Source organism: Molothrus ater, chromosome 10 (genome assembly GCF_012460135.2).
Source record: "Molothrus ater isolate BHLD 08-10-18 breed brown headed cowbird chromosome 10, BPBGC_Mater_1.1, whole genome shotgun sequence".
Classification (NCBI taxonomy): domain Eukaryota; kingdom Metazoa; phylum Chordata; class Aves; order Passeriformes; family Icteridae; genus Molothrus; species Molothrus ater.
This window is the reverse complement of record NC_050487.2, coordinates 22,934,715-23,006,803: the sequence shown is the minus strand read 5'-3', so window position 1 is coordinate 23,006,803 and position 72,089 is coordinate 22,934,715. Positions and strand designations below refer to the sequence as shown.

Here is a 72,089-nt window from a genome sequence, read left to right as displayed (position 1 = left end):
TGATTATGATTCTGGTATGGTTTTGATGAAGAATGTTTTAAAATTATTTTGGAAAATAATATTTGAGTTGCATTCCTGAACTCATTATTGACTGAGCTTCCCAACGTACATGTAGATGAAAACTAAGAACAGAAAGCTGATTAGAGAACGACAGAGATTTTCTAAAAGGGAGATTTACTGAAATGGATCCCTACTTGCTAAGGCTGCAGAATGTATTTATATAAGTGATTCACCATACGGATGTGGGAAAATGTTCAAATATTTGTGTATCAAGTTTCAGACTCCCATAAATGTTTGCTACAGAAAGTAACACCGACTATAAAATCTCTCTTTGCTATAGAAAGCAGCGCTGCCTATAAAATATCTCTTGGCTTCAAATTGTGCATTTAATTCAGGAAACCCAAAATGACAGCATGAACCCAATACAGCAGCATTTTTTTTTTTTTTTGCTACCTGTGTAGTAAATATGCATCATGAATTGCTGACAAGACCCTTCCTTCCCAGCCCATATTTCCCATTCCTGCACCCAGTGTTTTGCAGATGTTGGAATTATAGATCCTGGTCAGGCTTGGCCCAAAATTCAGCACCGAGAGGCTGAGTCTGCCACAAGAAATCCTCGTGGTCTTGCTGAAAATTCCCCATCCCAGCCTTCCTGGGCAGGGAAGAGCAATCCTGTGGTGGTTGTGGTGCAGGATCAGTTGCTGGTTGGTCCAGCTCAGGTTAAGAAAGGTGGAAGAGTTCCTAATTAAGAGATAGATTTTAAAAACTTTCATTTGAATATCTACTAAAAATTGTCCGCGGGGCCACATCCTGCAGCCAAAATCTCTCTGGATAATTGGAATAATGTAGAGCTACCACTCTTCTCCCCCAGGATAAAAAAAGAGCTGCCTACCCAGAGCCCAGGTGAAAGAGAGCTTGAATGAAGCCAGGACTGGCAGAGCATCACCAAAATTGCACTTACACGCCTGGAATCATGGATTGGTTTGGGTTGGAAAGGAACCTTAAAAATCACCTTGTTCCAACCCCTGTCCATGAGCAGGGAACCTTCCACTGTCCCAGGCTGCTCCAAGCCCCACCCAGCCACTGATGAACAAATCTTAGTAACAGCAAACCCCTGTATATTTAAATAACGTTACTGTTAGATTTACTCTTCTGTCCTGTTCTTACTCTGCTATATAACAGATTGTTTTTTCTCAGCATGATGGAGTTGAATAATAAGGAAGAAATTTAATATCTTGATGTTTTGTTACAGTTTGGAAAACAAGAACTTGAGGAGAAAATGCAGTGTGACATAGCCATTGCTGCAAACGTTGTGTTTTAATTTTGATAATTGAAAATTGCAAGCCAGAATAATTATCTTACACAGTTCATTTAAAAAAAAATACTGCTGTGACAGTGTAAACCTAAAAAGTGCTGAAATTTGGGAACACCTTCTTTGCTGAGAGGTCAGGGCAGGGTATTACCAGCTGAAAATCGTGTCATCATTCCCAGGGCTGCAGTTCAGCTGGGGTAAAATATGACACACTGCCATTTACCAGGCACCAAAAAATCATAAAAATCCCTTTGAATCATGTAATCATGGGTACCTCTGGGACAGCCTCTTTGTCCTAAAGAAGAAGTGAGGATATTTTGGAAAACACATCCACTTTATGTCTTCATCCAAGGAAACAACCACAAATCAATTGGATTAGAGCCGTGCCTGGGCGATCCAGGAGTTAAGGTTGTGCATGTCAGCATTTCTATTAAGCTGATAAGTAACCTGCTGTGAAAAACCTCAGCAGCAGCCTGCATGGGCTCTGCAAATAAGTTGTCTTATTATTTCCTCCAAATTTTAAATCATTGGTCGTTTGGAACTCGTGTCAGCTTCATTTTGCTGCTGTGAGCCTGCCAACTTCAAGAACATCCTTGGTTTCAGATATTTATACCTGAAATATCAGGTGTGGGTTGAATTTATCTGCACAGGATGGGAAAATGAATGCTCAGCTGGTCCCTGTTGGTGGTGATGGAGGAGTTAAGGCTCCCAGCAATTTTGTGGAATGTAAGCTCTAAAAATTTATTAATAAAAAATAATCCAGCAAGTTTAGTCATCCTGGGTTTCTTTAATGAAAAGATCTTTAAATATATACACATAGAGTAAATATTCAACTAAAAATGATTCAAAGATGCATTTTTAAAGCTTTTGTGACAGGTTTTAATATAAAGTTTAAACAAAATTACCAGAATAAAGCTTGTGGATATTGAATTCTTGACTTTGTTATTCTTTTAAGAATATATGATCTGTTCAGCAACAGAGATAAAAAAAGTATTGCAAAATAGACAAGATCTTAAATAGGCCAAATTAACCTTGAAGGGAGAAGAAGGCAAAGCTACACAAACTACAAGGGGAAGGAGAAGGCTCAATAAATCACAGGCTGTTGTTTCATTGCAAACACTGAGTGCAGTGATATGAGGGAAAAAAGGGGGAGCATTTCACACAAAATATTTTTCCAGTTGCTCCCGTGGAAATGAGTTCACTCTGGGGGTTCATTTTCTTTGATGCATCAGAGTCCCAGAGGGGCTGAGGTTGGAGGCGCCTCTAGAGATTAATCCCTGCTGGAGCAAGGGCTGGGGCTTTGAAAAGCTCCAAGGATGGAAACTCCACCACCCTGCTGGGCTGATCCTGGGCTGATCCTGGCCTTGAGCCCCTTCTCTTGGGCTGAAACACAGGTTCATATTCACCTTCTCTTGGGCTGAAACACAGGTTCATATTTCACCTTCTCTTGGGCTGAAACACAGGTCATATTTCACCTCGTGCTTGGGGGCTCTTGGCCATCACTGGGCACCCCTGAGAAGAACCTTTGGACCATCCCAGCTCACTCAGCCTCTTGCTCCAGTCCCCGAATCATCTTCATGGCCCTTTGCTGGAGCTGCTCCAGCGTGTCCTTGCCCTTCTGACACTGGAGAGGTCAGCACTGGACCTTTGATGGGCTCTGTGATGTCCCAGTTGGTTCCTCCAGCGTTCCCAGGCCCTGCTGGATGGCAGCCACCCCTCCCAGTCCTGTGTCACTGCAGACCTGCTGAGGTTGCATTTTGCCCCCTCCAAAGTCGCTAACGAGGAGGTCAAACAATGTCTCTACCAAGGGAAGAACCTGCTCTACCCTCAGATATAATAAATTAGATTTCTACACGAGATAAGTGTTCATTAAATGAAAAGTGATGCACAGCCTTTCTCCATTTTCCCCCTCACTGGCACTACAGAATAGGACACAAGTGCACCTTCAGAAACAAAATTAATATATTCAAATAAGGCTTTTGCATCTCGAAAACAAGCTCTAAATATCCTTTAAAATACATTCAATCTCTTTTTAAGCTATCAGGAAGGAACATTCAATTTGTTAGCCAGCTAACCAAGCAAAAAAGAATTTACATACAAATTTTTAACAGTGTGTTTGGAAATTAAATCTGGGTTGTGCTGACCTCTGTGCCTGTGCTAAGCCCAGGGACCAGCTCTACTTTTCACTACTAGCACCCAGAAAAAAAGGTGCTTTTGGCAAAGTGTCTTTGGGAACACTTTTCAAAACTGCACGAAGAAAGTTGAAAAATAAAATTTTAATTGTTTGGCTTGCAGTTTGCCCCACAGAATATTGATAATAATGTTTTATCTAAGATAGTTATAATTGGTTTCTTTCAGGAAGCCACATTATAATCACATTAAGACACTTCAGGGCGTCTGCCCTAACAATGGCAGGTCCTGCTGGGTCTTATTACTTAAATGTGCTCGCAGTGGCTCTCCCTGCTGCTGCCTCATTTATCTTTTCTGGGCAGAGATTGATCCCAACTTTGCCCAAGTTGTATTTATTTTGCTAAGCAGAGCAGTGATCGATGCCATATGAGCTGAGACAACCAAACTCATTTTTCTAATGAGAGATTTTCCAGAAAGCCTCGTGAAATTTATTTATTTGGACGGTACCTTAGATTTAATTACTGTGTGCAGAGAGCAAGATAACAACCAAAGGATCAAACAAGGATAATTGTTCCTCCCATTTGACAAGACTGCAGGAAAATTTGGGTATTCCTGGGAGGTTAATGAGAGTCCAGGCTCATGGGCTGCTCATCCCACAAGGCCAGACACGTCCAGTTGGGCTGGTCTGACACTGTTGTAAGACACATTGATCAACTGGGAAAAAAAAAATTTGGGAATACAGCACTGAACAACATGGATAGAGACCAGCCACTTCCTTCTGTGGCAGCCCTATGGTGAGTAGATGGGAATGTGCTGATGTGAAAAGGGGCATGAAATGTATTTCTCACTGAAATGTAGACACACTCCACAGTAAAAGTGCATGGAAAAGCAACCAGCAGCCTCCAAAGTGCTCCAGCCAGATTTTGACACCATTTTAGTACTGAAATGATATTAATTTCACCAGTTTACTTAAGGCTTTTTCAAGGCAGAAAACAGCCAAACACAATGAAGTGTGTAGAATTTTACAGTTGCTTTAATACTTGATTTTAAAGGAATTCCTCAGTCAGCCAAGGCCACTCTGTGTCCCATTCTCCATCCCACCCTTCCAGAGTGGGAATTCTCCTGGAGCACAGCCCAAGGCCTGCAGCAGTACCCCAGGGGGACCCACATGAATTCTCAGGTGTCCAATAAAGGGTGAACTTTTCTTTATGATCAGTGCCAGCACTAAAATCCTCCCTCTTCTCCAGCTTCTGGCTTTTACAAAAAATGGCAGGAATTCAGGCTCTCTGTGATCTCCATCTCTTTGTTAAATTTCGTTATAAATACTTCATGGCCTAAAAGCCCATTAGTCCAGATACCTGGGGAGGTAAACAGACACAAGTGTGCAATCTTTATATATATATTTATAGTTTATATCTGTAGCTCATGCATCTCTAAAAACAAATTTCACCTTGGCCACATTACCAATCTTTTCCTACTTCTCCGGGAGCATTAGAAAGTAAAATCCTCACCAGCAGCAAGTGCAATTAAAGCTAATTTTGTCTCAGAGTCCTTCTCCAAATGACAAAGCACAAAGCCTGCATTTTGTACAGGTGAGGCACCAGCAGTTTGGAAATGACGTGTTCAGGTGGTGAGTGAATTCCCTCCTGGTTTGTTCACTCAGCAGGGCCTAAATTACTTCTGTACCTCCCTTGTACCCCAAGCCAGCAGCATAAGCATCAAAGGCATAGGAGTGTGTAGAAACCTTCAGAAAAATATGCAGCAAGGGGTAGAAATGAATTCCTGATGCTCCACCAGGGTGGTACCACTCTTCTGGGGTTGTAATCCAATCCAAACTGTGAGGCTTCCAAAGCTGACAAGGGAGAAAAACATCCTAATGGGGGATAAACAATACTGCAAAACATCCTGATGTGGGATGAGCAGAATGGCTCTGAGGAACTTCTGCAGAGAAATTAAAATGGAAACCACACATTAATGCTGCTAATGGTGCTTTATCCAAGAGTTTTCCTCGTCTTGCAGGATCCAAGGGCTCGAGTTCCACATTAATATCTGGTTTATGGCTCCCTCTGCCCCGGAACGAGCCATAATTTCATTATCAATTCCAGACATCCCTGTCTGAGATGTATTTTCGGTGTTTATAATGCTTTTCAAAACAGAGCTAATGAACTGTGTGTTTTAAAGGATTCTGGGGGGTTTGAGGGCAGGCCCGGTATCAGAGATAGAAAGGAAATGGCAGCAATAAAGTTCAAACGATGCCTGGTGTACAAATAAAAGTTTCAAGCAGCAAGTGCTGAATCTCTGCATAATCGTGACTCATCTGAGTTCTCTGTGAGCAGGGAGGGGGAACCATGAAATGCTGCTTCATGAGAGAAAGGAAGGAGTTCTCTCTGAGAAAGGAAGAAATTCTCCATGTTGGGATCATTCTGCCACTAACCCCTCAGATATCTAAACTCATCCAGAAATTGTACCCTCAAATTCAACGTGCTCATTAAAAAATAAAGGAAAATTACAGACGTTCACAATTTTCTAATTTTTTTTTTGTCCTAGAAATTCTGCTTTAGTCTGATTTCTTCCATCTCTGGTTATTTTTTGTGTCTATCCTTCCTCCTTGTTTGGCTGCAGCCTCAGCTCTGTGCCTGCTGCTCCTTTGCCCAGACACGTTGCCCAGATTTGATCACAGCTCAGAGCAGAGATCCCACTTGCATTTCTGCTTCTGATCACTCTCAGATCTCTCTCCACCTCAGCTTTTCACATCTCCACACTCTGTATGTCTGTGGAGATATCTCTGATAACCCCATGTGTCTCTCTGCTATTTCATGCTTGGAATTATTTTGTTTTCTCATAATGCAAGAACCTATTCTTTCCTCATCCTCTCTAGAGCATCCAAATATCTTTTATGTTGGATTAAGCCCTTCCCTTCAGTCAGGTTTGGAGAATTTTCTACAAATTCATTTCCCACATTTTTACACAAATTATTTAACTGCTAGTTCTTATGCCCCTGCACATTCTTTCTTACCCCCTGCATCCTTTTGCAGGTCCAATTATTTTAAACTGCAGAAATATTCTGCACATCTTCCTCAAAACCTTTTTTTTTTCTTTTTTTTTTCACATTTAACATAACAATATTTGGGCAGATGAGACTTTTATGGGAGCAAAATGATCTGCAGCACCCAGATGCAGGCTGTAAATGCACATCAGCGAGGAACACGTACATTAAACCCAAGGAAATTAGAGAAATTTACAGATATTCTGGGAAAATCCTGACCTTGAACTGTCTGAGTGCTGTAACAAGGCTGTAAAGCTCCAGCATGTGCTGTATCACAGCATGTTCTGTTATCAGCACCTTTGGAGATGACAGGAAGAAACATTTTTTTTTTTTTTTTTTTCTGCAGGATCAGTTCAGTCAGCCTAAACCAGACACTTAAAATAGGTCAAGGAATTGTAAGTTGCAGCACTTAGTAGTCATTAATTTCAGTGACCAGCTCAAATGCAGATGCCTGCACTGTCAGTGGGGGAAGTTTGGTGAGACAGAGCCTTAGTGGGATTTCCCTCCTGAGAGCTTTTCCCTCTTTTTCAGCTCATCCACTAATAAGCATTTGTCCTTGGCTTCATGGCAGAAATCCTTACCAGGACAAGCCCAAATTTCTATTTCTGCACCAAATCAGATGAGAGATGGCAAGGTCAGGAGGGTCCCTCATAGAATTTGCAGGAAAATCCTCAGTGCACAGCCACCTTTTGATCTCCCAGGTTTTATCCCAGGTCTTACACCTGGACAGAAGGTTATGTAAAACCTTGTCCAAGCACCCTGTGCTGCATCTTCAAAGCAGGTTCATCCTTTTCCTGGTGGAGATCTGTGTCACACTTTGTTTTAATGTGTGGCAGCCTGACTTTTAGCTTCCCTAGCAGCTGTGAACAAGCTCAGAATTATGTTCTGGAGCATGGTGGGTTTATTTTGCCAATAATGGATGAGCTGTTTCCAGAGGAAATCATTCTCCATGCCCACGTGTTCTCCCTGCTTGCTTAGCTCCATAACTTCTCCCTGGTGGGCAAAGCCTTCAAAGGTCACTGTCTGTGTGTAGATAGCCTAAAACTGCTCCAAGATCTCCCTGCTGCTTGTCTGACATCTCTGCAGTGGGGCATTCTCCTCCAGGTGAGGCCAGGCCTCATTATCCCTGTCATTATCCCAAGAAAGGCAATTTAGTGATGCTTTCCCATCTGGAGCTCTCTTTTCCAGCTAAAATGCAAAGCTGAGTCTGAGACAGGATCATTTTATCAGATTAGGGGGAGTTCCAGGAGCACTTGTGGGATTTTTCTCCTCAGGAAGGATTTAACTCCTCTTGTGTTTCTGGGGTGGATTTTCTGAAAAACCTACAATTTATTAAATTTATTTTGTTTATGCAGGGATCCAGACTGGAAGTATGGAAGAGGACACAGAGACTCCAAAAGGACAACCAGGAAAAGCTGTGTGGGAAGGGCCAATTATCAGCATCCAGGCCAGGAATGCTGCTAGGGAGAGCAAGCTGTGAGTCCACCCTGGGATCTCTCCACACAAACAGATCCACTACAGAGCACTGATGTGCAGAATTCTAAAGCTGGTATCTCTGTATATTCCTCAGTCCAAAGGAGATTATGATGAAATGTATCTCATTGTTCCCAATCCAACCAGGTCCCAGCCCCAAAAACAGGGGGAGACTCTGGAGCAAGGCTCTGTGAGCCTGCACCAGGCCCACAGAGGTGAGAGGACAAACAAAAGGAGAGAAATCAGGACCTGACTCTTTCCAGGTCCTGAATAAATTGGGATCCAGGCACAGTCCAGGGTAATTAATTGCCTTCTATAGCTCCATTAGTTGCTGTTGGCTTCAAGGACTTGCCTCTTAAAATTCTTGCCCAAAGCCTGTTTTGGCATGTTTTTAATGCTTTATTTTTCCTTTGGAAAGTGCTGGCATTCACTTTGTGTAGGGAGCCCTGCACTGAATAAAACCTCAGGAGACAAAAGAAGGAGTTGGTGGCAAAACACCCTTTTGTTTTGAGAGAGCTTGCCCTGAATTTAGCAGGTTTCTGCTCCCATTTTTCAGAGGTGAGAGGGACTGGCCTTGGTCTCATGGGAGCCTGGGGAAAGCATTTTCCTTTAGCTAGAAAAACCCTCCTTGGATATCACCCTGAGCTCGAAAGCCAAAATCCTCATAACCACTAATTGATAAACTAAAATAAACAAGTTGAAGCAAACAGCTTAAGGGCTTTCAACTTGTATTTGTGTATGTCTCCATACAGTGTTACAATTTCTATCATTATTTTTAAACAGCTTGAGTGGTTTCAGAAGGAATTTCTGGACTTGGGATATTTTTCATGATGCTTGGGTTATTTCTTCTGTCATAGTTTCAGGAATATGATTTTTAAGGAGTTATCTCATGTATTAAAATTCTCAAAAGGAAGAGTAAATAACTTGCTGCAGAAAAAAAAAAAAGCCTGGGAAAAAATATATAAACAACATTTACAGCTGGATGCATGGAGATACCTGAAGGAATGGAGAAATAACAGCAAAATGAAGATGTCCAATGTGATAAATATCACTCAGTATTACCCATGTTGTTCTCCATGCACAAATCACTTCAAGTGCATTTTGACTGTGATGTTTTCTTACAGATGTTTGCTTGTGATCATTGCCAGTCTCCTGGTACATTCCAGTGCCTGCACACTTGGTTTTTCTGTGATGATGCTGCATTGGGTCCCTTTCTGTCCCCAGTTCAGAAAGCAGTCCCTCACAGCACTGAAGGGGAGGGCACAGCCCTGAGACAGAAGTCTGGCACAACTCAGAGACAGCTTGTTAGGGCTTTGTCCAAAATAGACGTGTCTGACTTATTGCAGATTAAAGGAGCCTTCAGGGGGGCTGGTTGCTGTGTTTATTGAGGAATGCATTTGATAATGCTGTGATTATAGAAACAGACACTTTAGCTTAGTTGACCTGTCCTGATTTAATAGTTTTGCTGTGCAGAGCCTTTGCTGTGCAGCCAGGTGTCCTCAGCAATCAGAGTCAGGTACCAGGGTCCTGATGAGCTCCCCTGGCACTAAAGGTGCCTCCACCCATGGATGTGCAGAGCCTGGGATGCTCTGCCTGCTCTTCCCAAAGCCATCCCCAGGACACAGGATGAGCCAGGGCTGCCTTGGCTCCTGAAAATTGCCTGCAAGTCTGTAGAGATGTGTCTTGGTTTGAACAGCCAGGTGTCTGCTAAGGAAGGCAGGAGCCTCCCCTGAAATGGAAAATGTAAACCCCCTCCCTCTGAATTATTATAAATTTGAAATTAAGGGGCTCTCAGGCACAGATATGGGAGTAGGAATAACCATTCTTTATTAGGGAAAAAATAAAAATAAAATAAAAATGCAGTAGTACAAAACAACTCTGCCAGAGTTGTTGGAGCTGTCCCCCTGTGTGCCAGGGGGGTGGCACAGCCCCATCCCATGGGGGCTCAGCCCTCCTGCAGTGCCAGCTGTGGCTCTGCTGGAGCAGGGATCCTGCACAAGGGGGGAGTTTTCCTCTGCAGCTCCAGGGCTGCTGGAGATGGGCCTGGGCTCCCTCTGGGAATCCAAGGGAGAAGAGGGCAGGATGAACTAAAGCTGCATTTCTTCACTGGAGGACTGGCTAAGCTTTGGAGGAGTCTCCGCAGGGCAGAGGTGGAGTGATCATCCCTGGGAGTGTTAAAAGAAGAGTAAGTCACAGATCACAGAGGATTCTGTGTGGAAAAGGACCCTACCAGGATCATCAAATCCATCTCCTAAGGGAATGGCTCGTTGAGTTGAGTATTTTGGTGATATGGTTTAGTGGGCAGGGGGGGATTAAGGCAAAGGTTGGACTTAAGGAGTCTTGGAGGCCTTTTCCAACCTTAATGATTTGATGATTTTATGGTCGATGCTTTTGCTCCAGCTTGGGGCATGTGTGGAGGAGAGCTGGAATGATGGGAGGGATGGACAGGGCTGGATTTGGTGGTGCTGCCCTCATGGAGCTCTGCATCCTGCTGGCTGCATGAGAGACAGCCTCGCTCAGCAGGTCCTGGCTGAACACACCCCAAATCCCCCCAAAACTTGGGCAAAACATCAGCAATCCTGCCTGCCCCAGGACTCACTCACAGCTCCAGGAATCAGAATAAAGGAATCATGGAATGGTTTGGTTTGGAAGGGACCTTACAACTCCTCTTCTTCCGTGGGCAGGGACAGCTTCCACAGACCAGGAGCTCGGCTTCTCCCTTACCACCTTCAAGTGCTTGTTAATTAGGGAATGTTGTTGTTGGTTGCAAGACTTTTTTGGCAAAACATTTCTATTTGCAAATACAGGTGGCCTTTGAGGGAATGAGACCCAGGAGATTGGAAAATTCCCTTATTCCTGCTCAGCTTGGAGTTTATGTTGTTTTGCATGAGGTCCTGGTGGTACCCCAGCATTCCTAATCTACCACCTGCAGATCCTTTAAAACAGAGGGACTTAAGTCTCGTCATTTAATTTAGTCCAGGTTTGAAAGTTCTTTGCAGGATATACTTTAAATTCATTTTTTAATTCCTTTATACATTTTTAATTCCATTATTAGAGTGCTTGTGTTGAAATTCACCTGGAGTGCTGCACAGAGATAATTAGTTAAAGTAGAGGAGAAAGCCTATTGTGTTGAGGATTACTGGAATTCAAAATATTCTGGGTCTTTAACTTCAAGATTGCACACTAATATGGTCCAAATGCAAATCTGCAAACACAATATTAACCTGGCAAGTGTGAATGGGAAAGAACAAAAAGCCAAGCAAACACCACTTTCCCTGGGAATCACAGAATGCTCATTATTAGACCTGAAGCAGTAATGACGCTCTATCTGAATCTTGATTAAAAAATTAATTGTTGGCCCATGATAAAAATAAAAAATAAGAAGAAAAGGATAAAGCAAACAAGAAAAGAGGTTTTTACAGAGCTGGAATTAATTGAAACACAATGAATTCCCAAATCCTGCAGTGTTGAACTTACTGTAACAGCCTGAGCAGTCGTTTCCCACTCCAGCTCCAGAGCACGGGTCAATAAACCCTGGCAATGGCAACAATTCCAGACACATTCCTCTTTCAAACAGTCAGAGCTAATTTGTTCTTTATTTACACTTGAAATTGAAAACAATAATGTTGCATTTATGCTGGGGACCTGCAAATGTTAATTTTACTGATTTGTGTCTCTGAATTTTAGGGGGGGTCTCTTACTGAGCAGTGGAAGACAAGATTGGCTTCTTCTGGTTCACCCAAGAAAAAATTGCTGCTTGGAAAAGCTCAATTCGTTTTTAATTCTTTGCTCCCCTGATGACCATGCCTCTTAATTGGTATTAGCTCAGAGTTCAGAACCTCACTGCTCACCAGAGAGGAGTGAAGTACAAATCAAGCTCTAGAATGGACTTTGGAGAAAGGTTTGGAGATTATCTTGCTCAAAGCTGATATTGGGCCCAGTTAGGAACTTTAATACCGTTTTGCTTCCCTGGGAAAACAATGGATTTCACTGCAGCCTGGAAGGAAGAAATGCTGCTCAGCTCCTGGTGAGTTGTATACATGATAAATTTAAGCAGATGTTTGTTAAAAGCTCCCTGACTCACTGATCTCTTAAAAAAAAAAAAGGAAGGAAAGAAAAATGAAAATGAATAGAATCATGTTGGCTGTGTTTTACATGAGCCCTCAAATGCTGCAGGGGAGGAAATGGGAGCAAAACAATACCTGGAATGGAAGATATGAAAATCTTAAAATCCCAAGTGCCTTGTTATTTATTTATACCCTAAAGCACTTCCAAAAAAACTAAAAAGATAGGTAAAATTCAGTGAAATAGTAGATGAAATCAATAGAGCAGCAGAAAAAAATATTTTGGAATAGAGGATTTTGAAATTTGGAATTCTCACAAGAATTTAGAAAATTGAATTTTTCTAATCAGACACAAACACTGAGATTTAAGGATTAAGCAGAGATATTTAATCAGAATTATAGTTCAGGCCTTTTTTGGTCCATCCATCTTCAGTGAAGCTTCTGGACAGACCTCAGTTTTGAAGAGGTTTTTATGAGATAATTCAGCAATGGAGGGTCTCAGAATTGAAGAAAAATTCCTAATTTTCCACTTTGCTCATACATTTGAGATTAACCACTGTCCTTCTGTATGTATTCCTTGAACCTGGATTTCTTCTCTATAGTTTTACCATCCATCCTGATAAAAAAGTTCTGGGGGAGAATTTAAGTGGAGGATAATCCCCCTCTGGTACCATGCACCGTCGAAGGACAAAGATCAAACATGGCAGAAAGGGAAACTCCCTTCTCTGCAGAGGATGTGGCTACCTGTATCCCAGAAAAGGACCTGGAAACTGAATCTTTTGGACACCACGATTCCAAGGAATCCTTGGAGACTGCCCAAGGTATTCCAAATTCAGTATTAGTTTTATCTAACAGTCAAAAGAAGGGCCGAAGGTCCACTTAGAGATGACCAGCAGTCTATGATTAAGGCCATCAGTTCCTAAGTTAAAAACTACAATATTCTGTGGATAACATAAAATTTCTTCGTCTTTTGACAACATAATTCACAAGACTCTTAATCCCACGTAATTTAAATCAAGAATTTGTCCAGCCCAGGCTGCAACATGGAGCTCACAGAAGGACAATTAAAAGGTACCTTCAAAGTTCCTCCTGTCTGGGGAACCTGATGGATCCTCATTTCCCAGGTTTCTGCTGGACCGCTCTGATGGACTTGCACAAGGAAAAGAAAATTAAATCCTGTTTTCTGTCTTCACTTTTCCTTGAGGTAGCTTGCTTCAGCTGCGCTGCAAAATGTCATTTACAAGGGCATTATGAATTTGCAGAGCAGAGAAAAACCCCTCTGGGGGGGATGAGGGAGCACATGGAGGATGGGGGGAATCTCCAGTTCCTGAAGGCCCCATTAGTTTCTAATGGCCTTGTTTGTCTGTAGGGAAGGGAGAGATGGTGCTCCTGTGGCAGCTGAGGAATTTCAGGGACATTTTTCAGTCTGTGCATGAAAAATGTGCAAAACCCAGTAAAGCCAGGCTGTGTTTGTCTCAGCTGCAGTAACAACCACCAGTAAATCTGAATTGCTGGCATGGGCCTGATTCAGAACCTTTTAATGCCTTTACAAGACCTGCCCGTGCAGACAGCTGGAAAAGGGGGTTGTTTTCCCTTGACCTATGTTCTTTTTGAGCATTCTGGGTTTAGTTTTTATATTTGTGGCAAGCTGAAATGTCAGAATTTCAGGTCTCCATCAGACAGGTCATCAATAAATCATAATGCTCTAACGCGCTCGCGGCTGTGCTTGTAAAAACTTCTAACCCCAGCAACTCACACTTGTTGCCTGTCTGAAGTACTTTAATCCTTTGGGAGCAAGGGCAAATCATCTCTGCAAAAGTGTGATGAGAGCTGGAGTCTCTCACCATCCTGCCTCAAAAGACCTGTGCAAATGAAGTTCTCAGGGCATTTCTGCATGACCAGCCCACTCCATTTTTTTTCATACCATAATTTAATTTTCAGAATCACTCCCATCACTTTGGGTGACTAGATTTTGCTTTGTTGAGTTGTTCTTCACCTTTTTCTGGCCCTGACCTGCCTGGAGCACTGTTCTGACCTCGTGGAGAGCTGTGTGGATCAGCTCTGGAGCATTCCTGAGCCTCCTCTCCCAACTTCAAACAACAGCTCAAACTTCCAGCTCAGAAGTTTGCAGCTTTGGGTGCTGGCCAAAAACAATGCTGTCAAGCTGACATAAACCATCTGCTATTGTATTCACCATTTTTTTGGCTCTCTATATCTCCCTGGTTCAGAGGCAAGTCCTTCAGCACAGTCCTTGAATGCTAAGTCTGGGATGGAAAGGACAATATCATCACAAACCATCATTTTAACTGAGCTCAGGGAAAGTAAAACAGCAAAACACCTCCACAGCCACCTGTGAGATCCTGGGCCTGTTGCACACAGAGGTGGCAGCACAGCCTTGGTTCCCCCAGACTTGGAAGGAGAATTGGTTTTGTGATGACAAGAGAGAGACAAGCAAAGATTCAGAGCTTTATCTTTTCCTCTATGGAAATTTATATCAATGCTTCCTTAACCAGATAAAAATATTACCAATGTTTATCCATTTGGTTGAAAGCTGGATCTCAGCTGGGGGGTTTCTTCAGAATGTGAGCATTTCCATCAAAAAGAACATGGAAAACACTTTTATCACAGTATTTTGGCATGGTTTTTTCTCTTTTCAGTTAGGGTCAGAAAGGGAAAACCCAAACAAAAGGCAATGATGATGCTGCTGAGAACCTGCTGTAGTTGAAGGTGTTCATTGCAGGGAGTTGGACTTGAGGAATGTAAAGGTCCCTTCCAACCCAAACTATTCTCTAAAAAGAGCACAATGTGCTCTTGTAAATAGTCCCTCTTCACTATGCATTCTCAAAAAAGTCCAGAACAGCTTCCATGGCCCAAAACCATGACCCAAACTCCTCAGCTTTTCACAAGCATGAGGCTGGAGAGAAATGATACCCTAGGAAGTGAAAAACTTATTTTATTCAGACTAATCACCTGGCTATCAGTTTTTGCCAGAGCTGACAGAAGGGTGAAAACAGCAGACTCAAGATGATGACTCTGGAAAATCCAAATAATAATCAAAATCCGTGAGAAGTAATAGTCTATTAAGTAATCTACTCCAGCAGACTTTGGAGCATGCCACTCTCTAATCTCCAGGAAAATAAAACATCAGTATTTATCTGTCAACACTGCTTAATCCATCGTCAGCACCCTCAGAAATGGGCCCACATGAAATAAAGTCTGGCACAAGCACAGAGGCTGCTTTCCATCCCACACTCCTCAAAATGCCATGAGGTGATGTACAATTGTATTTTGCAGCAGAAACCACTGCTGTCCAAGCCCTGAGATTTAAACAGACATATTTATGTGGTATTCCTCATCTGGCCCATCAGCTAATTAATTTTCTTTTTTTAAATTATTTTCTATTTTAGAAGAGTGTTATAAAACTTTGGAGGATATTGATGGGCTTGTCGTGGCGTTTTTACCCCCTGACTCCACTGTGCTTTAAGGAATCTTTTGGCTGAACAGTGCAAGAGATTGGAGGCTTTTGGACTTCCAATCCTCTCCATGTCAGGGGATGATGCACGAAGCACAGAAATTATTTTGAGCCCAAACATTGTCTCTGAGTGTCACAGATGCAAAGCCAGAGCCCTTTGGCATCCCTGGCACTCACCAACACGGGGCTGGAGACTGCAGATCCCCCCACAGGATTCTGACAAACCTGATTACCAAAAAATGATCAAATCTTTCCATGTCATGTGCAGCACAGCAACCAAATGTGAGCCTACAACAGCTTACCTGGCAAATCCTATTTCTCACCTTTATTAGCAAAGGATAAACTGCTAAAACAAAGCAAACAAAGCCCACCCACCTTTTTTTTTTTTTTTTTTTTGCTTGCTTGCTCTGGGTTTTTAGGATATGCAGTTTTGCTATATTATCTTTATTATACAGTCATTTAGAGAGACAATTTATGAGTTTGTGGAGAGACAGGACAAGGGGGAATGGCTTCAAACTGAGAGAGAGGAGGTTTAGATGGGATATTAGGAAGAAATTCCTCTCTGGGATGATGGGGAGGTCCTGGAATGGAATTCCCAGAGCAGCTGTGGCTGCCCCTGGATCCCTGGCAGTGCCCAAGGCCAGGCTGGACATTGGAGCTGGGAGCACCTGGGACAGTGGGAGGTGTCCCTGCCATGGCAGGGGTGGCACTGGGTGGGCTTTAGGGTCCCTTCCAACCCAAATAATTTCATGATTACTGGAAATAAGCATGCCTGGGGAGAAGAAGGGAAAGGAGCAATTTTAAATATGAGATTTAAAGAAACTACTCAGCAAACCTTAGAGCTACCCATATTAAAGTTCAGTGTCTGCTGTTCCCACCTTAGGGCCTTTCCTTCTCCTCCATCTCCAGCCCCATCTGTGCTTCCTCTTGAATCTGTGCATTTGATGAAGGACCCGTGTTTAAAGCAAAGCTTCAGCACCATTTGCTCTCATTAAACCATTAAATCATCATTAAATGATGAGTCAGGGCCGTGCCACGGAACCAGGCCTCTGCAAAGGGTGTTAAATGGGTGGCAAATGTTCTGTCAAGTGCTGCAGCCACACAAGCTCGCTTTGCCTCAGCACTCATTTTTTAGGAGTGGGGCTGGAGGTGTTTCAGCAATGTTTTATTGAGACAGATGTGCACAGAAACCATTTTTAAATTACCGGTGCTTAGGAAACCTGCTTGGAGATAAAAAGAGGGATTGTCCAGGGACCAGATGCGTTTGTGTACTCAGGCTAATCAGGAAGAAGGATACAACTGCTAGGAAAAGGCAGAGATAAAGGCAAACAAACCCAAATAGTCATTTTAGTCAGGATCTTCCTTATAAACAGTCCTAGGTACATTTTTAAAGTTATTATGAGAAACACTGGATTGCTGGACAGCAAAGACACAACACAGCTGCACTTTTTCTTCTTGCTAACCATCCTTTAGTACCAAAAAAAGCTGAAGCTTTGTCTGTTCTTTGTTTGCTGAAAGCAGGTAATGGAAATGCTGGAAATTTCACCTCAGGAAAACATTTTCCATTCTCTAACCATGTTAGTTTTATCCTCAAACACTTTTCTGTACACACAGATTGGTAAATCATATCCATTGCTTATGCAAGGCACAATACATCCCCCACATTGCACTCAATAGATCAACACTGCAGTGATTATTTGATTAACATTAAAATCAGATTATTAATGAACAATATCAGCAGCTTCTCTATGTTAATAAAGATTAATTGCACTTCTATTTTGGAAAACAGCCGACCTCCAGCAATGGATGAGAACAACATTTGGTGCTGGCGTCTCTCCTGCAAAGCTTACAAATGATTTGGTGGAGCAGCTAATTATCTGACAAAGCCAATCAGTTATTAATCTCTGAGGAGATTCCATGAGACCATCCTTTTACAGAAGTCAATCATTATTAATTTTTTTTTGCTGTTTTTCACTGGACAGACTCTCTGATGCCACCACTCAAAATCTGGGTGTGCTAAATCAGGAGCTCTCCTCAGTCTGCATGATTAAATCCACTGGAGCTGCACCATTTTTATTAAAACCAAACATTTCTTGAGTTCTGGAGTTCTTAAAGGGAAGTGTGTGCAGAAGTTTGTTCTAAAAATAATATATGTTATATGGAAATGTTTTTCATAGGAATTAGTACATAATCAAGTGGATTTCAGCCCAAATACCAGAAGTTTAGTTTGTATTCTGAGATGTACAAGGAGATTCAAAATAAGAATTATTCAACACTCATCACAGAATTGGTCCATAAAATAGTGGAGAAAACTTCACAAAAACTGCTCCTATTCTCAAAAGAATGCTTCCATATTAATTTTCTTTCCAAAATAGGTCACTCTTTGTTATTAAATAACTATTGCTTGCTTGATTTCTTTTTTTAGAGGAAAACTGCAAGGCTGACATGAAACTTGGGAGGTATTTTTGACTGGAATGTGCTTTTAAATGAGACCTACTTCTACTCCTTCTAGTTCTTTTCTATTTCTTGCACTGGTTCCTCTTGTTGAACTTTCAAATTCAGGAGGAGATGATGCCCTCATTTATTCCCTCTTGCTCTGGGTTGCTTGCAGAACCTTATTTTCCCCACTCTTCATTCCCATCACTTTTTCAAAAGGAGGTGGGATGAAAGGGTTGTATTTATGGAATCCTTTGTGATTTATTATATATTTTTTAAAACATGTGGAATACTGGATCAGATCCATGGGTGCACACCTGCAGGCGAATTGAGGATCAGGAGAAGGAAAACAAGGTTGGCCAGTGGACAACTTTGAGATTTTACAGCATCTCAAGGGCAAGGGTGGTGTTTTACCCAATAAAGATGCAAAAAATTACCAAAACACTGAGTAGAATGCAATGAAACATAAAAATCTCACTGATTTTATATGTGAACCCATCAAAAGAGGCTTGGATGGAGGTTATCCAGGCTGGGGGTGCTCTCCAAGGGACTCGCAGGAGCAGCTCAACCTCCAGGCCATGTGCAGACCCCAAATTTCAGCTCTTCCCATGATCTTGAGCACTGTGCCCCACTGGGCAAACATCCCTTTGTCCCTCTCCCCACCACCTGCACCCCACAGATGCTGTGAGATGGGGAATTGATTCCCATGGGCAGCTTGTCCCTCTCTCCTCACCCCAGAGCCCAAGGACATCCCAGAAAAGATGGCACCCATGGAAACCATGGAGCTGCAGAGTTTTACAGCCAGCATTTCTGACAAAGTGGTGGCAAAGTGTTTCCCATATCTCTTTTAAAAGTAGCAATTATGGGATCTCCTGTGCTTCAGCTTGCAATAAAACACCTGATTGTGGGAGTCTTTTGGAAATGCCTACACACAGCCCTTGCCACTCGGTGGTTTTGGCCTCATAAACCCTGTTACTGTTCACTTTGCTTTGCATAACTGCAGGCCAATTAATTTTCTTTTACATTAACTTGCCTGAGCAGGAGCACAGAGTCCCCAGGGGAATAATGCATGGCTTGCCCTCCTCATTTCCTTCCCCAGGTGAGCTGTGGGCACTTTAAGTGCCCAGCACAGCTGCAAATCTGCCAGACTGTTCAGGAGAGGTGGGCTGCAGCTGGGATGCCATCCAAAATTTCCCCTAAACGCACTGGGATTGAGCCATGAAGAAGAATCCTTGCACAGAACTCGTGTTTGAGGAAGGGGAGCTCAGCCACATTCCCTGCCTGTGCCAGGAGGTTGGAATGAGATGATTTCTAAAGTCCCTTCCAACCTAAACCACTCCATGATCTTTTTGATGTGTTCTTTACCAGAATCCTCCAGGATTTCTATTAATTCCAAGAGTTACCAAGTCACCTTTATAAATCAAGATATGAACCTGGAGCTGTTTTCTTGTCCCCCAGCCATGTGGAGGATGATTGCAGAGCATCCATATGGTTCCTCCTCTGTGCTTGGTACAACTACACCTGGCCCAAAACATTTATTGGATGTAGTATCCCAGGAATTATATGGCCCCTGAGACAGCAGAGCTGGTGTTTCTGCCAGGGTAAGTTATGTTACAGCTAAATAATGTTACAACCCAAAGTTCATTGTGCCACAGGAAGTGTGGGAAAAGGTTTAAAGGGATCTTTGCTCTCCCAAAGGATCTATGTTTCTTCACCTTCCATCCTTGCAGTCTAAAAATGTTATCTCTATTACCTCAACAATCTCTTTTTTAAGGCTTTGCTGGTTATTTCTGTGTGCTTGTAGGTTTTGGTGGCTTTTTTCCTCTTTGCTGTCTTTTACGTGTGCATGAAAAATGAATAAAAGCTGTGCAATAAAAGATATTTCATTAATAAAAGCTTTTCAGATCTTTATTAACCACTAGTGCCATTAGTCAGGGAGAGGAGAAAATTCCTCACAGTCAGAATTCCCAAGCTGATTCTCTGAGACAGCAAAAAAGGGTAAACAAAAAAAAAAAGGGGTAAAAAGGTGTTGCAAAAAAATAAAACGTGGAAAATTCCAAGCTGCTGCCTTCACTGCTTCATGATTGTGTTAACAATCATTTCACAATAATGAAAACAAACACTGGCTGTAAATGTAAAACCTCAGGATCTGAAGAAGTGCTGGTGCCTGGCCCACAGTGGAACCATTTCCACCCCACAGTTATTGCAGTTATTGCCAACCCACCCTGCTTTCCCCTCATATTTTGTATTTTTGTGACTAACCATGCACTAAAGAGCTTCACACAAATGCTTCATTAAGGAACTTTTGATTAGTCATGAACGCTCTACAGCCACCAAGAGATTTGCTGAATATTAAAAACTTTTCCTGTCCCACCTTACCGTGAAAAAGATTGACATATTTGATAGGAACAAACAGTCATATCTTTTCATCATTTTGGAATCTAAAATCCAATATCATACTAAGAAATATTTGTCTTAATTTCCTAATTAATTTCCTTAATTTCCTCTTTTTCATTCTCATTATTTGCTCAAACATGATATTTGTTTCTTAAACATGGGAAGACACAAAGCCATCTCTTCACTTGTGATCCCTGCACCAAACTCTATTTTTGGGCAATTCCTGAAGTTTGGCTGTGCAGCAAAACTTTCTCATAAACACTTTGCAACTGCCCTGCAAAATAATTTTTCTCTTCATAGGAGCTCCTTTAGGGTGCAGGAGAATTCCTAAAAGTATTGTGTTCTTTAAAGGAAGAGAGATCCCAAAGGTTGGATGTTCCATGAGCTAAAGAAAATGTTTTTTATGAGCTGGTTAACATGGCAAAGTTAACTGCAGTTAATCAAACACAGGCATGAATGACCTAATATTATTTTGGGGATAATAATTCTGAAGAAAATGAGCTCCAAGTTTTCAAAGACTTGGACTTGGACTTCAACCTCTGGCACAGGGTTTGGTTTTAGATGGACTGAGAGTCTTATGATGATTCTTGTCATGATAGTTGAAGTTTTAAGGGAAGAGCCATAGGAAAAATACTGTGAGGAAATATTCTGGTGCTCCAAGAGTGAGGATTACATCGAGGTTCTGCAGGATGAAGAGTTTTTGACAAATTATTCTAAATACTTCTAACAGCCCTGCCTTGTAGGCACTGATTAAATCATGGTAAGGAAAGAAACCGAATATTTGATTTCTCTTGGTAGTTTTCCTTACTAGAGGACTTCAGACATCTCGGACCCTTTGTACCCAGCAAAGGGAAGGACAAACCCAGTGTCATGTTGTGCTTCAGTGGGGTTGCTGGAGTTGAGCACACACGTTGCACACACCTCATTCCTGCACAAACAGGAGCTGATTTCCCACTAACTGGGATAATTTTCTTGGGTTCAGTGGAGACACTCCTTATTCATATCCTTGAGACAAAGGAAGGCCCATGGTGTTTGCAATAAGTTTTGCTTTTTTGCCTGAAGATAAAGCAGCCAGGATTACATTTGCAGCAGGAACAGCCACGGCCTCTGTGCTATTGATTTTCCATGCTGCTGCAGATGGGGAATATTGTCTGCTCCTGCCCAGCTGGAGGTGTTGGGTGAATTTCTAAGATTTAAATATTTATTGCTCTTTCAGTAATTTCTCGAAGTTTCCCTGAGTTTTTTCAACTTGCCTGTTCTCCACCTATGGGGAGGAAAACCTTTAAAGCTGCCAAAAGCCAAAGTATTTTTAGAGAGGGCATCATGTATTGATTATTGCCAAATCTCCATGGACTAAGACACTATGTTATTGTCAGCATTTTTATTGCTGCCACTGCTTTTTCTTTTTTTCCCTTTAATGGTTACAAGTGAGTCCAATATATTTTAGGTCAAACTCTTCTACCAGCTAGAAGCCACTGAGAACTTTTCAGAAGAACCATATCTAGCTTCAAGAGGCAGAAAAATGAATATTTTTGCTGTGTTTCTGTTCCTATCAGCCATTGCAGAGAAGAAGAAATGCTATTTCTGTTTGTTTTGACAAGCAAAGAGAATAATCTCGTTCTTCTCTTGATCTCGCTATCCCTTCACAGATTACAGCTATCTCACATGTAATGTAAAAATCATATAGAAATTGAAATGCGTGAAGGAGAGACAGGAACAGTTCTCTCAGGATGCAGGGAACTGGAATTTGTCTGGGGAATTGGGCCCAGGAAACACAGGGATAATTTGTGAATGACGCAGAATCTGCCCATCTGGAAAATGTTAGAGAAAGTTCAATTTGATGCGCATCTGAAAGGCAAAGCCCTCCTTGGTGTGCTCCCCTCTCTCTGCAGCTTGGTCAATATTACCCCCTCAAAACCAACCCTGCACAGAGCACAAGGGTAAAAGAGACATCAGGTCTTGGGCCAGGGCATTCATGGTGCTGTGGGGAGAGGCTGAAGGAGCTGGGAAGGGCCTGGAGCACCAGGAGGGGCTGAGGGAGCTGGGAAGGGCCTGGAGCACCAGGAGGGGCTGAGGGAGCTGGGAAGGGCCTGGAGCCCCAGGAGAGGCTGAGGGAGCTGGGAAGGGCCTGGAGCACCAGGAGGGGCTGAGGGAGCTAGGAAGGGTTTGGGGCACCAGGAGGGGCTGAGGGAGCTGGGAAGGGTTTGGGGCACCAGGAGAGGCTGAGGGAGCTGGGAAGGGCCTGGAGCACCAGGAGAGGCTGAGGGAGCTGGGAAGGGCCTGGAGCACCAGGAGGGGCTGAGGGAGCTGGGAAGGGTTTGGGGCACCAGGAGGGGCTGAGGGAGCTGGGAAGGGCCTGGAGCACCAGGAGGGGCTGAGGGAGCTGGGAAGGGTTTGGGGCACCAGGAGGGGCTGAGGGAGCTGGGAAGGGCCTGGAGCACCAGGAGAGGCTGAGGGAGCTGGGAAGGGCCTGGAGCACCAGGAGGGGCTGAGGGAGCTGGGAAGGGTTTGGGGCACCAGGAGAGGCTGAGGGAGCTGGGAAGGGCCTGGAGCACCAGGAGGGGCAGAGGGAGCTGGGAAGGGCCTGGAGCACCAGGAGGGACTGAGGGAGCTGGGAAGGGTTTGGAGCACCAGGAGAGGCTGAGGGAGCTGGGAAGGGCCTGGAGCACCAGGAGGGGCAGAGGGAGCTGGGAAGGGGCTCAGCCTGGAGAAAAGGGGGATCAGGGAGGGTCTTGTGGATCTGCACAGCTCCTGCCAGGAGGGGGCAGCCAGGGGGATTTGGGATCTTATCCCAGAGAACAGGGACAGGAGGAGAAGGAACAGCCTCAGGCTGGGCCAGGGCAGGCTCAGGGTGGACACCAGCAGGAAATTCCCCATGGAAATGGTGAATAAACATTGGGAGGAGCTGCCCAGGGAGGTTTGGAGTCCTTATCCCTGGAGGTGTCTGAGGAATTCCTGGATGTGGCAGTCAGAGCTCTGGGCTGGAGACAAGGTGGGGATGGGTTACAGGTTGGACTCCATGATCTTTGAGGGCTTTTCCACCCTTCCTGATTCTGTTTTTCTGTGACCTTCATGGCTGGCAAAATTTTATTTCTGCATTTATGTTCATGAAACAGCTTTTTATCTCTCCTGCTTTAGTTTATTCAAAAAAAGGAAATCATATCAGAAATGTTCTCCTTTATTTCATGCCATAATTTGGCATAGACCCTGACATTAAGCAGACCCTTTTTTTAAGATCCTGATAGCACATTTCTGTTCCCAAACAGAGCCAGATAACCAAGGCCACTGCTGATGAGAGGCTTATCTGTGGTGTTCCTGTCAGAGAAAGTGCAGTGTAACACAGGTCAAGTGCACCAGGGTTTGTGTGAGGAAAAGGAGAAATTAATTGCAAAGCCCAGCTTACAACATCTCCAATAATGAACTCGTTCAGCTCACTGCTCTCTCTGATGTTGAAATTCAGGAGGCTGGGGCTGAACCTGCTGTGTTCCAGCTGTGAGCACAGCATTCTTCCCCGCAGGAATAAATGGGATTTTTTATTCCTTGCACTGCTCCCTGTGGGTCAGATCAGGGGGATGTCAGTGGGGATGGTGTGACAGATCAAGCAGGAGCCTCAGCAGGCCCAGATTTCCTGCTGCAGTCTGGACGTGCCATTCCTGGGGCTCCGTGTCCCTTGTCCCCCACCCTGGGACAGAGGGAGGGCACTGAGGGAGAGGAGCAGGAATGCTGCAGCTGCTTCCCAGGGGCACACGGAGGGAGCAGGAACCACTCCAGAAATGAGGTGTGAGGAGAAGTGAGCTGCACTTGAAAGGACTTAGAGAAAACTCACCACTGCTCGAGTTACTGGGTGGGTGGTGACGGAGAGAGAGCGGCTCCTCTGCTCCACGCCAAGGCAAATCCCTGGAAAACAGGGTGGGAATTACCCAGGTACACACATTACCAGCACTGGAAAATATTTCTTCTCCTCTTCTCTGGTGTTTCATATTGCTTAAGTAAGGGGAGGCATGGAATGAGAGCTGGAGCTGTAGAAACTCCAAGGATTTTAAAGCCCTTTTGCTGATCTGATCTGCTCTGGGGAGCACCTTCCCAACACCTCTGCAATGTCCAAACCTGACACTGTCATCATGCTCGTCCTGCAAATAGCCCAGATTATTTTAAGCAACTTCTGGGCAAAATCTAAACTCTTCCATGGGTTTTCCACACCCAGAGAGCAGTGACAGAGCCAATGCCATGGATCACATTGAGGTGCCCTCACTAAACTCAGCCTAATGCACAGCACAGGAGTGTTCTGAATTTACTCAGCAGAGTTCTCCTTTCTGCATTTGTTGCACATAAACTTTCTACAAATAACATTATTTTCTTTTTCTTTTTTTTTTTTTTTTTGCCTTTGCTTGTTATTCCCAGTGGCTTTTTTTTTAGTGCTATTTTGCCATTTCTCACAAGTTTCTCTGTGCTGTAATTATGCCAGTCTGCTTTCCAAATATACTTTTTTCTTGGTACTGAAATAGAAAGGTTGGGACTGCACGAGGGAAGGGGGAATAATTTTCACAGAATTATTTCGGCGACTTCAGGGACTGCACGCGACGTTTTTACAGCTTCCCATAGATTTTCCTTCTCCCTCCACTTGCACATGTTTGGAAATCACTCAGGCAAAACGACATCCTGAATATCCCAGCCCAGGAACAGCAACTGCTGTGCCTGCAGGAGTGGATATTTTACATGAGACAAGTGGTTATTGTCAACGAGACTGGGAATAACTTGCCTGAACATTTCCAAGCTGGCTCCAGCTCTGTATATGCAACAGGAGCAGTGATGGAGTAGTTACAATATTTCTCCAGCAGCACAGCTCCCTGCAGACGTCAGCAGGTTTTATCAGGCTCACAGGGAATGTTCCCACTGTTTATTGCACTGGGGAAGTTCTGCCTCCAACAGCTCAGGCCAGATTAGGCTTTTCAACAGCCCTGGTTCTTGAATTTTATATATTTTAATGCTTTTTGACTGGCAGGTCTGAAGGGGTTTTTTTGGCAGATTTTTATCAGGAGCAAACAAAAAGGCAAAATATTTCCCAGAGACCATTCGAACATCCATAATTTTATATCATTTTGGGGCTGAAATGTGCAAACAGCATGATTAGGTAACATAAGAAATGCCACATAAGATAAAACCCCCAAGAACTAAGTTCCTAATATTCTGAGCAGACTTTGGGGCTGGTGATATTTAAAGCTATGAACTCCAGCTCTCTTAAGATAACCAAGAGAAATCCACTGCAGCTGTCTGCACCAAGGTGGAGATGCAGGGATATCTCCTTTAAAATCTCTGTTCATCAGTATGGGAGGCCAGCTCTCCTGCCTCAGCTCAGAACTCTCCCTCCAGCAAGGTTAGAGAGGGCCATTATCATTTCATAATAAGGCACAGGATGAGCACAGCATTCCTGATGTGTGCAGGACTGTTTGGAACGAGGAGGTGCCTCCAACTAAACGATGGCAAATTGCACAGCCCAGTGAAAATACTGACTCAAAACTTTGTGCAGGAAAGGCTCCAGCTCAAGCCCAGCCTTTCCCAGCAAAGCACTTGTTTCTGGGGGTGGTTCTCAGTTGATTTTAAGAGGGCTTTGCTGCTTAGATGTTTGTGGAAACTCAAACCAGGAGAAGGGTTTAGCAAAGTTCTCCTGGCAGAGGCGTCAGCGCTCACATTCACAGGGATGAGATTCTGCTCCCTGCCAGCACAGCACCTCTGCCTCCCTCTGAGCCCTCTGCTCATTTGCTGGCCAAGGGACAGGTCTGTCACCGTGCCAGCCTGGGCAGGAGGTGTTTGTGCCAGGGAAGTTCTGTGGTACGTGACCCGAGCAGGGCATTTCTGCCATTCCCTTCCATTTCCCGCTCACGCCCGTCCCAGGATAACTCTGTCATCACTCCTGGGAGCACAGTGGGGACAGAAACCAGATCTCTGACTCCATTTCCTTCCAGGCACCTGCTTGAGGCAGGATTAGAAGGATAACAAGCTCAACCTTGCCCTGCCAGGTCTGCAAGAGGAACTTGCAGGCCAAATATTCTGTCCCACACAGGATCCAGGATTGCAGTCATCCTGCTGATGGCAATTTACTCACACTTAAGATAAAAAAAATGAATAAATAAATAAACAAAAATCCATATTTTGAAGTCATATCCCAGCAGGTGATCTCCACAGGCTGCCCAGCTGGCACACTGTGAGGTCCCCTGTTTGTGAGATGGGGAGCAGTTTGGATTGCCCCACATGGGGTTTGTTACCATCCACCACTCCTGACGTGAGTCCCCAGGAGGAGGATGGAACTGCTGAGGTCTCTCTGGTCTGCGAGACCCTTCTGCAGCATCTTATAACACATTATTGATGTCATAGAATGATTGGGGTAGGGAGGGGCTTTAAAGTTCATCTCATTCCACCCCTGCCATGGACACATTCCACTATTCCAGTTTGTTCCGAGCCCCTTCCAGCCTGGCCTTGGACACCTCCAGGGATGGGGCATGAAGAATTTGGTTGTGTCCCTTAAAAGCAGAGGACTCACCCTTTCTAATAAGAAACTGCTCCAAAATAAATGAAACCAATTAGTAATAAAAGGCAGATCTCAAGAGTGTTAAATCCAGATTATCGACCCCACCTGAGGACTGGAGGCAGCTGATGGCAAAAGATTTTGGTCTCTGAGTTCTCAATTGGAATGCCCTGGCTGAGCTGGTGGCTGTGTTATAACACTGTTCACAGACACTGGGTGGAATCACAGGCATAATAAATCCAGGGAAAGAGCTCCTGAAATCGAGAGGGAAATTCGCACTTCATTGAATTCCGTGTCAGCCTCCATTAAACTCAAAGGGACAGGAGAGTCTTCACGGGGTTACTGAGCATCTGTAAACACTTCCAAGCATGCCCTGAGTTACAGGTTTATTTTTCAGTTCAAAAAAATTGGCCAGGCGAAGAAATATTTATTTCTTATTACAGAAATAGGAGAGCAAAGAAGAGCAGGCCAAGAGGCTTCATAAGTGAGCAAAGACATCCAAAAATTTGATCTAAATATTATCATATTTGGGGTGCTACACAGTTTAGGAACCTCATTGGATGGAGGGAACCTAATCTAATATGACTTATTTTATTATTTTTACTGCTCCTGGCAGTGTATTTTCATTCCCGGCAGAATGTGAGGATGTCAGAGGCACTTGACATCCTCACATTTCATGTCTGATGTGCTTCACGTTGAGGCTCTGGATTAATGGACACATTCGCAGAGTCTCAGGATGGTTCAGGTTGGAAGGAATCTCCACAGATCACTTGCTCCAACCCTTCTGCTCAAGCAGGACCACCCAGAGCCAGTTGCCAAGGTCAGCTTGGAAGGGACTTTAGGAAACTGGCTCTACTGGGTGATACCCCTGCCTAGGACAGTGGAGTTGGAACAAGATCATCTTTAAGGTACCTTCCAACCCAAAATATTCCATAATCCTGTGTCCAGACACCTTTTGAATAATTTCAAGAATGGAGACTCCAGAACCTTCCTAGGCAGTTGGTTTGGCCATCCTCACAGTGAATGCGTGTTTGGTCACCCCCACAGTAAATTTGTGTTTCCTGATGATCTGGGTTTCAGGTTTTGCCCACTGACTCCTGTCCTGGGGCACTGCTTCTGTTTGGAGGCTGCTTCCTCCTCATCAAAAAGCAAACCAGCTCCTCTCCAGGCAGGGCCAGCAGGATCACTGGGGTTTGTATTAATTAATCACAAGATTGAAATGAAGAAAAAAAACAAAGCCTGCCTGTGATGAGGTTAAAGAGCTCTTGTTCAAATAAAGCTTCTTGCTCAAATTTCACAGGGAGAGAAGAGAAGAGGAAAGATAGGTAAATATGTCAGTGCTAAACCAGGTTTAAAGGCTGGGCCCCTCCCAGCAGAAATAGGAGAGGCCCCTGGTGCAAAAGTGAAGCTGGCACCTCACTCCTCCCTAAATCTTCCTGGGGAATGTTAAGGTCAACAAAGCATTGCAATTCCTGAGCATGTGTGCCTTACTCATGCATTCAACTTCAGCTATAAATAAATGCTTAATTGTTCTGGACTCTGTGTGTGCCTGAGCCCAGGCACAACCCATGGATCCTCTGCTGGAAGGGTTGGGGTAAATCAGGGCTCACTTTAAAGCCCACAAAGCCCAACTGCAGGGCTGGCAGGCTTCAAGCACCTTCAGATGAGGTTTTTAGTGCAAAATATTGAAACGGCTGGCAGCAAAAAAAATCTTAGAGAATGAAATCAGAGGATGACTGAAAATAAAACCAGAAAGTTTTCTTAAATCTTGGAGTTTCATTGCTATTGGGAGCTCAAGGGACAAACACAAGCTGGGAAAGGAAAAAAACTCTTCTAGGCTGAAGCTTTAAGAGTTTTAAACTACTTGGAGTGGTAGGAAAGGCAGAATGAAGAAAGAATGAAGAAATTATTGCAGCTGAATTCTGTGTATGGCAACCTGTATGGAAAATCACCTTGTCTTTCTTCCATCATAAAGCAAAAGGGTAGAGAATAATTGATTTTTCAAAATTCCGTAACACTGAGTAACAGTCCGGGCAACACAGAGGGAAAAAGCAAGAGACAGAAAGGAAAGGGTAAAAAAATACACGAGTAACTGAAGCCTACATGATGCAATTTGCCACAGGGATTCAAAAGAAAAATAGATTACTTAGTGGTTAGTGAGAGATGGCAAAAGAAAATTACCTAAGTGTTTTTCTTATGTGAATTTGGATTGAAACTGGAGATTAGAAAGTGCCACAATCAGCTGAACTCTGGATTCTGATGTCAAACAAATTGTATGTGTTCATATTTTGTAGCTTGCTGGATTTTAATAATCTCAATATTGACCAGGATAGCTATTACACTCGAAAGGCTGTTTGATTCAAGGGGATGGTTCATCTCTCTGATGATTTTCTTGACAAATGAGTTTTTCCTTTTCCTTTTGCACATTTCAGGTTAGTCACAAGTGCAGGTCTGGAGTTGAGGAGGTCTTTGCTGGGATGCTGCATCCCAGGCTGGAATACCTGACGGGATATTCAGCACAGGAAGCAGCAGAAAGTTTTCCTGCATGAAGGAGGTGGGAGGGAAGGAAAACCACGGTGTCAGCAGCTCTGAGAGGCGCCTGGCAGGTGTGAGCTGTGCCATCCATCAGGGCTGAGCTCCTCCCGTGGCTCTGAAGCACTGCAGGACCCAGGAGCCCTGAGACACCCGGCTGGGGGACCATAAAGGGAATCCAAGCAGACCAGCCCTGATCCCCAAACAGCTCCTGAGGAGCTCCATAACTCAAACAGAAACACCCTCGGAGCTGCTCACGTCTTTATTGCCAGCCACAACTCATTCCTTTGTGTTTTATTTTACAAATTCTGCATTACTTGCTTCAGCTGCGCTGGAATGGCCTCCTGTATGTCAAAGTATTTCAGGCTGATCCTGTACTTGGCTTTTCTGTGTCTGAAATCTTCAGACAATTGAACAATCAGATTACTGAGAAGCTGTTAAGTGCCTCGTGATGCGAGGAAGTGTGAGCTATTTAAGAACTAATGTGAAAAATGGCAAATTATATGCTACCAGCTAGGTCTGAAAGGGAAAAAAGAAAGAATAAGTCAATATGATTAGACAGGACTATATTCAATAAGCACAATTTTGGTTTGAAATTGTGCAAGAAGAATTTTATTCCTTAGCAGATTTTCCTCTGGATTATTGAAGATACCTCTGCTCTGCAAGACGCATTTTGCATTTCCAATCCTCATATTTATAAAAATAATCTGATTGAAAAGAACTGTATGCACAGAAATGAGAATTTCTTGGTTTTTATGATGCAGATATTAAAATGGATTCTCTATATTAAAAACTGCAAAGATTATTTATCCAAGAAGTGCCCAATCAATCATTTTCCAGGCAGAAAAGCTGTCAAAAAGAAAAATCTTGCATTAATGATCATTCTTTGGCAGCTCTGCATAGGTTTCTCTGGAATGAGAAGTGGTTGAGTTCATTTGAGTGGACACAGCACAAAGCCATTACTTTAAGCAGCTGGTAACTTTGGCCAAAGGACTAAGTGAGCATTTGCACGGAAAAAGAGAATAAAATTAACTGCAATGCCTGTGTTCTGCTGCATTTTATTGATGGAGATTTACAAAGTGCTCAGTTCTGAACTAAATCTGTGGTTAAAAATCCAAATATTAACAGAAAAATCCCCACATCACCATCTGAGGCACTGGAGGTTTAAATGAGAGTGTCCTTTCGCACAAACACAGGAGAAACCCAACAGTGTCAGAGACTTCCTGGTAGAATGAGAGACTCTTTGGAGTCCTTACAGGATATCCTGGTCACAAGAAATTAATTAAACCCAAGCAGAACCCAAACAGAACCAAGGTTCTGTTCCAGCTTCCAAACTTTTGCTCCCCAGTCGCCAAAATGTCCCCCTTCCACAGCACCATCATTTCTGGATTGTACAAGTAAAAAGCTCAAGTTTATCTTCTTAAAATTCTTCCACTCTAGAACTTATTTAGGTCTGAATCTGGCTTAGAAGGGAGTGGGAAATTTGCAATGCGGAATATTCAGTAATTTGTGGGTCGTGCTCATAAAATGAGAAAAGCTTTAAATCAGAAAATACTTTTTTATAATTATATAATTATAATTTTATAATTATAATTTTATTTTACACAAAATATAGCAGAAACTGTGTTTTTAATAGAATCTCCAGTATGGAAATACAATCAATGTTTAATACTGGGGAAAAAATCCAATGTTTATGGTACTAAAGATGGAGTCAAAAGCATTTACCAGACTGCTCATTTCCATTGAAATCTAAGTCAGTGACAAACTATATAAGATGTTTTCATGAAGCCCAAAAGATTGCAAGAAAAATGCAAAAATACTTTTTAATTACAGCATTTTGTACCATTATCTGTGTATTTACAGAAGTAGCCATACCCTAGAGAAAGATGGCAAGTGTTTGTGGGAAGGAAGGTGAAGAAGGTCACAAAAACTGCACATTCTGTGGAAAATGGGGAACGTGGGCTCTGTAATTAATGGATCAAATTGCCAGGGAATTGTCGAGAGGATCAGAGGGTAAAAAGATAATTAGCAGATCAAAGGGTAAGAAGGCAAGTGTTGAAATAAAGTGGTGGTAATAGAAACAGCTCAAGAGGAATTATTGACCAATAATTGTATTGCTTTGGGCAATGTCTGCTTGGATAACAGAGCTGTTATTAAGGAGGTTTTTAATGCACTGATCTGTTTTTATAACAGTGGAGTTATGAGTGTCAAATGCCATGAATTCACTGCAGAACTCTGACTCCAGCCTGGTTTTTAGGAGCTTGTAACCAATGCCAGTGGGAAAGACAAGGAATTCAGGCTGCAGGGGTTGGATATGTGTCAAGAAATCTCCCTTTAAATGGAGAAATAACAGTGGGGTTTTCAGGATTCTGGCATTTTTCTTGAATCGACAGGAATTTCAGAGTTTATTCTGCAGTGGGGGAAATGTTGGGGTAAAGCCTCCACTGCTCTGAGCTTCATTCCCTCCCCTGCAGGCTGAGCTTTGTCTGAGATCCCTCTTTGCCCTCTGGACTAACAAGTCCCAGGCTTGGGAGCTCCTGCAGAGATTTCTTGTCAAGACCTCTCTCTAGAAAGGAATTTTTGGATGTGTTGGCCTTAATATTTGGAATCATACCTACTCTGAGTGTGGATAAGGTTGGGAAATGGATTAAATTTATGGGACAATGACAAAAATCTGTGGAGGGCCTTGGTGAAGAGAGGATCCTCAGGTGGGCTGCAGACACTGCCAGTTCTCCCAAGGATTGGCAGAGGAGAATTTTGGTTTCTGCTTCCATTTTTCAGAGCCCATTTACTCACAAATAACAGCAGCATGGAATATGTAAGGGAAATGGCATTTGTAGTGGATTTTCCTCTTCTGCAAAGAGGAGAAGATAAACACAATTTGTTCACATCTTTACTCTCCCATTTAGCTCATCATTAAGAGAAATCTGTGGGGAAAAATACATTCTGAGGTGTGGATTTATTTTTTTATTTTTTTGTTAAATAGTAAATACCTCCCAGGTTATTAAGTGATAGGGAAGATTGCAAATGTCACTCAAAGGAGTTCTTGTGTTTCCTCTGAGGGCAATGACAAAATTTTAATTAACTGAAAGTCACCCAATGATCAAGAAGTGGGAGTGCTGTGTCATTCCCAGAGATAGATGGATCTAGAAGTTTTATGGAATGGAGGCAGTAGTGAGTGTTTGTCGATGAAATTGTGATTTTGGTTTGTAATAATCATTTTTGCAACCAGAATTCTGCAGTGAGAGCTCCAGGGTCAAGGTCTTTTTAAGAGCAGAGATGGGGAAAATTCTAACTGTGCTCATCACTGTAGCACTGAAAATGAGAGATGAAATGGGATGAAGATCTAGATAAAAATATGCTGAAAATAGAACAGGAGCTATTTCTTTTTTTCTGCAGTTATAACTCTTAATTAGAAAATAAAATAATTTAAATATATTTGCTTTAGGTCATGAGAAATGAGGCTTGGTTAGGGTTATTTAATGACTGGTGTAACTTCTGCTAACAGTACCTATAAAATTTATATCCCTGTAATTAGTGAGTGAGAAAAGTTCAATATTTCAGAAGCATCCCTTTGGATGTGTAATTTCAGCTGGTTCTCACCGTCCTGAATAAGGTCCTTTGAATTACTTTCTAAACAATTCTGGATAAATGATCAGTCACATCTTCTGCTGCTTCTTCTGGGTTAAAGCCTCAATTTTCTCACATGTGAGATGATAAAATGAGATCAGTATTAAAATGCAGTTGAAATGTAACTATTTTGTAAGGAAAGGGGCTGCGCAGGCTGTGCTGGAGAGAGGCTGATGAGGTGATTAAACATCCTGCAAGGAGGAATTTCATCGGGAACATTGAGAGCTGTGGTGAGAACTCCTCTCTACCTACACACTTTTACCACTTCTCACTCTAACTGAGGACTTATAAATAGTTCATAAATTAAAATAATTAACCCCAGCGCTCCCAGGCTCACACCTTTCACATGTGGTTTTGTTAATAGAGGATAAAACATTAACTCCTGCAACCAGGGCTCATATTAAAATGGAACAGAGTTGGAAATATCAGCAGCTGGTGCTCTTTTCCAGACAAATATGGATTTGGAAGGAATAGATGGATAATTTTCAATACAATGATGATTTAGTACAATAATAATTTCCTGGCTAGCTCCAGATCCCTGAAAAGAATGCCAGGGTTTTTAAAGAGTGATACATGTAATGACCAAATTCACTAAATCCCAAAAACCAGCACCCACAGGCTCTGGAAGTGTCCTCAAGATGTCAGGGAGGGAACTTTTATCACTGTTCACTTTGTGTAGAGGATCCTGTGCAGGAATTAAAGTTCATTTTTTCTGCTGCTTCTCCCCAAACCCATCCAAACCATCACTGGGCTGAAGCCTCCCCACCCTGCACTTGGAGCATTTCTGGAAGCCCGAGTTAATCTCACCTGCAACCCAATTAAAAGCCTCTCCAAACCTTGCACCTGCACTAATTGTAGATTCACATCACTGCTTTGCAGTCATTAAGTGCACGAGTTAAAGTTTGGGTGAGTGCAGCTGATCTGGTTTATCAACAAAGAGCTGCGAGGCTCCTGTGCTGAACCAGGATAATCAGCAGGGGTCAGGCAGGAATTATCTTGTCTGGCCAAGCATTTCAAAATGGCTAATTATGTTTGTTCATAAAAGTTGGACCTGAAACAACTGAAATCCGAGGGAGAAGCTTTGGAACTTTTGATTGTGAGTAACTCATTTGGCTGAGGTGATGATTTATATCAGAAAGTTTTGTGAGTATTTTATTTTTCAGCAAAAAAGCAAGATACTGGGGTTCTGTTTTCAAAGTGCAGCAGATAAAGCTGCATCTCCATGCTGCTGAACCTGTATTTCCATGGATATCTGTGTGCATGGATGCGTATTCCCTAAGAAACAATATGGTCCTCCCACCTCACAGAGTCAAGCTGTTAAATATTAACCCTGTTGCCAAATTCCTGTTGTAGATCCCAAAGTATCCAAACAGTCTAAAATTCTGTATTTTACCAGAGATTTTTTAGAAGAAGCTTCATGATGCTCATCCAGCAGCAATGGAAAAGAGGTGTAGATGAGGATAAATAAAAACAGAGCATGGAGAAAGAGAGAAATAAGTCATTCAGCCAGGAACTCTTTATTTTTTTTTTTATTCTAAAGGCTTCTTGCTCCCAGTTCAGCCAGGGTAAATCAGCACACCTGTGGCACGTGGAACAGATGGAGCAGGCATGGCAAACACCTCCAGCTGCACAGATCTGTTACACAGGTGCTGGGTTCAGCCTCTGCCTGGCCAAGGGCACTGGGGCTTTGGCAAATGCCCAGAATTCCAGGGGCTGGAAGAGAAAAGACAGGGAGAAAGGAGTCAGCTGGCAGCAGCATCTCCCAGAGCAGCCCCCAAGAGAGCCAGACCTGCCCGGCTCATTCCTCACCCCGTGCTCAGAATCACTGTCAAATTCCTAAACTTATTTGGCAGTTCATGGGGAGGAATTTTTGGCTGGAGTTACTGGAACAGAGACACTGGGATACTCAGTGGAGGGTGTGAAACCCTTCCCTGGTTGAGCATTCTGGGGCAGATGCTCTTGTGTGAGGTCTTCTTTTAATTCTTGTTTGTCCCCTTATTTGTTTGGGTTCTTTTCACACCTTATTTTTTATCACTCCCATTTTTTGCCAGACTTGCTCCCCCACCCTGGTTGTATCCTTCCTCCTTTCCATTTCCTTTCCGTTTTCCTTTCCTTTCCTTTCTGTTTTCCTTTCTGTTTTCCTTTCTGTTTTCCTTTCCTTTCCTTTCCTTTCCTTTCCTTTCCTTTCCTTTCCTTTCCTTTCCTTTCCTTTCCTTTCCTTTCCGTTTTCCTTTCCTTTTTCCTGTCCTTCCTCCCATTTTTTGTTTTTCTGTTTTTTAATTGCCCTCTTTGATGTTTTTTTTGTGGGGAGTGTGGATGTTTTTGTTCATTTTTTGGGTTTTTTTAGGGGACCTTTTTGTTTGCTTGGTTTGGTGGGAGTTTTGTTCAATTTTCTAATTTTTTTTTTTCCTTTCCTCCTCTTTTTTTTTTTTTTTCCTCCATATTTATTTTCCTCTCTTTGTTTTTTTGGGATGTTTATTTTCTCACTCATGCAAGTCTCCCCTCCAGCTGAGGAGGACAGTGGCAGTGTCAGGGGGCAGGACCAGCCCAGGCTGCTCTCCACACTCTGGACACGCTGCAGGTGTAACTCAAGCATGGTGACGTTTGTTATGTCCCTCTAAATAGCTCTGCTGATGGTGCAGAACTGGTGCTGAGCCAGGAGAAATGATAAAACATAATCAAGCCCCTGAAGACGACGTTGTGATGTTGATAGAGACAAATTTATGTCCCTCCTCTGCCCATGTTATGTTCGGATTAATCCATTCGGTATCTGTGGGTTATAGAAGCCAAACCACTTGGTAATGATCTGCTGGGACAGGAACATTAGAAGGGCCCATTCTTTTATAAAATAATTTTCTCTACAAAACTCTAATTCAAATACTAATTTTTCTGTTTAAAAAAAAAGCCACAAAATACTTCAGTTCCTTCTGTTGAAATGACACCTTCCCAGCTCTGAGCTGGTGGGGATGAGCTGTCTCCTCATGAAGATTTAACTGGCTACATAAATCCGTGTGTTTATAGAGCAGAAATCTCTGCTGGATAAACACACTGAGCCTCTACTGACCAAAGAAGGCCAAACCCCAGCCTTCCACTGCAACAGAAATTTGCCTTTTTTAGTGTGAAAACATCAGAGTGACAGCCAAGGTTTGGAATGGCAAGGCCTGAACTTCCATTGCAGAAATCCAAGCTATGAGGGGTAAAAAGCTGTGAGGGGGTTATGAGGGTAATATCTGCACTTGGGAGGAAGCCTGGAAATTTTGGGAGGGTCCAAGTTGTGTTAAGGACAATTTTGGACTCTGTTGAAAGCCAGAATTCTTCAGCGTTGGTTGGTCCAGCTTTGCAGACCAGGCCTGGTACCATGAACATCCCAACTCTTCTGAGTTTGATACTCAGATTGGATTTCACACATATAATGCTTAACTTTACTGAAAGCTTATCCAACAAAAAGTTCTTCAGACAAAACATTTAAAATGTAAATTAAAAAAAATGGTGGGTTTGATTGCTGGGAAATGTCTGACTTCAGTCCTCCAATGCCAACATCTAAAATAAGTGTGAAATATCTGTCATTAAACCTGGGAGATTATAAACCCAATGACAACTGGTTTAATGCCAACGTTTTTGTTGGCACTGCAGTTCATCTTGTTCTGATCTTTCATCGACTCTGTGACTAAATTCAGAATTCTTGCTTTGGGTATCAAAGATGGTAAGAAAGAAGCAACACATTTTCTCAGGTTTCACAGAGAAACCTGTGTTTCTTGGCTCTCAGGAATGAAAATAAAACATCAATTAACAACATTCCGTCTTCAGGAAGGTCTGGGTGAGATATCCCTCTAATATATAATCATCATTTTCAGCAATCACAGTCTTTTTTCACTCTTCACTACCTTAACCACTTACATCCAAGTACTTCAGGCTTTCAGGCTTTCCTTGTTTTGTTTTTTTTTTTTTTTGCAGATATGAGCCATGAATGACTACATGATGTGCTGATTTCATTTGAATGATAAATGGAGATATTATTTCCCAGCAGGTGAATAAATACAAAGCTAGCAAGTCACACCAAGAAAATCAGTAAAACTGATTTTCAAAAAGTGGTTTAACCTTTGTTTTACTCAAACAAAAACCACCTTTGCAACCAAATATTTTATAAACTCCTTCAGCACGTTTCCAAAGGTTATTTTACATTTTAATTGGCTCAGATATTTTTCCCCCATTTATTAGGCTAATCGGACAGATGGATAAGGAAATATTGCAGTGAAGAGGATGGCTGAAGAAATAAATGCTGCTTTGATGGTGCTGTCAAGGCTCACTGTGGGCACAGTAGCACCCAACATATCTGTGAAGAACAGCACAGAAATAAAATGGGGAGTGCCAAAAATGCTCAGGGATGGACAAAAAGTTCACCCTTCTGTGTTTATTTTCACTATCCCATGGTTAGCCTGAAGAATATTTGATAAATACTATGCTAATCTATGTAATTGGCTAATTACCTTTGGTATAAACATGTAGTGCTACACAAAAAGGGCTTTTGAATCCCGGATAATTTCAAGTTTTGATCAGCAAGTTCACAACTGATCAGATTTTTTTTGTCTCTGTGCAGGTTTGACTGCAGCCTTTGAAAATCCTGTGCTAAAAGGTGGTTTTCCATAGAGTAGTCAGGGAAATAATTGTGTTCTCTTAGAAATAACTGGAAAGATGATAGGCCATCCTCTCTTGCAGAATTTGGCCTTCCTGTATAAATAAATCCTTTCACTGGAGGGAGCCCGTGTGGTCAAACTGATTGCCAGGAAGAGAACACTCTCAGTTCATTATCTGGAGTTCTTCAGCTCAATCCAAGGAGGCATTTTGCAATCACTAGCACAGAAAATAGATGCACTGAGATGCTATTGCATTTACAGAAAGCTTCAGGATAATTTATTTATGAGATGGCTTGTTGCTCTTACATACTACTTACATTCATCAAATTCTTGGCATTTATTCTTCCCAGTTGGGCCAGTGAAAAGCAACCAATTACGGTGGTGTTCAGGCAGAAAAAATTCCAGCCCCATCCAGAAGCAGGGAAGGAGAAAGAATTATCCATGGGTTTCTTTAGAGGTTTTTAATGGGTTCAGCTCAAGCAGGTGGAAAGGAGTGTGGGAGATGCCAGCTCACAGGGCAGGGAGCTCACCTGGCCGTGGCAAAGAGTCCTCTGGGTCCTTCCCACCAAGGTCACAACTGCAAGGATCCTCTCCCCAGCCTTCCATCAGGAGATTCCTGGCCAGGCCCCACTCTGCTGGCAGTTTTTGGGGCTGGGAATTTGCTGACACAGGGACTGAGGCTCTGGTGCAGGTGTAAAATCCTGCCCCTGGTGTTCCTGTAAATGTGGGGTGTCCCTCAACCAGGAGGCAGCTGAGTGGACAGAAAAAAATCATAATTGGAGCTTGCCTCCGTAGGAGGGACTTCTCCCAGGGTGCCTGAGCTGGAAATATGTGAATTCATTATTTGTGAGTCCATAATTCTTTAATCCTTGAAAAATGGGAATTGTGGGGAAGGTGTTGGGTTTTCCAGCTTATTTCACTGTAGCACTTGATTTAGGCTTTCAACACACAGCTCAAATCCTCTCCTGCCATGGCTTTGTCCACATATTTGGGCAGGAAGAAGCACTGATTCCCACTTTTATGGCAGTCTTAAAACTTTTTGGTCTAACAAGCAAATATTGCCTGGTGCGTCCAGCAGAATTATTGCATCTTTATGTTTATGTTGATGAAATTATGTCTGAAACAAGGCTTGAGTGAGGTGGCGTTGCAGTTAAAGATTAAATCTGATTGTGCTCTGCGTGGCAATGCTGTAAAACTGCTGTTTCTGTTTCAAATAAAATCCATTTTCCCCTAACAGATTGAATTGTTTCTTTGAAGGGTGAGTTTAAGCAGTGAGTATTTATAAGAATATGTACATCATTAATCTCCAGCCTTTAATCTCTACAGTCCTACTTAACCCAGGGAAGCTTCAAAGGGTGTGGGTGCCTTATATTTTTATATTGAGAGAGGAGGTAAAATATAAATGAAAGATCTGAAATCAGAGTTGTATCTGTCATATTTCCTTTTAATCTGCATAATATATTTAATGCTCAACAGGTTGTGAAGCTACCTGGATATTTGCCTTATGAACAGTTCTAGGGACACACTGGAAAGAGTAAACATATTAATTAGAGACTGCACAGCTCCTTCTTGCTGGTGTAATCATTAAATTGATTTTTCCAGTCTGACATGTAATTGTTCCAGCGATGGAATCCTGCTTTCCACTCTCGTTCTGCTTCATCAATATTTCCTGTAAAACATGAAATGGGTTACATTAATCTAAATTTGAATCTCTTTGTATGCTAATTGAAAAATAATTTTGATTATCAATGTCATCTGCTCCAAATACATTATGGGATGGTCTTTTGCTTCTTTTCTTAAACCTGGAATGACTGAAAATTCAGTGATTAGTATTTTGTCTTTACATCATAAAGGAGAGAGTAAAGATATCATTCTGTCAGGGTAATAAATACACTTTGGATTTTTTAAAATATATATATATTTTTAAATGCATTTTGGATAATTCTTCTGTCCATAAAAATCATCATTTTAAAGTCACTTTTTTTTTCTTTTTTTTATCCTCAAAATATTCCTTTGGTTAAATATACCCTGCATTGCATTGAAATCCACACACCTTGAAGACTAAATAATGCAAAATGAGAGAGATGCTTGCAAAGATAACGTGAAATCACAACTTTGTTTCAGGCAACAAAAGGATTTCCATTGTTTTAATGGATTTCAATGGGTGTCCAGGTTCTTGACCTCCCATGGAAGAAATCCCCAAATTTAAAGCATAAAGGGCACAGGTTTGGAGTAGGACACTGTCAAATGTGCACTATGTCAACATGAAACCATCTTCTCTTTTCTTTTCATCCCCACCTTTAAAGCACTTTCCAAGTAATCCTGAGTCCCAAGGAAATGTTTATTGCCAAATTTGTTATGAGCACGGGAGCAGAGGGTGAGGATGAGAAGAGTCATAAAAATACAGCATTTCACGGGGTTCCCAGAGTACTTTATGGACAGGGATCCCCTCCTGATGCCCCAAAAGGTGATTAACACCATGAGAGGAACATCCCAGACAGCATCAAAATGCGGACAAAACCTGCAGGCTGTATCAGTCGCTGATGCTCATCATTTTGTTTGAGCTGCAGAGCTCAGGATAAAGTTCAGAAACCATTGATGAACTGTGAATGCTTTGCTCATTCTGGACCCAGCTCTGGTGGTGTCCCTCACTGGCATGGCTCGCTTCCAGAAAAACTTGGGGATGGTGTTCCTGAGGTAACAGCTCCGTGGGTTCTTTATGCTCCTCTGGCTTTTATGTTCTTCTGCTGTTCTTCTTCCCTCCATAAATACACCCCTTCCCCCTTTTTTACGACCTGCCAGCACTGCAAGTGTAACTGGTGATGTGAAAATGAAATAGTTCAGTGTTTTACACATCACTAGAGAGAATATTCGGGGGAGAGAGTTCACTGATTCCGAGATTTAGCTTGGAGAAGCTTCCAGTAATTTGGTCGCTTATCTGCAGTTTAGCTCAACGTTTGCAAACCTTTCTGGTCTGGAAATCCAGATGGCAATTTAATGAGACTTTGAAATGAGATTTACTTCTTGGTTCCAGTGAGACCAGAAATAAAACCAGGATATTTTTTTTCTCCAGGAAGTTCTGCACTTTTAAATGCAGTCAAAAAGAAAAGTTTGAAGAACAAATATGGAAAAAAAAATGTCAATAAATTAACCACATCCTTCTCCCTCAGCTCAAAGTTGTAAATAAGCTTGGTTATAACAGAGATCAAAGGAAAGTTCAGATACTTAAAATTTCCTTTCTGCAGGCCACAACTGCCATTAACTCAGAGATGATTTGGAAGTGCTGGTAACAATAAGATCTCATTTTCATTGCTAACTATGCAGATAGAACTCAGCAACATGGGAACAAAACATGCACAACATTCTGCTTTCCTGACTCTAAGAACTCTCCTTTACACTTATTTAATTTAAAGATGTAGTCAGGGTCTCAGGCAAAGCCAAATTTTTCACATTAAGTCAAATGGATTGGTAATTCAGTGTATGAAGCAGTAGCAGTATTATTTGGAGAAAACTGCCTGAACTGTGTTTCTCATTTTCTTCTTGATTTTGGGTGTCCAGTTTTATTTATTCAGGCAAAACCTCACTTAGGCATTAAAAAGGAAACTCAAAAACCTCTCTTCTTTAATTATTCAGGTGAAGAGGTGTTTCAAGTCTGCCCAAAGACACCGAAACATCTCTACCATAGACACATCTTTAATTAAAAGTCACTGTTCTGGAGTATAAATTATGGGGTGTTTCAGTCCTTTTTAAAGACTATGGTGAACAAGTGAGCCAGCTAGAGAAAGAAGACATCAAAAAATTCAGAGGAGCCACCATTATGGATCTAAAAGACAAAAGGGGGATGGAAATCACTGAAATAAGAACTTGGATTCCCATTTGTTTGCTTTTCTTCCCCCCAGTGATAAGATCCAAATTGAAGTCACAAGTCAATGCATCCCATTATCACCAACATCATCAATCTCCGGGAGGCAACCACCCATGACTTAGATGAGCTGACAGCTGGGAGGCAAAAGAGAAAAAGATTAGAGAGTCCAAGCTGACCAATAATTACAGCTCAGAGCACTGGGTGAGCTCAGAGCTCACAGTGAAAACAAGGAATTTTCTAGAAGCCACTGGGGCAATCCCAAACGTTCCCTTAATTCCTGTGCAAAGCCCAGTGAGGCTGGGCAGGAGAAAAGGGGAGATTCTGCAGGCAATGAATCAGTGCTCTGAAAGGCTCCAGTTTAACAGATCAAAATTTTAAAAAGGCATTTTTTTGATTCTTCAGCTGGGATTTCCTCTCATTCCATCTCTCCCTTACTTTAATGGTGTTACAGCAAAGTTAAATTTATCCCCATCCCATCCTTTGAACTGCTGGATGTGCCAATAAAGTGCTAATCTTAATGTTAACACACAAAACCACATTGAGGATTGGGATAAAGGCCATATAGCTGTTAATTAATAAGGGATGACAAGTTAGAATTAATTTTTCTGTCCTCAACGCCTCACGATTGCAGGTTTCATGATTGCAGGTTTTTGCAAACCTTCAAGTTTCTGGGTTCAGTAGTATGATAAATGCCACAGGTTTATGCTGTAGATTCTCATGGTGAGAGTTTCTCCACAAACATCACAAATAATATCTATACTGAATATTCTTTAATCACACTCTCTGGATATCAAAGCTTTGTTAGACACAGCAGTATATTCATTTTCAGATGTGTTTTTAAGGACTACAAAATCCTCTGTTTTATTTTTTTTAGTTGTTCCAGAAGTCAGCAGAGCTCTCTGGGAGATGAGTTATTCCAAGGGCCGTTATCTTCCTTGACATGGAATGAAATGTTGGAAAGAAATCAGATGGTTTAGGTACAGAAAATTTTTGTTCATAGGTGCAATGAGTAAAGTCTTTGCTGGGAGAAGTGATAGTATTGGTGAGGTTACCTGTGATTAATTCACATTTCTTCATGTATCAACTTCGTGGAAATTTAATTTAATTCTGATGGTGAATTTTATATTTAGTCAATTTTTTAATATTCTTACCACCCTGAGTATTTATCTCTGTAGAATCCAGATACTGGTTGGAGTATCACAGCAAATACAATAATTTTAGTTGCTCATTGGTCAAGAGATTGAGCATTTCTCTGCCTCCACATAAAAAAGATCTTTATAGGGTGGTTTTAAAAAGTAACGTATTTATATGACCAAGCTTGATTTCTTCATAGATGATACATGATCCAGTAATATCAAATAAAATAGAAAAATATGTATTAGGCACAGTAAAATAGTAATGGAAGAGTAAATGGAAAGTTTGGCTGCCTGCAGCGTTCTACAATCAAGAGGAAACGGGCTCACATAAACAGGAAGGGCTTTAGATGCATTAAAGGTTGTGTTGAGGAGCTAAAGTCTAACACAGATCCTTTTATAATTAATATATGATTGCTCTAAAAGCCACTTAAAAGTCACTTACTGTTTACTGTCCCTCGAGTGTGATTCTCCTAGCAGCAGCAGGCAGCAGAAACCCCTCTGGTTTCAGGCTGGAATGGGAAATGCTGAGTGTCCCCAGCTTGCCCTGGCCTGGGCAGGGTGTGCTCATGGCCTTGGAAATTGGGGTAAATTCCTGCAGGAATTGTGTCTGCCTGGAACTGAGAGCCCAGGTCTACTGGTCCTGGACACAAAAATCCAGGTTCTGACTCGTGTCTTTGGTTTTCTAATTGAAACCCGAGGAGAATACCTTGAGAAACCTTCCAAAATCACTCAAATTAGTCTAGAGGTATCAAAGCCATGTTTTATATATGGCTGTTACTCTTTTGTTACTGGGAGAGCCTTATTTTTTCCTTATTGTTTTCCTACCCCACAACCATAATAATTTTTTTTTAAAAAATCTGATATGATTGCTTGAGGAAAATGTGAATTTTCTAACAGTAAAGATATCTATTTCTCATCTATTTAACTGCCTCAGGGAACTTGTCTTACCCAGCCTGTGATGGGAACAGGCTGGTTCAGATCCAGGACACATTTGGAGCTGGCCTTTAAAGGCTCTGAAATCCCTCAGTGGGTGGCAAGGCTTGGGCTAGGAGTGGGTCAGGAATTAGGCAAGGGGTTACTAAGCAAATCCATGGCAAATCCTGATCACTGATGCTGAAAAATCATAATTTCTGTAAAATCGGTTGTTTTGATTATCCTCTTTGGGTTCTACCTGATAGAATTCTACTTTGCCTAGCTGAACCTCACTTGAACTTGTAACAATGAGAACATAAAAATTCCTTACTTGTTCCCTGTCATCTTATATCACCTCATGTTAAAGCAACCTTCTTTTCCTAAGAATATTTCAATGAAAGGAGTAATAGAAAGGACAGACCCTCAGAACAAGAGGAAATCTCTGCATTAATGCTGTGCACTGTCCTTTGGGCATAAAGGGAGAGAGAAAATGCAAAATAATATTTCAGTGAGGAGAATTATTGCAATATAAGCTATTATATCACATTTGTACACAGGATTTCAAAGGGTTTTCTGTCAGAATTGGATAATATTGTACAGGGAACATAATGGAAATACTGTTTTTATTACTGCAATGTTTCAAGGACTGACAGATGATACAAGACAAGGCAGTGCCACTTGTTGACAACATTCTTGCCTCAGTTCTATATTTGGATCCAGACACGACGATTCTTCTCTTTTTGCTAAGAATACGCTCGTGAATTTCTTTTAATTAAATTATGTAAATTGATGTTGCCAATTACCGAATGTGGCACAGTGATGAATTTATGTCTGCTGGCAGGTCCTGAGCGCTGCTTCATCATTCCTCACCCCACAGGACCAGGCAGAGCTCTCCTCTCCCCCAGGATGTGTTGGACTCTGGTGATCTGCTCCCTCCTGCTCCGTGCAGGCTTAGTTAAGCTCAGCCCATTTGTAGGATCCACATTTTTCCCTAGGGTTTCCCAGCCAGGTTAAAGGAATATGTAAAAGAGTTCAGTTCTCCTGGCTCAGCACAAAGTTGTCAGAATCTCTGAAACCTCCCTGAAATCCACCCGTAATTGGGAAAGCTGTGATTTTAAAATCACACAGTAGGCTTCATAAATTATTCATTTTACCTACTGATTTCGTGTCTCTTGATTTAATTGAAAAACATCTGTTGAATTGAGAGGGGATAAAAGTTGAGCCATAATACAGTCACAGACTCAAATGAGGAGGGAATAAATTATTTCAGAAGGAATCATCTGTGCATCATGACAGTTTACATATTTTTAAGGCTTACGTGTTTTTTAAGACGAGCATTCAAACTGAGTCTTAGAGAAAGATTTTAAATTACTAATTAACATCTTAAAAGTGTATCTCATTTTTGAAACGAGACCTTCCCTCAGTCAAGCTGCAGAATGTGATTCCAGAGCTGCAAAATCACTTTATAAAATCAATTCCTTTTGAAATCCAAAGCACAGAGGCTTCATCTATTCCTGGGCTTTGGTAAAACAGCGCCATTGGTCTTGGAAAAATTTGGGTCTTCTCTGTTCAACTGATCCTAAAGTTTCAAACAATTATACTTTTCCTGGCAGTGAAATCTCATAAATCCATTGTAGACATGGCCAGGCACAAATCAGTTCTGTTTTCTACAGGCAAATCCTGCAGGCTCTGGGTTCTCAGCAGTGACACTCCAGAAATAAAACACAGGGCTCTCACGTGAGCTGGAAACCAGAATCCCCTCTTGGCAGTGGCAGTGCACTTCCTATCCTCAGGGGATCGGTTGCATAAAATAGAATCCCATAAATAATAGATAATATAATCCAAATATAACATCCTGTAACGTCCCACAGTTTATACAGAACATCTGAAGCCTCCAGAGCTCCCAGTGCAAACTCTCCTTTAGCGCTGATTTTCCTGCTCACTCCAGCACCCAGGAACCCTGGTGGCACCAAAACTCTTTCAGGGGTTACCCAAGAGCAGAGGTTTCAGCACTCAGTGTCTCACACTGTGGCTGCATCAGAATTTTGGGACAGAAAAACTGCACATCACGAAAGTCCTGGCCCGTGGCGTGTCCCCAGGTTTTGTCCTGGCACAAAATAGGGTGGTGACCCCAAAGCCAGAAGCACAGGGCACGTTCTGGGGTCCACCCTCAGCACAGCATGGACAGCTCAATCCAACACCAATTCAGCTCTACCCAAATGAACATCTCAGTTGCAAACAGGAACAGGAAGATCTGAACTCAATTATCACGTTAACATCCAGCAAATGATCCTTGCATGAAAGTTTTGTACAAAAGCATCTAGAAAAGAATTGTTACCTGTCATTTCCATCACTTTGGGGAAAAAGTGTTTCCAGAATCGACAGTGCTGAGCTCGTGGTTTTGTCAGTACCTCAGAAGTTTTGGTGTTCAGTGTCAAATATTTTTGCTCAGCACTAGTGAAGACTGGCCATTTTATTCCATCAGTCAGGGTCCCATTTGGAGCTCTAAATGAGAAAATAAACACTCCATTTAGAATGAGAAACCACCTCAGCACACAGTAAAGCATGATTTGGGTTTATTTAATAGTTGTTCAGCTTAAGCATGTTAGTTTGGAATGACTGATGTGTCCTTTTGGAAGTAACAGGGGGAAAAGCCAGACAAATTTCATTTACCCTCATTTGAAGGAAAAAATAAATCCACTTTTTGTGGTGTTCTGGGTTCATCAAAGGGAATAACTTAATAAATGATCACATTCAAGCAACTTTTTGAATCTGGAGATTCTCACAGAAGCTGTGAATTATTAGGATGACTCTAGAACTAACTAGCCTGCCAGTCTGAGAGGTTGAGTGGTTTGTGTTTTAGTTTGAATGCCTTTGATCCCTTTAGCTGGACAAACAGATTGGAGTAAATGACTGGGATAAACATGCAAGTAAAGGGAGAAATAATGTCTAAACTGGGATAAGATCTGTACTGGGAGAGAGAACAATTATTCCTCATTAAGAAGGAACTCTCATCCTGGAGGTGTGTTGAGTCCTGTTTGTGGAGGGCCAAATGGGAACAATCTGAAATCTTGTGGAACCTGGGAAGAGGTACAGGGGACTTCACCCTTTATAAAACCAGCTCTGCATGTGAAAGGAGCACAGCTGTTGGTATTAAAAGAGTTGTGATAAATATTTATAAAACAACAGAATTCTAAAGGCTCTAAGGACAGGAATCCAGATTTCACCTCCTGAAAGGACAGTATCTGCATGAGGGGAAAAAATTGTTTAAATGTGTAGGAGAACAACAAAGTGGGCAGTGTTACATTAGGGAACAAACAGAACATGAATTTTAGAATAAGTAGATTTGTATTTCAAACAGTCACAGATCTCCATTAGCTCAGAAGAGGTTAAGAATAGAAATTAAACATTTTATTTCAGTGCAAGCACAAGGAGCCATTTTCTTTCCTAGAGGATGATATCAAGGAATCTGGGATTTAGGGCAGAGCAACAGTAATTGGCGATTCTTGGTGGGATAAATTAACTCTGAGGTGAGTTCATTTGGTTCTCTCTGCTTTGCTTTTCACCAGAACTCTTGCTGGAAGGCAGAAGGCAAAGAGGAGTCCAGGGAGTGGAGCCCATTTGGGTTCTGCTTCCCAAGAGAGGGAATAAGGCAAGAGGTGTGGGTGGGAGCACTCAGAGCACAAGATGCTGAAGCAATATCAATATTTCTCAGTTAATTCTGGATTAATCAAGTTTTCAGCCCATGTTTCTGTGTTCTGGGGTCTTTGGTATTGGCTGCTTCAAGAACCAGTATTGGAATAAAAGCTTCAGGCTGTCATTTCCTGACCTGCTCCCTTCTTCACTGGTTTTTCCTGACTAATTCAGCTCTGATTAACCCATGGCACCTTTTTTGAGTGCACATTTATTTGTGGCTCCTGAGAATGATGACTTAAGCAGAGCTGACTTGCACTTCAGTTCAAGATCAGGATGCTAATGGTGCTGTCAGTATTCATTTAACAGCTTTTATGCTATGAAATAAATCATGACATCCCACATTATAATTTACAGGTGTGTGGGGGGATTACACAATGCCTTGATGGCTACAGATGTATTTTACTAAAAAATGATTGAAAGAACTGTCAGGTGAACACAGCACTTTGAAGCCCGTGAACCTGCTGATTATGACAATTTCTGCATTTCTAGGAAGTTTACTGTTCAAAGAGATGCCCAGTAATTTCCTTCTTGGCTTTAATATTGAAAATTTCTCAAGTTAAAAAGCAGCTCCCAGTCAGAGCAAAAGGGAGATCACAGGAGTATAATTTGGAACAAGTTATGATTATAACCTTGTTGTTCCCTCACAATTACTGTTCATTCCTTCTTACTAATAACTTCATGATGAGAATTGCAGTGCCCAGAATAGGCTGTGAAATTCCCTGTTCTTTGCACCAAATTCAAGGTCTAATAATATTCATACAGAACAGTGGAGGTATGGTGGGAATATCTTCAGTGAGCAGACAGGAATCCAATACCCTGCACAAACCTGTCACTGCCCATTTAGGTTTGGATGGACAATCTTTGGTGATCGATTACACAAACTTGTTTGTGCTGAAAAAATAAAGTTCCATTTGCATGGAAACCTCCATTCTATCATCTTTTATCAATTCCTTAATCCTCTGCTCTTTCATTTTCTGGTATTGCTTAATCATCTCTGCTTCAGTAATTCCAGATTTGCCACTTGAGTGCTGGCACTGGGGCCTGATGGTGTGTCCTGAAAAGGTTTTGGGCTGTGCACCTTCAGGACAGGTCTCTATTTCATGTTTTTATCTTGTCAAATCACCTTTCTTGGACAAGATTTATTCAGAGAAGGGCCTTAATTTTGTTTGGAGAAAATAATCAAATAGTATGGCTTGGAAGGGAAGTTGGAAGATCCAACCTCCTGAAATGAGCAGGGACATCTTCAGCTGGACCAGGAATGTGAGCTTCACTGAAGATCTTAGAAAGAATCTTTTTCCTTTTCTACCCTTTTTACCATTTGCAGGAGCAAGTCCTAAGGCAATGAAAAAATACAATTCTTTGAACTGCTCCCAGAAAAGAAATGCTAGACAGAAAAACAAAACAAACAAACAAACAAACAAACAAACAAACAAACAAAACAAACAAACACAAACTAAAACCACCTGTGTTTAAACTCTGGTGTAAACAGAATTTGTCTCATTCCTGCAGCTATGTTTTCTCTTTGCATAGGCCCTGAAATTATAGGCTGGATCCTCTCTACTCTGGTAGTGGCACAGCAGCTCATTTATAGTAAATTATTTTGTTAAGATACGTTTTTAAGTGGAAATTTCTTCATTGTACTTCTTGTTACTTAGATCAGGTTCTTCCCCCTTTGGGTTTTTCCATCCACAATTGCCAATAACTTCTAGTTTTCAAGATTAATTTATAACAAGTGTACTAAATTTGATATAGGCGTGAAGAGGGTTTTGAAGAGCTTATTCACCAATCATTTCTCTGTATTTAATATTCATCTTCAGCAACTTTAGAAACAGAAAGTTAATTTCATTCCAATGGAAAATGCAACATGAACAGAGCTCTGTTAATCATAATAAACATACATACATTACCATTCTCATTAATATGATCAATATAGCCTGAGAAACAATACCAGCTCCCTGCATTTTTATTAATATTCACACAGCATTACCTTTACAAATGGTTTATCATACAGACACACAAAAATATGTAATTCATCATCTGACTGCTTTTGGTAAACATTCAGGATATAAAGTACCTGGAAAACATTCCCTTTATTTTTGGGAGCAAGTCTTGAATAGCAGAGTGAAAACTCATGGAGTGAATTCCATCATTACCACAGAGGTTATTCTTTTGTAGTGTTACGTTCTACTTTGAAAAAGTCTAGAATGGCAAACATTCTCTACTAACCCTCCTGAAAACATGTTTAGGGTGCTTTAGGATTTCCTTTGTAAAACAAGTGTCCTACAGTGTAGCTTAGACTGTCCCAAGCTTTCACCGTGTTCCTGTTTGTGGCTTACATTGTGGGTTCCTCCAGAGAACAAGAAAAACAACCCCATATCTCAGTGCCCACTAAGATGAATGAAAACTAATGATAATTCTGCTTCACCTTCTGCTTCCCCTGTGCAGAAGGAATTGACATCCAAAGGAGGCCTGCTCCTCCTAGTGTGAGTGGATTGGCTTCACCCCGGTTGGAATTGCTGCTGCTCGTTTCCAATTTGGCCCCTTTTCTTTTAAAAGCTGGTTTAAAGGCAGCAGAGAGGGAATGTGAATCCCTTTCATTGGCTTTTGTGATTCCTGGTGGCTCTTGAGCAGCACTGGCAATCAGCTGGTTTCCATGGGATGGTATTTTATGAAGTGTTTCCATGGGCACAAGAAAACCAGGAGGGGGAATGGCCTTGGAGGGAATGAGACAGCAAAAATAACCCCAACTCTTGCAGGTTTCCTGCAGCTGCAGTACAAAACCTCTGAGAATTATGGGAACAGTCAGTTCAGCATCAAACAAGAAGGACAACCTAAAGGTTTCACCCCAAGGGTAGCTCTGGGAGTAAGGGCTGCTTCTGCACATCTGATGGTTGGATGATCTTCAAGGTCTAAACCAAACAGATGAACCTTTTCTTTTTATTTTTATTTTTCCCCTCACATTTTGGAAGGAAACATTTTGTTGTTGATGAGGAGCTCCAGGCCCTCCAGTGCTGCCCCAGTCCCACTCCAGAGGGAAGGGAAGTGTCTGTGGCATTAGCCAGGCCAGCACTGCCAGATGTCTCACATGATTCCTGAAGGCCAGGATGGGTGATATTTATACCTACGCTCATTTTCCCATTGCAGCACACTGGCTGCCAGGTTAATCTCAATTTGGGGTGCTGCTGTGGTCCCTGGGGGGATGATGGGGTAGTGACAGCAGGTTTTGTAAGGCTTTGCTTGGATGGCGCCATGGAAGTGAGAAAATAGTGACGGTTTTCTGAAAATATAAGTCATTAAACATTTCTCATATAGTTGATTTAAATTATCATATAATTGAAATAAAAAAAAAATCTCATACAATTGTTCCTTAATAAGGTGCAAAAATCCTGATTTTGTGGCATTTGAGCCTTACTGAGATGGCCACAGTAGGAAAGCAAGGGCTCCTCTGAAGAGCACTACGAGTCTGAGGGATGTAGATGCAGACCCGAATCCTTCCAACTCCCTTTTTAATCAGCTGCTTCTGGGAAGTTCATTATACCCTGCTGTGCTCAGTTCTCACTCCCCGATCACACACACGAGTCCATAATCCAGTGACTGCAAAGTGTCCCTGAGCCAGAGGGAAACTGCTTTGCAAGTCCTAGCCTGGGTAAATATTATTCCTTCTGCTGATCCCTGAAGAAAGCAGCAGGATCCAGCTGGCAGAGTCCTTAACTGAGAGAAACTGGAGAAGCACCTTTGCAGCCAGGCTTTCTTACACCTTCACAGGCTAAATAAAGCTCAGGATAGTCCTCCCAGATTCCAGCCTGGACACAGCAGCTGCCTGTTTAAATGCCTTTAACTATAAATTATCGTGGGATGTGCTATTATATATCAGTTTCAGGAAATGAAGCGACAAGCTGTTATTCCTATTTTTTTTATTTTTTTTATTTTGCCTATTTGCTCCTATGTCTTTTGTCTTCTGTTCTGCTCCAAAGAGCTTTGTGGAGCACCCATTGAGTTGAAACAATTCCTGCTCGTGCATGTCATAAATTCCTGCTGTACCCATGGCAGGCCTCAAGGTATTGGTCATAAATAGTGGAGCATTTGAGACATTTAGATGCAGGATGTTCTTCCTCAGCTCTTTGCTGAGTGTTTAGGAGCTGGGTGCTTCCAGCCCTGGCCTCTGGACAGGAACCTGCTCTGGTGGCAGGAGAAATAACGAGTTTGAGCCAGAGCTAGGGAGCCCTTCAACCCCTGCTGCACTTCTGACCCTCTGGGCTGTGCTGCACGTGGGTCTCCTTCCCTCTGAAATGTTCCAGCCAAGCCTGGGGCTGCTCCAGCGACCCCAAACTCCACACAGAGCATGGATGAGATGGGATTTTGTCATATGAGGTCTGGAGCTGTCCCACTGTTCCGTGTAAGAGTCACAGTGAGGATTTCACCCTTTCTCCAGGACTCAGGTTCTGGTGTGAATATTCACATTTCATATTTATATATGGCTTTTGGATAGACAGGAGAGAGGCAACACTGCAGCTTAGTCCTTCTTCGAGCTGAAGGAACAATTTTACCTCTTTTTTTTCCCCAATATTCCTGTAAAGTGCTTTGTAAGATCCTTCTGCCCTTTTGTGTGGGATCAATTTCAGCTTTCAAGGCCCGCTTTTCAAAGCTGTTATTTCTTAGCAGTCTTGGCTGCAGCAAGACATCAAATGGAACTATAGCTTTTAGTCTTAACTCGTTGAAGAGGGATATTTGGAAATGGAAGAAGGTCCTGAACCCCATGGAGACCTTGCAGGAGGAAGTACCTTCCCTAACAGGTAAGCAAAAGAAAGAGTAGACAGGAAGGCACATGGCACTTGGCCTTTTAGTCATCCTCTGGGGCTGTTTTATCTCCCCTGCAACCCCTCTTCCTCCTCATGACCTGGAAAACACAAACTTACACAATATCTTAACTAGAATTACTCCCTGGAACAAACCAGGGCTTCATCAGAAGCAAAAAAAAAGAGGAAAGGGAAGAGAATAATGTTTTTATAGCCATAAAACGATTAATACTGTGTTTTAAATTCCCACTGTCTTTGGTAAAATTTGTCAGCCCAGCTGGTTCTGAGAAAGAGTAAACACTGTGCTCATGGATATTATTGCTGGTTCCATTCCTTCCCTTCTCTGCCATTAATGCAGTTCATCCCAGGCACTCAGAAATTGTTGGATAAGTGTGTTCAATGCTTTTCTTATCTCTAGAGACTAAATTTGCAATTTAGGGACTGTGTACTTGATACTATGCCAGGATATGATATTTGAGATTTGTTTTCAATGGAAATTGCCCTAATCATGATTTATTTTCAGGATGGATGCTCCACAGAGCCCTGCACCAACCAAAACCCTCTGGATTCATTGTGTCCTGATGGATTTCATCACAGTGGCATTTTTCTTTATATTTTCTACTACTGTTTTATTTCTGTGAGTGGGAGGAAGTGCATGAGTCACAAACTTTCATGACCATATGATATAGGCCAAATTGAGCAGTCCTAAAAGTGAAACTATTGGATGTTTTCAGGAGGGGGAATTTGTGTTACTGCTTCATCAGAAACTGAACCACTGCAGCTTCGTGCTGGGAAATGTAAACAAGAAAACAGAGTGCTCTCAAGCTTCTCCCCAAATATTTAATAATAATAATGATGATGATAATAATATTTTCTTATGGTGTAAATTCATTGTAGGTTTGACATTTACAAGTGGAAGTTACATATGACTTCCTTTGATAAGGAAATTTGAATTATGTCCCATTCTTGTAAATTCTTCTGAGTCTCTGCTTTGAACTGCAGCAAGAGGGAGTTCTCCAAATACCAACACATGGACTAGGAGCCATGGAAGTGTAGCTCTTAAGAAGAAACAGTAGGAAAAGAGAGGAGGAATGTGTTTAAAGTTCATCTCTTTCAAAATTGAGAGGGTTTTGTGGAAATTATTATCTGCAGACTACTTTATTGCTAGGAAAAAACAGCTGTTAAACATCTGAGCATTGCCAGTTATACAGAAAATCCACTTGGAGGTTGCACCATGAATAAGACCCATGAGAGGCAGATATTTATAAGTTCATTAAAATGAAAAGCTTTGTTAGAAGTTAAAAAAAAAAATCACTGTTTTTAAACAGCTGTTCCTGTAGGAAGAGGTGTACATTTGAGGTAGTGCTCTTTAGGGTTTGCATTTTTTTAAATTAAGAAATTGTCTTAAGTTCCTGCAAGGAAAGGTAGAGGACACAGACGTGTCTGGGGAAGCAGAGAATGTCACCTTCAATTTGATATTCTTATAAAATTGTGTAATATCACCAACTGCCAGCACAAAATACCCAATTTCTACCAACACGGCTTCAAATTCTTGGGGACAGAATCTCCCAAATCCCAGCACTGAATTTCTAACTACATTTCCCCACCACTGCCTTCCCCTGCAGCTGATTGAAAAGAGAATTAAACACCACATTGAGTTCCCTTCAAAAATGTGGTGTTAGGCAACCTCTGCTGCTCCTCATTTCCTCTCCCCTCGCCTTTGCCACTTCCCTGGAACAGCCAATCTCTGGCTTTGGGGAGTAAATTAAAATGTGCACTGAGAGGTTTCCATTCCCCCCGCGGAACTTCTCAGCATCCCTTCAGATTAGTGTTCCAGAACCACCTGGAAAAATGGGGTTTGCAGACCTTTCCAACTCCCATTTCTGCCTTCTGCTGATGAAACACGGACTAAGCCGCAGGAAAGCAGCACAGAAGAAGAGTGGCCCTCAAAAAGGGGATTAACTGTGGGTGAACAAACATTAATTAGAATTTTTCAGTGCCTTTTGGGACTGTGTGTTTACATGTAAAATACATTCTCTCTGAAATGCCTGCTTTATATGTGAATCAAATACAACTCATAAGAAGTCCATGTGTGCCCTTCCTTCATTTCTCTGTTCTCAGGTTTGTTCTCTCCCTGCAAGTCTTTCAGACATTTTCTGCTCTCACATTTCAATCTCTTTTTTGTTCTTTCTCCTTTGTGCATTTATTTCTTGGTCACCTGATGTCTTGCAGCAGTTACATTTCCCTCTCTTGCTTTTCCATTTTCCTTACTTCCCACCAGACCCTAAATTATTTACATCTCACTCCCAATCCCATATTTGAGGTGGCAATCTCGCCATGGTTTTATTTCACTCTTGAAATGTTTCTTTCTCTTCATGCCTCTCCTTTCCCCAGAATGTGTCTGTGTAGACTCTTTGCCAGGCCCTTGGAACTCTGGCTTGTCACAGTCACATTTTCTGGAAAAATTCCCTTGCCCAGGATTCTTCTCCTGGGAAGCTGAGAAGCCTCAGAGAAAAAAAAAAAAAACCAAAACAATATCAGCTCATTTGCTTCTCCTGTGTTTTTCTGCTTTGGAATGTGGTAGGTGGGTGTTTCATTGGTTTCATGTGAATTGTTCTTACTTAATGACCAATCACCATCCAGCTGTGCTGGGGCTCTGGCGAGAGTCACGAGTTTTTCATTAGTAAATAGTTAAACCTGCTGTCTATATGCTTTCTGTATTCTTTAGTATAGTTTTAGTATAGCATAATAGTATAATATAATATAATATAATATAATATAATATAATATAATAATAAATTAGCCCTCTAAGAACGTGGAGTCAGATTCATCATTTCCTTCCAAAAACAGGGACCCCAGAAATACCACACCTGGCTCTCCAAAACAGGCTCTCCAACCCATCTCACTTCTGAGGAAAGGCAGAGCCACATCCAAGGTTTGGATCCATAGAATTACAGAATTAGGGTTGGAAAAGGCCTCCAGGATCTTTAAGTCCAACTTCTGGCCCACCACTGTCCCATGTCCCCAAGTGCCAAATCCACATGGATTTTAAATCCCTCAGGGGATGGGGACTGCACCACAGTCCTGGGCAGATTTTACCAGGGCAGAACATCCATTTCCATGAGAAATTCTTCCTAATCTCCAACATAAACCCCCCTCAGCACAGCTTGAGGCCGTTCCCTCTGCTCCTGTCCCTGTTCCTGGGAGCAGAGCCCGACCCCTCTGGCTGTGCCCTCCTGGCAGGGATTGTGAAGAACCAGAAATTCCCCCTGAGCCTCCTTTCCTGAGCCCCTTCCCAGCTCCCTCATCCTCTCCTGCTGCTCCAGACCCATCCCCAGCTCCATTTCACCCTCCAGCCCCTCAGATCTCCCTCTCTTCCAGGGCTCGTTTCTCCTTGCTCAGCCCCAAGCCACCACTGATGGTTTTGATCCCACAGCCTTTGACAATTGAGTTTGAGCTTCCCCTGCTCCACAAAGCACTGCCAGAATTCTCTTCCAGGCCATCCTCTACATTTCAGCTCTAGGTTTAAGTTTTGCTCTCACTCAAAGGCTCCTACAATATTTGGACATTTCCTCAATAGATCTTCTCATCTCCTGTTTGAAAACAATGGTTTGACTCATCTGTTGGAGGGAGGAAAATCCACGTGGACAGAATTGAGTTTGCTGCACATATGGAAAGGAACTTCTTGTAATTCGCAATGTTTGTAATAAAATTAAACCGATCTCAACAATTTGTATCCCAGACTAATTTTCAAAAGACATCTGAAGGAAATACTCCTGTTTTCAGTTTTGAAATTCAATGACAGCTTGTCAGCTTGCAAGCCAGAGAGAGAGAGAGAGAGAGAGGCCTGCCAAGGTGAGTCTCTGATTACTCATATTTTCCATGATCCACTGTTTCCTATTAGTTTGCTAAAAAGGTGTTTCCATTATTGTTTCTGAATATAACAATGGATGTAAACTCTGGTAAAGATGATGAGTCACTTTTAAGAACTCAAAACTGAAGGTGGAAAAATAGGAGTAAATTTTCTTCAAAATTAAACTATTTCCCTCTTTTTTTTTTTTTTTCAAGACTATAATTTCTGCAATTTCTTTGCACAGCTCAGAAATTTCTCACATGACAGACAGTGAATGAGAGAGTAAATGTGTCCTTTTGGGTCAAAATGAAAGCTTTAATTTTCCCTAACATGGGGAAGAAAGGCTTTCCATGTAAATTTTTGTATTTTTGGGAATCTCTCTCCCACTCTGTTCATACTCCTTTTTTTTAATCCAGAAATCTCTTTTTTTTTCTGTATTCTTGACCCGATCAGGAAAAAAAATCACTTGTTAAGATGAAAAATTAAAATTTCTGGAAGGATGTGAGATCTTAGGAGCAGCAGCCTCAGGGAAAGGCTCCTCTTGGTCCTCCTGAGCTCTGGCTCTGGAGTATTTGAAGACCCTGTCAGGATCAAAGTGACTCCAACCCCAAAACTTTCCTCTATTCCTGTGAACACGAGTGAATCTCTGGCAGAAATACAGCCCACAGTAAATTTCTTCCCTTGAAATGGCTCAGAGGCACATAAAACTTCCAACTTCCTGAAGTATAAGGAAATTAAAAGTGCCGGGAGTTTTTTATTTTTATTTTTTCCCGGTATATTCAGTCCTTCCCATAGCCAGAGTATATAGGTCCCCAGTTCAAGTGCTGCCTGGACTCTGTATGAGGCTGTTGGTTTTGTTCTCATTGCTCTGAAAGTACTCTCTATAAACAGGTTGTGATAAGTTGGTAACAAAAGCACTGAAATTTATTATGTGTCTGCCAGAGGAACATCAGGGGAAGGCAATAATAACCAGACAAAATGCTTCACAGCTTTAGTGGGACAATCAAAGCCTCACAAATTCCCCTAAAACATGGGAGGAAATATTTCAGAGGCTTCACTTTATAGAAAAAGCTGCAAAGATTTGTTTCAGCAGTTGTTAAACTGGCAGGGAGACAAGTTTTGCCCGTTTCCTTTTATCAGAAACATTTTTCACAAAGCCTTAAAAAATATTATCTTTGTGTGCTCTGGTATATTCTTGCTTGAGTTCTCAGCCCATCTGATTTGTCTGGCTCTTGTGACTTTGCATCTCTCATCACTAAAGAACACACTCACCAAATCTAATGGATAAAGGAATGGAAAAGGCACCCACAGATTTGGGATCCCATCTAGTTTTTTCTGGGGATAAATCAAATTTCCCCTTCCCAGAGCTGGCAGAGCATCCTGGGGCTGGGGATTTGTAGGAGCTGTTGGTGTCCCCTGCCTGCTTTCAAAAGCTTTCTGAAGAATAACAAAATTGAGGCAGAAAAAGCAACTTTAAAAATGTTCAGAAAGAGAGATTTCTGTTTTTTCACGAGCGTGGCTGAAAATCAAGTGTGCTGGGAAAAAATTTCGGAGAAGGCCAGTGAAAATTAACATTATTGTTAAAATAAATGTTATTTCCACACAAGCACAGTCATACCAGAGCTGATCCAGCACTTTTCCTGACACCACACTGTGGTTTCCTGCTGAATCCAATCTGCTAATCTCTCTTGTCTCACTGTGGTGATATCTGGTATTTCATCACATGATTTTGAGGCTATGAATTGATATTCAACTGCCAATACTCTTAAATGCAAGAATAAGCTGAGGAGACCCCAGGTCAAGGTGAAAGGAGGAATTAAACCTCAAAGTGTGAATCAAGAACGTTGATTTTGGAATCTGTTCTTTCTTATAACCCAAATATTTTATTAGGCTTGATTTATTCAGACAGCAGGAGTAGAAAGTCTCTTTCTTCCCTTGCTGGTAGAACAAGGATTTTTCAGAGTGTGATGCAAATGTTGCTCTTTCAAGGCTCAAATGTATGATAAATAAAAGTATTTTATGGAATAACTTAATAGCTTAAAAAGGAATGGCTGGGGTACTTGGTCAAACTTATTTGATACCCAAATTCAGCCATGAAAAAGACTTTTTGAGCAGGATCTTCACAGACTATGTCAATATATGGCAGATTCCTAAAAATGACCCTATTCCCAGGGATGCAGAAGAGAAATTGGGAGTCTAAACAGCAGCACCAGCACCAAGGCTCACAGGAGAAATGTGTGTTCCTGTCTCCTGCTGAATCCTCTACATCTCCAGCCCCTGTTTCTATTCAAAAATAGAAATGCCCGTCATTTTCCCAGGAAAAATGGTCACTTATCACTGATGTTTATTCTTAGCCAGGACGTGAAATAGGAAGTGTGAGAGATCTGGAAAATTGCATCCACTCCTGCTGGGGATGGTGGTGGGCTGGGAAACCCCTGGGCTGGCTGACAGTGTCCTTTAGTTACTGAGAATTGCAGAAATCAAGGATTTCACACTCTTGGGATGCTTTGAAGGAGCCACTTTGTGTCCTTAACATATTTCCTTTTGTCCTTACATGACATTAAAGATTTCTCACAAGTTTTCTTTGCTTTCATCCCTCCAGTTCTCTCTCCCATCCCTCTGTGGGGGAAGGGGGCAGCAGTTTTGTGGGGTTTAGCTGCTGGCTGGGGTTAAGCCATGACAGAAGCAGAAAATGCTCCTCAGTGCACATTTTTAATTTTCCTATCAGCGTTTTTATTCCTTGCATGATAATAAAACCCAGAGATCATCACTAAGGTCAAAGTTTGGGCTGGAAGGCCCCTCATGAGAAGCAGCTCTGGCACCTCTCAGGCAGAAAACACCAGGAAAAACAAGATTTCTTCCAGTTTTGTTGACTCTACCTCATCTCCTTTCCTCTGCAGGCTGCTCTCCCCTCCCTTGTGCTTTTGTACTTCAGCACATTAGAATATTAGGTCAAACACCCTCACTAAAAAATGTGCTGTACAATATTTCTCATTTTTGCTTGATTTTTCTCTTCATCTGCTGGAGACATCAATGGTAATTTTCCCCTCAGAGGTTTGCCCTTTGATCATGCCAGAGTTTCCTACAAACATTATGTCAAAACAGGGCTTCCCCAGCTCCTCATAAATGTTTGCTGTGCTCAAATGTGCTGGGGAAAAAAAAGGATTGCTTATTAATTTTGGAATTATTGGGCATTTTTATCACTTCCCCACTGCTTACAGACTCTGACTAATGGGATACAGAGCCTTAGGTGGCTCTGCTCTGGATAATGAGTAAAGGGTCACACAGAGGGTTAATCCTCATCTCATCCTTCACTAACACAGAAATTGCTGGGTTGTATTGTTTTACCCAATAGTGGTGGTTTGGATCCTTGTGGTGGGAGCAGAGGGAGGGATTATTTGCTGTTTGCTGTGGAAACCACTTGAAATTCAATCTGTGGGGTAATCTAATTATAGTGTGAATGATGATCAGAGTAGGTGACAGGACTGTCTTCCACAAACTTAAATCTGAATGCACCTTGTGCTGTCTAATTTTAGGAGCTGCAGTGACAGGAACAGTGTTTTGCAGAGCAGGTTATTGAGATTTATATATAAATATATATACATGAAAGTTATATACGTCTAAATGAAATATATACGTGCAAATGAAATACATACATGAAAATGAAATACATACATAATCCAATGGAAACCAATAGTTCAAAGAAATGTAAATATTGCTCTGCAAAATCAAATATAGACCTGAATTTCTCTTTTTCCAACAAGAAATAGTTGTGTTCAATGGCAGGATGTGCAGTCTCTGGTGGGAGATGCTGCTGCAGGCTCCTTTGGGGCAGGATGGAACAAGGGACTTTCACTCGGTTTGTTCTCCACCAACACCAGCCCCAAAGGAACGGTGTCACAGCACATCTTCACGGTGCAGGACGTGTTCCCAAGCCTTTCCCAATGTCTGGCTTCATCTTGGGAACCCATCAGGTGCATTTTTGGCCTTGATAAATCAACCTCCCAGCTCAGTTCCAGACTGAGCCCCACTGGAGGCTTTGCTCTGCATCACAGCCCTCCCCACCAAACTCACACAGAGGGGTTTGCTCAGGCTCCCAGCAAAGGGGGAGCCAGGAAGAGCTCGTGGATTAAATTTTAGATTAAATTTCACAATAATTAAAGCTGTATGGAAGCATTATGCAGTGATGAGCACGGCTATTGGTTATTTTCTGAGTTTTAATATGCTCATCTCTTCTGCTAAAATAAATATTTATTACAATATATAAGGGGGATGGGAGTTGTTTAAGTAATTAATCCTCCTACAAATCAAGGCAATCAATCAATCAATCAGACCCATTGATAAGTAAATCTGTTAAAAAAGGGATGCACATAAAAATAAGCATTGAGTTCACCATGGAGGATGAGGGGAAGGGACAGCACAGGGCTGGGCGTTGGCAGCCTCCAATTTTGCGGTGTCCTGGAGCTGGAGAGAGCCCAGCATGGGGGGAACATGGAATTGGGATGGATGGTGGAGCCTTTGACAAATGGCAGCCCCAAGATAACACCACGAAGCACAAAGAGCTCTTGCCTTGGATGGATAAGCAGGGAATGTCAGGCTGAACTGGGAGGGAGAGGTGACACCTGGAATTACAACTCTGTGGGGATGACAGTGTTTAATTCTGGCAGGGAGAGTTCCAACAAGGTGTGGATGAATCACAGGTTTAAATGTGGAGAGTGATTGTTTGAGAAAAAGCACATTAGTGCAAGCCTCAAGGGTATAGCCTGTTTGTTTAACAAGCAATTTTTTAAAAAAAGGAATAAGGATTATTTTAATAGATCCTTAATAATCAACCTCTATATGGAACAAAAATCATAAAATGAATCTTAAAAATTGTCAAACAAAATGTGAAACTTGGAAAATGCAGAGTTAGGGTAGGCAAATTCACTCTGGAAACACTAACTTTTATAATGTAATGCTTTAAGTGGAATTAAGGTTTAAAACAACCTAACAGTGTTTGTTCTGGATTTTTAATCAGTGGAAACATTTTTAATCAGTGGGAACATTTCAGTCCTACCTGTGTTTTGTGTTATGTACAAGGTTGGGTGGACTAAATGAGCACAGTGGTCCCCTCTGGTTTCTAATCTATTAAAAAAATTAATTAGATCCTGTTCCAATGTTCATTTCCCTTTACAAATCTAAGTATCCTTGACAAATCAAATGCAGGGTCCACCTTAGAAACAGAATTAATGCAGGATTTTAACATTAAAGTTAAAGAAATGCTTTTTAGAGTGTGAATTGACTGTTTGGTTGTGTGTTCTCCAAGGAACAGATTTTTGTATGTATAATTTTCTCAGGAGAGAGCACAAATCAAACTTCTGTAAAAAGAAATCTTCCCTTCCCACCAGGCTTGGGACTAATCCTCCATGATTATTATGGTGGGGGCTGTTTTTGTTACTGCTCTGAAACGTTTTCATTTCAAACTGAGCATCTCATTGAGAGCCCCCAGCCCTGCTGAGAGGAGCAAGGGCTGCCCAGCAGGAGAGGGGTTGGATTTAATCCATTCCAACACCCAAATGAAATATTCCTATTTGCTCCTTGTGCAGGCTGGGCCAAATTTCACTTCAAGATGAGTGGACTGGAACTGGAGATTTTGTCCTGGGCTTGCACTCAGCACACAGGGAGGAGAGGCTTTCTGAAATCCCAATGTCTTCATCGAGTGAACATAACACACCTCCCTGTTGTACACCTGAATGTTCTGAGCAAATTACATCCTCAAGGAAATTGGGCTTTTTCCCTCCTACTTCTACTGCTGGAAGTCTTTTCTAGTGTTTGAAATATTTTGTTTCTAACCCTTGAAACCATTACCTGCCTTTGTAACAACCACAGCCCTGGCAAAGAAATGTTTTGTATTTGCTTTTATGGGTGGATAAACATTGATCCCTTAAGCTTGCCCAATACAGGGAGCAACACATCAACAGTTTATTTTATTGAAACCTTAGTGCTTTTGTCAGAACTAAAATAAGAATTCTGGATAACTGAACAATTAATCTGCTTCCATCATTTCAGCCAGGCTCCAAAGCAGCACTGAAACAGCCAAGCTTTTGCCCCTGCTGAAACAACATCCAACCAACCAACCAAACTTCCAGAGTAAACTCACCCAGTTTTGGCAAAAGTTGCTCAAGCTATTGCCCCTGCTGAAAGAACATCTAACCAACCAACCAACCGAACAATTAATCTGCTTCCATCATTTCAGCCAGGCTCCAAAGCAGCACTGAAACAGCCAAGATTTTGCCCCTGCTGAAACAACATCCAACCAACCAACCAACCGATCAACCAACCAACCTTCCAGAGTTAACTCACCCAGTTTTGGCAAAAGTTGCCCAAGTTTTTCCCCTGCTGAAACAACATCCAACCAACCAAGCTTCCAGAGTAAACTCACCCAGTTTTGGCAAAAGTTGTCTGAGATTTCCCCCTGCTGAAACAACATCCAACCGACCAACCTTCCAGAGTAAACTCACCCAGTTTTGGCAAAAGTCGCCCAGTATCTCATCATAGAGCGGCTCAGGAGCTCCTCAGCCTTGGTGTAGTTGACTCTCCTCTCCAGGGGCAGCCCAAACACAAACTCGATCTCGTAGCCATGCAGGACCCCCATCCACTCTGGCCAGGGCAGCTTGGAGGAGCGATGCTCAAAGAAATAAAAGAACACGTGGTGGCCCAGCTGGGCGAAGCTGGTGCTGAACTCCACCGCAGGACAGATGATGATGTAGTCCCCGATGACGTCATCGATGGCATCCCGGTAGTGCTCCGGCTTTCCCAGGTTTTCCCAGTCCGTGTAGTGGAAGATGATGGACTCTATGGCCAGTTTGCTCGCTCTTGGGAAGGCCAGAGTTAAAGCTGCCTCAAACTGGGTTTTATTGATCAAGCCGTCGCTGTCCTTGTCCAGGCCAGGCACTCCGTATGCCAGAAAAAAGGAACCTTCATCCTTATTAACACCCACTAGGATCTGCGTCTCTTTGAAAAGACCCTTCTCCATCAATACTTCTGGCATGTCTGCCAGGAAATCACCGTCCACGCTCGGGCAGAATTGTATTTGTAAAAAAGAACCGTCTGGAACGGCAAAAATTTCATTTTCCACTATTTCTTTGGATCCTTGTCTTGGAGGCAGAAAATGAGCTCTGACTCGTTGCTGGTGGGACACTGGAGCTGTTTGGCCAAAGCCACTGCTCTGTTCCTGGCCTCAGAAGATGTAATTGCAGCCCAGGGGGCATTTGCAGACCCACTCTGCAGGATGGCCCTGGTGAATAAAGGATGGCTTTCAGGAGAAAGGAGGTGATAGGTGACAGAGGCCGAGCCAGCGCTCTCTCCAAACAGAGTCACGCTTTTGGGATTGCCTCCAAAGGCTGCTATGTTCTCCTGGACCCACTGAAGTGCCAACCTTTGATCAAATAAACCTGCATTTCCAGGAGCTTTCTCGTTTCCTGGCAAGGACAGAAATCCCAGTGCACCAGTCCTGTAGTTCATGGAAACCACCACCACTCTTTCCACCCTGGCCAGAAACTTCCCATCGTAGACAGGCAGGGAAGTGGAGCCGGACTCGAAGCCACCACCATAAATCCACACCATGACAGTGGCATTCTTGGGCTTGGGAGAAGGAACCCACACATTCAGGTATAAACAGTCCTCACTTAGGTTGGTTTTTGGGTTCCACATTTCTGAGCCAGCAAAGCCCGGGTAAGTTGTGTCTATGGGCTGGTAGCAGGAGTTTGCGTGTTTGGTGGCGTCCCAAACATCTGCCCATGTCTCCCGAGGTTCTGGCTTTTGGAATCTCAGCCTCCCAATGGGGGGCTGCCCATAAGGGATTCCCAGGAAGGCTGTGACTGTCCCCCCCAGCACCTGCAGGCTGGTCCCTCTGACTTTGCCCTTCTTGGTCGCAACGATGTTCTCTCAGGCACCACCTTCCTGGTGAACACGGACAGGAGGAGAAACCCCATCAGAAACCCGGTGAAGGGACCTAAACCATTTGTCCAAATCATGATGCCTGGAACACAGGATGAAAAATAAATTCAGAATTAGTGTTGCAATGTATTAGTACCAAAATGGTCTGTTAAATAAGGGTGCAGGTCACCTCAGGAGCACTGAAAGTGAGCACAAAGCACAGAAGTTTTTAACTGTAAGTTCTTGTTGGTTATTTGTGTTGCAAAGATTGTGTTTAGTATTTGGTCAGTACTTCAGAAAAATTCTCTTGCTAAAAAGTGTAGAACTGAGGAAGACAAACCAGGAGAGATGAAATCATACAAGCAGGCTCTGACCACTGCAGATGATTTACCCACCAACCAAAACCTACATGAATAATTTCTTCTAAGATCTTGTTTTTCTAGAGCATCTTAACCAAGTTTACAACCAGCAGAATCATATGAAGCAGTCATACTTCTGCTATTTAGAATTAATATTAAAATGCTAAAACATCAAGGATTTTTGAATATATGAAGATAGTGCCTAATAATTTGGGTAAGGTCTGCTCTTTCCTTCCTGAGGACTTTTCTAAGTGATAATCAGTATTATCTTAAAGCTAAGTATATAAATGTTGATTATGTATCACATTTAAGCACCCTAATAATCTTTTTTACCCCAACCTTTTCAAATAAAACCTCAGCACCATCCTTCCATCCTTGAAACTGAAAATTCACAAAAAGCCATTTGCATAAATCCATTTCTGTGGTTTACATATCTGAAAATGCTCAACAAAGCTCCCTTCTATTTTTTTTTTTTGCCTGTTTCACTGTCACACATGGCATGCTTTGTCCTGTCCCTTTAAACAGGCCATTCTTTGTTAATGAGGAGCACTCGTGTCCTTAAAAGGAATGAGGATAATTTCTCTGGAAAATACAGCTGTGGCCTAATTTGAGCTCCTCCTGCTTGTTTGCCTGTTCTTGGAAGGAAAACGCAGCAGAGGGGTGGAAGGGAAGATTTTGTGCAAAGGGGCTCCCGATTTTGAGACAGCATCAAAGGAGCAGGGAGGAATCTTCAGGGACAATATTTTTAGCATTCATATAAACAGACAGAAAATAGACAAATTTTAGAAAAGATAAACATTTATGGTTGTTTTGTTAAAGTAAAATAGATGAGGTGGCAAATCGGGGCGATAGACTCCAGAGTTGGTCTTACACTCCACCAAGAATTCAGCTTGACTGACAGAAACCTGCAATTGTCCCATTTTTGGTTAAATATTAGAGATGTGATTTGTCAGCTCACAGGGTCCAGCAGCTCCCAAGGAGTCTGGGTCAGCCCAACTCACCCTGGCACAGGCAGGAGGCTCAGTCACACATCACTGGCTTCTGGCTCCCCTCTCTCTGTGCCAGGCGTGGGATCAGGGAATATCCTGACTCTGAAAGGCCCCACAGGGATCATCCAGTGCAGCCCCTGGCCCTGCACAGACACCCCAACAATGCCACTCTGGGCATCCTGGGAATGTTGTCCAAAAACTCTCAGAGCTCTGGCAGCCTTGGGGCTGTGCCCTTCCCTGGGGAGCCTGGGCAGTGCCCAGCACCCTCTGGGGGAAGAACCTTGTCTGATATCCACCCCAAACCTGCACTGAGACAAAAACAAGAGCCTGTATTTACCCCGGTTTGCTAAAACACTTAACCCTAAATCCCACTGTCTCTGAGAAAATTTGGCATCACCTACCCGGTTTGCTGAATATTTCCAGCCTGCTAAACCAACACAGACTTGGGATCATTTTTTTTAAGAGAGCACGTTTCATTTTAAAACTCTCTCAAGAAGATTTAAGGGAGGCCATGGAAGGAGGGGAGAGAAGAATGATTTGGTTTGCTCTATAAATCTGTGCTTAAAAAATCATTAGTGTTGAGCATCCCAGAGCTTCTCTCAGCCCCTCTGCAAAACCAAACCCAAAATCCTGAAAAGGCACCAGAGCTGGGAGAAGAATAATGATGGATGAGGGATCCAGTTGGGTTTTGGAGCATCCAGTAACACTATGAGATGGGGGAAGCTATTTATCTAAGTCTGTTGTGGCACTGTTACTTCAGTGAATTTGATCATGACAAAACCATAAGCTGGAAATAATAAGGTATTTAAAATATTGTCATTATGAAGAGAAAATGATGCTAAGAAAAACAAGAGACTTTAAAGTTCCTCAAGATTAATCCACCTAAATAGTAATTAAAATTAATTCTCCTCCTGCACTTTCCTGTTAATTAAAAAGAGATGGGATAAACAATGTAGCATTGCAAAATATAGAGGCAATAGTTTTAGATCATAAGAGTAGTGAGAAAAAAGCCCCAAAAAATTTAGTTCTGTTCCTTTCAAATTAGCTCTGGCATTTCAAAGAACAAGTTGGATCAAGCTTGAAAAACACAGAAGTTTTGTACTACTGAATGAGAGAACTCATCTACTCCCAGGTCACTCTGCCAATATTAACAAAAGTAGCAAGTGACAGAGGATTATTATTACACCTTGAATGCCTGGCAAATATTACATTTAATAAGGATTTTAATGCTGCTTTAAACCAAGCTCAGCAACGTAAAGCAAACCGAGCAAAACAAACATTACTTGATTATTACAATGAGAGTAAAAGGGTCAGAAGATTGCTTCAGCTCATCAACACCAACCCAGCAGAGCTATAGCAAGCAGTGTATTTGCACATTGTAAAAACCTGCTGCTGTAGTAGTTTCTCCCAGCAAAAGTTAAACAGACTCTACTTCTGCATTCTTATTCAGCGAGGGAACACTATTTATCTCAAAGCCTCTTTCCTCCCCCTTGCAAATCTTTACCCAGCCAAAAAATCTATACACCGGACTACATAATCACTATTTAAATAGGAAAGATGGTTGAATTAATAAGTGATTTCTAGCTCAGCTTAATTTACTTAGCCCAGGATCCCTTGAATAATGCCAAGGTCTGCTACACACGCTGTTCCACTTGCAGAGCAGAGGCAGCTTCCCCTGGAGAGCAACAAATGGGCAGAGCAGAGCGTTCCCCGCGATCCCAATCCCTGCGCAAATCAAGCTGAACCGCAAATTATCCTGGCAGGCAGAGACGTGCAAAGAGAGAATCACTTACCCTGCTTCTATTACAAGAAACTACAAAGTTTTTAAGAGTGGGGATCTTGGGATCCCTGGGGGAAATGCAGCGGTGCAGCTGCTGCTTTAAGCCCGTAAATTGGCCGGTGCTGACATTATAATCAACTCCTTCTGACATGGAGCTCGCGAGAGTTGGCAGCAACCACTTGATCTGCCTCCCATCCCACATCTGCTCCCAGAGCTGCCCTGGAAATGCTCCAGGGACAACCCCAGGCTGGGCAAAACCAGGCATGAGGCTGAGGAAACACAGGGATTTGTTCTGTGCGCGGGGCATCTGTTTTATAGAAATAAATAGAAATGTAAATATAATAATTCAAGCCTCTCTTTCATCTTGCTTAGAGCACTCTCACCTGTAATTTTTTTTTTCTTTTTTTTGCTGCACTGAAATGTCAGATTTTCTTTGTAAATAAGTATTTATTATTGGTTTTAACAGCTGTGGCAGATAAAACAGGAATGTGCCCTGCCTGGACATGTCAAGCACCAGCTGCATCACTTGACTCCTGCACATCCAGACTGTGGCACAGAGCTGCATTGTCCCCTTCTGAGTTAGGGTTAAAAATGGGACCCGTGTGGTGTCACATGCTGCTTGCTCTCTTTCCTTAAGCCTCAAACAGGAAATCACCCGTGGTGCTGAGCACACCTGATATCCTCCTTTTTCCTGAGGCTCCTGAGCATTGTTCCTACCAGAACTCCAGGCTGCAGGTGCAAAGCCAGGCAGAACCACGGATGGGGGACGTGTCCCACAGCGCAGCATTAAAGTGCCACAATTCTGCAGGGATCAAACAGATCAAACAGTGCAACAGATCAAAACAGAGGGGTGGGAAAAAGAAAAAAAAAATGCCATCCACCACCCTTACAAACTTTCTTGTCAAACCCCCTTCCCTGAGCCACCCCATGGAACCACAGAGTCACCCCTTGGAGCTGGGACTGCTGTCCCCCAGCAGCATCTGCTCTCTAGCTCTGCTCTGAAGAAAAAAAAAAAAAAAAAAGCCATTTTTCCACAATTTAAGCTTTTTTTCCTGCTGTCCACATTTGCTTCCCCCTTTAGAGCCGAACACAATTACCTTCCCTGTTTAATAATCAAACTACAGCTCTGTTTCAATTACACAAAAGCAATATTTGGCAACGCACAGAACAGGAATAAAGCAGAAATAAAAAGTTAAGAATTAAGTTTATAGACCTTAATATGGAGATTACAAGTGGGGTTTTTAGAGCCAGCATGGGAATTAGTGTTTTAACAGAGGAAAGTTCAAGAAAGCAGGATTATTTCATTTCTCCTGGTAATTTTACCTTGTCCTTTGGGATCAGACCTTCCACAGGTATTTTGCATGGATATGTTCACTGGAGAGAATATGTCCCACTCTAAACCTAAACCACCATGGCAGGGGCTGGGACTGGCTGATTTTTAGGATCCCTTCCACCCAGGCCTTTTGAGGATTCCATAATTCTGTGAAAAATCCCTAAACTTTCAGCACAGAACTGTACAATACAGCGGGATTTCAGAATTCTTAACAAAGATTGTTAACTCAGCAGTGTAAAAGAAATACTTAATAATAAAAAAATATAATATAATAAATATAATATAATATAATATAATATAATATAATATAATATAATATAATATAATATAATATAATATAATATATATAATATAATATATATAATGTAATGTAATGTAATAATAACATTATTACCATTATAATGAACCTATATGAATAATAACTACATAAATATTTAATAATAAATTCTTGATAATGAAATTTTAAATAATACATTTTTTTAATAATAAAATTCATTCAGAATTATTTCTGGTGACAACTCTTGCTGATCAAAACCTTTCAAGTGCAGGAAACACTGAATGGTGCTACTCAGACTGAGGCAGTTCTCAATGTTTCAGCATTTACTGCCTTTCTCTGCTGCCTCCTCAGCCCATTTGGGGATGTTTCCAGGTGACACACACTTCCTTCATTTCTCTGACATCAGAGGGATGAATCATAACCCCTAAATCTTGTTAGAGGCCACTGTAAAGCAAATTTCAGATTCTTATGACCATGCTTGTGCTCTCAACCTCTTTGCCTTGAGCAGCAGAGAAGCAGCAGGAGACTCAAACACTAAATGCTGCTTCTGGCTTCATCTGGTTTCAAACCTTGTCCATTTTTCCCTTCATTTGCTGTCAGGGCTGCGCCTTCCCCTCCCTGCTCCTCTTTGGAGAGCCCAGGGCACCAGGAGCAGCCTCCTGCTCCGAGGCACTGCTTTACTAAATGCAAAACGTGGAGTTTTCTGACAAGGTGACCCTGGGATGAGTGAATCCACTGTCTCAGGCTGTTTCCAAGGCACCAGGAAACTCCAAGTTCAGCCTTGGGGTTACCTGGATGTCTCCAGGTAAATGTCAGACCTCTCCACTACTGTCCTTCAGCCTAATGTTCAGCTCTCATGCTGTACTTTTAAAGAAAACTAAGCCAAATTCTATATTTTTTCCCTCTTTAATTAAAAAAATTAACATATAAATTAAAGTTTTACAACTGTGTGCGGTGAGAGGAAACACTTCTTTTAGTTATTACTTAGCTTGCTAAAAATACCTGTGCAAAAATTAGAGATGGAACACATTTAATGCCCTCAGTAATTGTGTGGAGAGTCATCATTTTCTCAGTGATCCTATGGGAGAGTGGAAGAAAAGGAGGTGCAAGCCAGTGAGTGAAATACTATAAATTTATATATATAAAAATATATGCTGTACACCTACAGACTTCTATGTATTTATACTCTTACTTTTATGGGTTTTGCCTTTTTCTTTAAAATAGGTCTACCCTTCTATCTAATGAAGTTTTATAAGGTAATGCCAATTTTTTTACTTAGGGCAAGGTTCTTAAAAATCTCCACAAAATATGAAAGTGTCCTTTTGTTCTTTCATGTGAAATCATTGTCACATTGACACGGGGACTTTGATCAAGGAAATGTCCAAGTGTCTGAAGAAATGAAAGCAAAGTTCAGCTCTGGGGAAAATTGATATTTGTTAGTTTAAGAAGCTTAGAGAACAATAGGTATCATATATGGATATATATGGAAATACATAAAAATATAGCAATTTTTTATTATTTAGTTCACCATTATTGCCCCTCAGGATTTTACCTAAGTATTATTAAAATCCTAACTCACACACATTCCATATCATCACAGAATCATGGAATCACAGGGTGGTTTGGGTTGGAAGAGACCCCAAAGCCCATCCAGCCCCACCCCTGCCATGGCAGGGACACCTCCCACTGTCCCAGGTGCTCCCAGCCCCAGTGTCCAGCCTGGCCTTGGGCACTGCCAGGGATCCTGGGGCAGCCACAGCTGCTCTGGGCACCTGTGCCAGGGCCTGCCCACCCTCAAAGGGAACAATTCCTAATTCCCAATATCCCACCTGAACCTCCTCTCTCTCAGTTTAAAGCCATCCCACCTTGTCCTGTCACTCTTTGCTCTTGGAAATTCTCTCTTTCCATTGATCTTCAGGACTTAGCAGAGCTGAGAAATCTTTGAGAGAGAAAAATATTTGGAGAAATGCATGTCTCAGATGTTTCTGGTGCAAAACATGAGCCCCTCTCCCAAGGTGTTCTCTGACCTTGCACATGAAGATCCCATTCACCTGGTTTGGTCCTGCCCTTCTAAGCCATCCACAGCTCAAGAACAGCACCTGGGCTCCTGCCTGGGTAACTGGGCCGATAATCTTTGCAGGTGTCACCTCAGAGTAAAGGATGTCACACGCCAAGAGTGGGCATGTCTGAGGAAAGTAAAAGCAAATGTAGGAAACATCCTTATTTTTTTTAATGGCTGAGAGGGAAATCAACAAGACAATTATATCCAAACTCTATTTGATGTCATTTCTGTGAAGACGTGGGGAGGCTGCTTTAAAGCTGAGCCGTGGTGAACTCCCCTGGGAGGGCTCAGCTCTGTCTCTGATCCCTGGCAGGATTTCCACGCCGAGCATCTGCGCGACCTTGGCTCGAAGCTCTGAGCAAACCACCCCGCCGTGAGAAAAAGCTGCGAGGGAAACAAGCAAACTCCAGCTCTACGGGCTCCAAGAGGTCAAACTGCAGACAGGGGGAAGATTGCTGAGAAGGGGACAGTTAGCAGCTCAAGGACTTGCAGGGAAACACATCAAAGCTGCGAGCTGTGAAATTTTCAGGTTGAAAAAAAAAAGCCCAGAGAAGGTGGGAGCTCAGCAGCAGCAGCAGTAAGGAATTACTGATGCTCAGCTCTGGGGCTTGCAGCCGCGTTATTCTACTGTGAATATCAGGAAATAAATCATTGCCTTGTCCTTCGAGCACGTCCTGCTTGCAGAGCATCTTTTCATGCCCAAACACAGTGACCCCGTGGGGTTACACCTCTTAACCTTTTCTGTGTTTCTTTTTCCAAATTTCACCCTTGTTAGGAGACTGCACACCTGTGTATCTGTGGATTTAAACCTGGACAGGGATGAAGTGCTGCTACAGATGATTGAAGCTGATGGTCAAACCCATCTGAAATTCTATTATTCTACTTATTCCTCACCCCAGAGGGGTTACAGGGCCAGCAGAAGTGCCCAACAATAGACTTGAAAGGTAATTTGATAATATCAGGAAAAGTGTTTCAGATACACACCATGAAAATGGGTACCAATTTATTAAGTATACAGAATACACTAACACTCATGCAAGCCATTAACATGATTGTACTTTCCCCTTATTGGTTCAATTATGATCTGCTGTACCTTTCTCCTTATTACTCTAATTATAGATCAGTATAATTTCCTCTTTATTAGCACAATTATGGTCTGTACTTGTATAAATATCTTGGAGAAATCAGACCCACTGAGAAAATACAGCCAGTGAAAAGATAAAGACATTATTATTATTATTATTATTATTATTATTATTATTATTATTATTATTAATAATAATAATAATAATAATAATAATAATAATAATAATAATAATAATGTTCACATATTCTTAGTTCCTTGAGGTATTACATAATTCAGTATTTTATCTTTTAGGGATCAGATTCCATGAAGAAAATAAAAAATGATTAATGTGTACTCAACATGACTTGCATGCCATTATTGCAGCCTGGTGTTTAGCTA

At 42.1% G+C, this 72,089-nt stretch overlaps 1 protein-coding gene across 1 annotated transcript; it reads right to left on the bottom strand.

The window, feature by feature from the left end:
• Positions 1-39,072: 39,072 nt before the first annotated feature.
• BCHE (butyrylcholinesterase) lies at positions 39,073-66,837 on the bottom strand. Its single transcript, XM_036389224.1, is given in 6 exon segments — positions 39,073-39,318; positions 45,901-46,067; positions 62,408-63,032; positions 63,035-63,833; positions 63,836-63,927; positions 66,772-66,837. Coding segments are annotated over 5 exon segments (1,800 nt in total). The 5' UTR covers positions 63,923-63,927; positions 66,772-66,837; the 3' UTR covers positions 39,073-39,196.
• Positions 66,838-72,089: the final 5,252 nt, after the last annotated feature.